General features: G+C 32.1%; 10 non-coding genes across 10 annotated transcripts; all 10 read left to right on the top strand.

The window, feature by feature from the left end:
* Positions 1–23,592: 23,592 nt before the first annotated feature.
* Positions 23,593–23,664, top strand: TRNAQ-UUG (transfer RNA glutamine (anticodon UUG)). The gene has a single exon. It is a non-coding gene; the product is annotated as a tRNA-Gln (tRNA).
* A 2,401-nt stretch (positions 23,665–26,065) lies between these two features.
* Positions 26,066–26,137, top strand: TRNAQ-UUG (transfer RNA glutamine (anticodon UUG)). The gene has a single exon. It is a non-coding gene; the product is annotated as a tRNA-Gln (tRNA).
* Positions 26,138–40,932: 14,795 nt separating this feature from the next.
* Positions 40,933–41,004, top strand: TRNAQ-UUG (transfer RNA glutamine (anticodon UUG)). The gene has a single exon. It is a non-coding gene; the product is annotated as a tRNA-Gln (tRNA).
* A 2,556-nt stretch (positions 41,005–43,560) lies between these two features.
* On the top strand, positions 43,561–43,632 carry TRNAQ-UUG (transfer RNA glutamine (anticodon UUG)). Its single transcript has one exon. It is a non-coding gene; the product is annotated as a tRNA-Gln (tRNA).
* Positions 43,633–46,184: 2,552 nt separating this feature from the next.
* TRNAQ-UUG (transfer RNA glutamine (anticodon UUG)) lies at positions 46,185–46,256 on the top strand. Its single transcript has one exon. It is a non-coding gene; the product is annotated as a tRNA-Gln (tRNA).
* Positions 46,257–48,833: 2,577 nt separating this feature from the next.
* TRNAQ-UUG (transfer RNA glutamine (anticodon UUG)) lies at positions 48,834–48,905 on the top strand. Its single transcript has one exon. It is a non-coding gene; the product is annotated as a tRNA-Gln (tRNA).
* A 2,575-nt stretch (positions 48,906–51,480) lies between these two features.
* On the top strand, positions 51,481–51,552 carry TRNAQ-UUG (transfer RNA glutamine (anticodon UUG)). Its single transcript has one exon. It is a non-coding gene; the product is annotated as a tRNA-Gln (tRNA).
* A 2,575-nt stretch (positions 51,553–54,127) lies between these two features.
* TRNAQ-UUG (transfer RNA glutamine (anticodon UUG)) lies at positions 54,128–54,199 on the top strand. Its single transcript has one exon. It is a non-coding gene; the product is annotated as a tRNA-Gln (tRNA).
* Positions 54,200–56,776: 2,577 nt separating this feature from the next.
* Positions 56,777–56,848, top strand: TRNAQ-UUG (transfer RNA glutamine (anticodon UUG)). Its single transcript has one exon. It is a non-coding gene; the product is annotated as a tRNA-Gln (tRNA).
* A 2,577-nt stretch (positions 56,849–59,425) lies between these two features.
* On the top strand, positions 59,426–59,497 carry TRNAQ-UUG (transfer RNA glutamine (anticodon UUG)). Its single transcript has one exon. It is a non-coding gene; the product is annotated as a tRNA-Gln (tRNA).
* Positions 59,498–72,089: the final 12,592 nt, after the last annotated feature.

Consider the following 72,089-nt stretch of genomic DNA (forward strand, 5'->3'; position numbering starts at 1 on the left):
TTCTGTATATATGTATTAAAAAAAATTGACCAAATTCCCAATAAATCTTGAACAAACATCCACAAATGGTTTTAAAAATAAAATAAAACAATGTATATCTATATTGAATAAAGAAGAATTAGTAATATTGGAAGTAAATCAAATATTTGGATACTGAAAATCACTATGAAAAGGGCTAAGTTTTACATAGAATCTTGTTTTAGATTGATTAAGGTTGGAAATAGTAGGGTGTTTGGAGGGAAATATCTTATCCTAGCAAATCTAACAATCAATTTATTCTCTACAATTAATAAATAAGAATGTATATTGATGTACACTGTACAGGGTTTAAATACAGAACAAGTTTAGACCTCAAAAACTTGGTAACCCTGAAATTTATCTTTATGAATGAGTACTCATCAGATTTATCTGACAAAACTGTATGAAAAATGCAAAATCATTTAGAAATCCACCAAATACGAATCCCGTGCAGCCATTATTGTATTTTTTCGTGCCGTATGTACGCAAACAGGACGCAAAATAACTATAAATAACTATTCTAGAGAGCTTAACTTGATTTTAACAGATCTGGGGGGGTCCTGATATAATTTAAAAATGGGGTGGTTTGTCCGAATAAAGTAATTGGAAGCGGAGTTATTCCAAAAAACTAATCTTTTAAAGACTTTTATATTTTTAACAAGGAAAATGTGGCCTCCTAGCTAACTGGATCTGAAACCCTTGAACTACTAATTGTGGGGTGTGTTGGAGATTGAGTCAAATACACGTGCACATAAGACTGCAGGTTTCCATTCTCGAGGCAGTGTTCAACACGGACAAGGAGTTCCTCATCAAGGTCTGTGCCAGGCTCAGGGCCTGGTTGTAGGCTGTGGTTAAAGCTGGATATGGTTTTGTTGAGTATTTGACTGCACTGTGTACCCCGTCAAGTAAGAGTTAAAAGGTTTGGGAATTACTGAATTAATTTTAGGAAATAAATTGTAAAATACATTATCATTAAATTTTCTGTATTCCAAATCCCTACCCTTAATATACATTTTTTAATCCAATATTAGAGTCTGATATATTCGAATAATAAAGGTAGACGTTAGAGCAGGGATTACCAACAGGCGGTCAACAGTTGTATCTCATACGGCCAACGAAAATGATTGAATTGTATAAATGAAATAAAAATAAATCCGTTTGATGTCGCTATAATTACCCTAAATTATGTTTCGGGAGGGAATGAATCAATTGCCACCAATTGTTTTGACCGGTGCCAGGTATTATTATCATTTTTCCATCACACGCCTTCACACCAATCATAATTACCTCCATGCTAAATTATTAACTAGTAAATTGAATCCAACGACCGGTTTCAGTGTTACCTAGTTTGATCCTATATTTTTATTTAAGGATGTAAGTCTGTTCTCTCTGCAATGAATATGTTGAGAAGTAAATATCGTAGTAAACCCACTAACAAACACTGAGATCAGATAGTGAGGATTGTAACAACCCGTCTCTTTGCAAGTTTGAAACAGATAGCGCAGAATTCACGAGCAAATTACAGTCATTAAAATTAAGGTATGTATAAATAAAAATATTAGAACGTATATGACTTTTATCATGTTTATATCTTATACTGACCAATTAAATTTCAAGCCAATGCTTCATTAATGTGGCCTGTAAGATTATTTCTTCCTCTCATTTTGGCTAACATCTAAAAACTTTTGAGCATTTCTGCGTTAGAGTGTATTATTTTCATTACTCTTAATAAAAGTAATGTTTTATTGTTATAAAGCTTCGTCTCTTAGACCCCAAGTTGTCCGACATCAATAATGCTGACGTCAGAATAACACGCTCTATACATTTATACATAGAATGAACATTATTCATGGATCTAATTGATCTTAATAAAATTAAATACATATATAATAAATTAAACAACAGGGGGGAAATCCATCAATTAGAAATAATACCATTAAAAAAATAATCCAAATTAGAGATATTTTTTTGATGTTATGTCTAGATGGGAGTTATCCCACATCAATTATTTGATTAGTTATTTATAGAGCCTATACAAATGAACGTTCAAGTATTGAGACTTGGTAAAAACACGATTTTTTGTAACGGTTCGGTCTTTAGTGACTTTGCTCGGGCCGCGACCTCAAACCAAAAGTCGAGATTTTATCTCCAGTGCTGAAAAAACTATATTAAATCCCGTCTCCCTACATCATCTTGGATCTGATCAAGGAACTTTACCAAGAGATGGGTAGTCATTAGTAAATAGGGGAAAGGTCTACTAAAAAAAATGGCTACCAGGCTAAGATATACACTGAAAATACATTTTATCTTTTGATTGTTCATTCACAGCCTGTCTTAAAAGAGTCTCAAACTCTTTTTGAAATGTAAATGAGTCGATTATACTTCCTACATATAAAGAAAAACAAATCTGTATTTTGGTGTAGTCAGGGTTGTGGTGGATTCAAATATTTAGGCAGCAGCAGTAAATGTCAGCTATGACAAGGGGTAGAAACATAGATACAGTAATAAGTTGAGAGTCGAGTGGTACGGCATACGCATTTTCATCAAGATACTAGCTGGTTAATAGATGGGAAAAATTGCTTTACCTTAAAACTCTGGTCCAGGAAAGAATGCATTCTATCTCTGGGTATTGTAACCATAGATGAAAATAGTACTTCAATGAAGGAGAGCGTGGCTTTTTGTAGTGGTTACCTTACTAAAGGTTTTTTTATTTTTTAAAGCTGTTCACATGATTATAACTATAAACTAATGGTATTACTCATGAGTGACGTTGGGTGTGACTGAGGAGTTATAAATAAGTATAAGTCATTGTGGAACTCGGAGTAGAACTGAGGATTGACATCGGAGTAATTAGAGCCTAACTCATTGCTAAATACTAAGTGGGATGTTTGTTCATTGTCTTCCTCTCACGACTGCTCACAGCGGATCTACTAAAACTTCATAACAGCTAACTAACAGACAATTTTTGTTTTATTAAATTAAATAGTGTATTAATAGAATACAAGAAATACTCGATATTTTTCACATGGACTTTTTTTTTTTTTTTGATCATCTACTGGCGATTTTTATTTTTATTAGTTGTAGAATAGTTTTGAAATGAACAAAGTTACTCTTGTAAGTCTTCAACTTTTTTCAGTGAGCCTCACTTTTGTAAGTCCTTCCTGAACTAGAATTGAAGACCGACATCCGAGTAATTCTTGATTATATTCTTACTAGATTTTAGATACAGAGTGGAGTTTGTATTTATTCCCTTCGGTGATATTACTCCTGTATATTTTATTGCAAGTCCGGTTTTTTTTTTGGAAATGGTAATCTAAGGAATGAATTTTCTTTTTTCTTAGTAGTTGTCATTATTATTTAATTCCTGAGTAGTAAACATCCTTTCCTAAATCGATTCAATTACTTTAAATCCTGATTGAACATTCGTGTGGATTTGTTGCAGGGGTATAATTGTAAGTCTGTGGTGGACTCAGAGTAGAATTGGGGATGACATTTCAGTAATTCTTGCCAATGCTCTGGTTTATTTCATTTTCCTCCATTGTCACAGTTGATTCTAGCTGATATTCTTTATATTGTTAGGGTTACTAAGTTAATTTTCGTTTTTTTTTAAACACTTCCATGATACCCACGATTTTCATCACTAATTAATTTCCTTTCATAGCTGCTTACAACTAATTTAATAGAAGGTCATGACAGCATAGCAGCTCACCTCCTAAACATTCTTCAAATTGGCAGGGTTACCAGAGAACTTTTTATTTTTTTGTAGAATCCTGGCGGATAGTATAATCACGATTATTATGGCAAGTTCAGCTAAAATATTGAGATTGATTGTGTAACTTTTTATTATACCATAATAGTCAATATGTGTTAAATATTATTTATCTGTTTATAATTGCCAATTATAAATACAAAATAAAAGTGACGTCATATTATATCCTTTTAATCAGTTGATACCTTTGGCTCAATCATTCCTACATCTTTTCCGCTCTTTGTTTAATACTCATATATAAAGGCCAGTGTATCTAAACGTTTGCATGCTGAGAAAAAAAAAGTCAAATGCTGCTTTGACTTTATTTTTTAATTAAAATAAGTATGACAACGTCAATTTGACATTTAATCAATGAAATCAGTGTTAAATCTGAACACAAGTTCACGTCGTCTCTGGATACGTCCTTCTGCCTTTTGGAACGTCCCACAGAGTGTTCTACTTATTTTAGCTTCAGAACAGAAAAAATAGAAGTCTGTGAACTTGGCGGACGTACATAACATTATCAGATCAAAAAATCTAGTGTAATATGCAGGTGTGATAGGGTGCCCTGATCCAAGGTTGGTCTTTCAATATGCTGTAGATCCAGGCAAATAATTTTCGTCGCTGAACAGTAATGTACACCTTGGGGTTAACCTTCAGGCCTTGCTTGAAGATGAATGGACACATAAAATGACCATCACAAGAACCATAAGTTTCTGTAGTTGCATGACCCTCATAATCCTAGGGACGTTATAAGGACTATTTCGCAAGCTTCTATTCTTCTTCAAGTTATGCTTCTGGGTTTTTGACAGAAATTTTTCTCCTCTGAGAAGAAATACACAAGACCTTTCACGGGGGCTTCTGTTTTAGCATGATCAAAGCCTTGGTTTGGGTTACCCCTTTCTCTCTGTTGACGGGATTAGAAGCTGTCCCTGGCGACGTGCATAGTTTTGGTACCCTAAGTCTTCAATAATGACACATTGGACAGTTGAAAGGGGCGCTACGTTGATGCTGTCAGCGGTTGCAGTCATCGATTAGTCTCATTTATCTCCAATTTTTGGTTTATTTTTCCTAACCAAAGCAGACCTTGGGACTATTTGGCCAATTCCGTGTAACAAGTCTTCGGAGAAATCCATGTCTATGAGTCTTCATCATACTGTTCGGCACGTTTTCTGAATTTAGGGATGAATTGAGTAGTCCACCTGACCGCTTTAGCCAAAAAAGAATGGTTTATTTTACCATATAAATTGCACAAAATACACAAAGTAGCAACCATATGTTGTCCTTTAGGTGCATAATGATCAACTGACATGGTATCGTCACATTCGTACTGGACTTACTCTCTATCTGTGTGTGTTTGTATTAAATCCAGCTAGAATGGATGGGATATGGCAGGATAAAGTTTTAAGAACAACCCTTAATGTTCCCATATAAAATTGAATTATGAATAAAAGAAAATATTTATTAATATGAAGTTGGATGAAGTAATAGTCAGCCATTTTATTAAAAAAAATTTGTTTGCATGTAGCTTTTTACTTTTAAAAAGATTACAGCTTACCCTGTATTTGCTGGTGTATACATACATATAAGGAATTTGGAGTAATCGTAGGATGTATAGATTGATTTTTGTTTACAAAACGTGAATAACTTTTTTAATCTAATATTTATAAAAAAAAATGTAATCTTAAATTGAAAAAGTTATTAGAATTTGAAAAATGATGTTAAAGTTTTCATTCATTTTTATTCTCAATATAAATATATATATACATATATCTAACTGCATAGAAACATGTATATTTAATTGTATCAAATACTTGGAGAAAACTTCTACCCATAGAGATAACATATATATAGTGCCTTACACTGAGCCAAAGTAAGGGACATTTTTGAAGTCCAAAGTTATTTAATCATGTATGAACCATCCTGTACTTATTTAAAAGCTGAAGAGTTGCCCATTCAAAATGGCTGATATTGAAAATAGTGATGTCACATTAAAACACTCAATACAAAGTTGGACAAGAAAGCACGGACTGTTAATTAATGTTATTATTAATATGGGAAGGTTTAGTGACTATTTTTTGACATTCTACTTCAGCCTTCCTTTGTGAATAAGCAAACTATTGTAAATTTTTGGTCATTTCCTCATCATGAGTCAGCAAAAAGCCAAAAGGCAGTACATCTCAGATCTCCTGGTTGCTGTAGTTGAGGTGGTAAGGATTATCGACATTGCGAAGTGCTCCAGGAGCCTGGTTTTTAAGGTGGCCAAGATGAATAATCATGGCGAAGAGCGATTTAATAAAGCAGGAAGTGGAAGGAACAATTTAAGAGGGATCTGGAGTTCTTGTCCAGGTTGGAGAAAAAGATACAGGAGGGCCCTACCAAATAAATGAACCACTTAACCAACGACTTCTCTGTGGTTGCTAGGAGAATCAGGAGAGCTGTAAAGGGTGACTTGGGATTTCCCTCGTACTCGAGGAGCCCCCCTTACCTCCTTCTGACAGATGTCGTAAAGGCCAGGAGGCTCAAGAGGCAAAGCAATGCGGCTCCCTTCAAAGCCAGATTTGACCTTATTGGACTTTGCTATTTTGTGCCTTGTAGAGCGAAACCATCAACATTCCGCACTCAAAAATGAACTTACTCAAGGCCCCCAAATCATCCATGTGGCACAACTTGTCTGATGAGTTAGTCATCAATTCCTGGAAGGGGTTCAGGCGATCTGTAAAGGCTGTAATTAATGCAAAAGTTTGCCACATTGAGGGATCTAGTTTGAAAAGTCCTTGTTTACATGTTTTTTTAAAATAATTATCTACACTGTACATAAATAATAGTAAGGATGGAACATCAAAATATTTAGAGCGCCCTCTATGTTGGTAAAATAACTATTTATTTCTAGTAGAATCTGAATCTTTAAGTCAACTTTGACGGTGTTTGCTTTTTTTTCACATCATCTCTCCATGTTTGGAAAAAACGTAATGTTATTTATTGATTTTTTTTTTTTTACTTGGATTTTATGTCACAGTGTAGCCATCTACTGCACATCCCCCCCCCGAACCCTTCACCACTAAACCTTTTGAGATGAGACTAGGTAGTTGTCAAAGTTAAGAGCCTTAGAACCAAAAATGGGTTATGGCTATACCCAAAATATATGACTGCTCCATTTTGGAAGATATTTTTTGGAGCACTATGCCCTTATCCTCTAGAATACATAAAACAGCTATGATCCCCTTAATATCATATATTTCATGTCATTTATTACATAGTACTGACTAGAGATGGGGCCAAGCACATTGGTATATGTAATCAAGTGTCCTTAAGCCCTATAATTTAATACTTATTGTATTATGTATTTATTAAACACTTGGTTTAAAAAGTAGTATTTATGAATAATTAAGTACTTCCAAGTCCTTTCGACAGAAAATGATGTAAAATATTTTACTTATTTCATACAAAATGTTTTAAAAACAATAAATATTTTATTTATTGTAATATATAATTGTCTGTAATAAATCTTGATAAAGGGAGTCTTTGACTCTGAAGGTATTATCTAATTGTGTCGGTTAAGAAATCTACAATTATTACTGATTAGTGTAGAGATAAAAAGCGGCTTCAATGGGACAATATAACAAGTTGAAATTCTCAGCTTAAAATGATTATATATGTCCTCTCCATTTCGAATGATAAATTGTCTTCTTTGCAAGGAATTCCACAGCTAAATTTGATAAATTGACTTCCTATACAAGAATACTAACTCAAAAAATAAGTTGAGACAAAACAATAAGTAAATATTTTCAGTTACTTTAATACCTAAACTAATAAGCCATATACTTGTTCTTAAGATTTTAATAAAGTACTTGTACTTGACTTAATTACTTTGAAATGTGCTGGGCCTCATCCCTGGAACTGACAAATCAGTTATGAGACAAGGCAATTTCTGTCTCAAAAATGATCTTAGTTAAAAGTGTTTTTTTAAATTTGCAAAATATTATATTGTCAATGTTTAGAATATAAGTTTTAATCCACCTAAAAACAAGTCGATCGTCTACCTTGGTTTTTAATTTGGAAAAAAAAGAAGAGATTTAAGGTGGATAGACACATAGCCGCAGGCCCAGTTGTTCATTTGTTTGTTTTTGCGAGTTCCCGCTCCTTTCAGTAATTTTTTAAAAGGCTTCTTTATATTAAATTTGATCCATGAACCTTTAACTCAACCTCAAATTTCAATTTTATGACGTTGTGTCCTCCACTAAAGGTATTGGATATAAAAAAAGTCCTTAAACACATTGTTTCTAATGACGGTTTCCCTCTTTCTTTCAATTCGAGTAAAAAATCCCGCTTATTGACTAAATATATAAAATCTATAAAATTTGTAAATTTATAGCCTCGATACTTCTAAAAATGAAGTTTATACATAACCGATGCGTTTGCCAACCCTCTGTGCAAATAAGCTATTCATCAAATCCATTTGCCAGACTCCCTTTCAGTTGGAAGTGGCAACAAATGGTGCTCATTAAAGAGTAAATAAGTTGGAATTTATGTGTTTGATCACGAATTCTGTTCAAATGAGGGGACGTATGAATGTAAACGTAATCACACTAATATATAAAAAAATCCCTCTCAGTTCCTATTCCTTATGGAACCATTCCAAAAGAAAAGAAATACCATTCACATTTCACCGCAGTTGAATTAAACAACCCCCTCCTGATCAGAGATACTTTATAATGAAATTTGAATTGTCTATCTATAACTACTCAAATATTTATGAATCTCCTCTCTTTGTACGTGATATGATTTCGTTCAATCCATGGGCTTTAAACATATCTATGTGGCAATTCATTCACGGCTTTTGGATCAATTGTGTGTTACTAGAGAGTTTTTACATATGTCCTTAAATATAATATTATTGAAGTAGATGCCTTTAATACTCCATCAAGTGGCTTTAAGAATGAAAATAAACTTGATATTTGCACTGGATACTACTTTATGCTATGATAAGTAGTGATATTTGAATATAATCAAAGTCATATGTTCTACAAATCCCTATGAAATGTCTAAATTTGTCCAATTTGAATTATTTTTTGTTGTTACTTGATTTATTTATATTTTAATGCGAAGGGCAAATGGCTTTTCAGTCGTAAGGCGAATGAATTAAGATGGCCCAAACAAAATAGTTTAGGACATAAGTACCTTGACCTGTGAATGAGATTGCATTACGATGTTATTAAAATATTACAATTCACGATGGGTTCTGATATATAAAAAAACTAGCCAATATTGCAGAGATAGCCAACTGGCGTCTTGGGGCCTCACACGGCCCTCAATCTTACTCAGTGCAGGCCGCACATGAAGTACATAAGATCCAAAGAGACAAACACCAATGATACACTGTTTCATTTGATGGCCATTGGGACCACAAAAATTGACATTGACATGTAATCCATTGTGAGTCAGCAGGCAAAAAAACAGGTTTTTCATTAGGTTTGATTAATGTTGCCATTATTGAATGTGAGCTATTTGGACTAAGGTTTGATTATGAAACTTTTTTATATGAAGGCTTTAAAAATCATTTTTTAAACTTTTTTAAGCAAATTTTTCGTCTTTATTGCTTATTAAGGACATGCAAAAATGCATTTATATAAAGAAAATAGTTGTTCATGGGTACAATAAACGTACAGATATGAATATATATATATTATTGGGAATGATTTGCAGCGTCTGTCATATCAAGTTATTTAAAGTGCGTGCTCAATTGGCCCTCCAATGATAGTGTTAAAAAAATGGCCCTCTTTATCATGGATCTTACCCATTCTGCAATGGAGGAATTAATATATTTTTGATAGAAAATAGACAGAGAGAGGGATGTACAAAGAGACACAAGTAGAAGATAATAGGGAAGACACGGAGGGAAGAGAGTTATATAAAGAGAGAAGGGATATGAGGTTTTATTACGCTCAAAAAAGGAACCCTAATAACCTTGTGTCTAAAAAAATGTCATAGGAACATGTTTCGTTATTTTTGTATCTACTTGCTAAACTCAGAATGGATCTGTTCAAATATTTTTGGATTTCATGTGTGATAACACCAAAAGCAGACTTATAAATATAAATAAGATATGATAGTAATTTAGAGGAGAGAGGGGAGTGACCTTAGAAACTTTTATAAAAAGCGGCCTGCGACGCCACTGGGCAGTAAGTCCTTTTATTCATTGCTACTATTTGATATACAATAACTCATTATTTTCCTCAGTGTGAATAAAAAAGGTGTTTCTACTGTCATAAAATTTGATTTTTTCCAAGAAGACCTACATCAACACTGCTGTCGTCACGTGCATATCTTTTTAACTTGAAAATGGATCAACCAATTGTGACATTTATAACAATGCAACATTATAAATTATACATTTGTTTATTAAGTAGAATATTCGTCAATAACTAACTTATTTTTTGTTTCATTTGCTTTTCAATAAATTTATCCAATAAATAAGAAAAAATAAATAACATAATTATTTGTCAAATGATTGCAAATATTTATAATGAAAATTGGATTTTTTCCCCCATTATATGTAACATATATCTTATGATAGGTATACAGATATTAGTTATATGATTATAGATATATCGATGAAGTAGAAAACCTTTAGGCGTATGAGGGATATACACATATTATTATTACAATTCTATATGGGCATAATAGTTTGTTAAATGTAAGTCTAATACAGTCTTTCTAACAGGTTGTTACTTGTATAGTATCTCCCAACCTTTCCTCAGAAAAAAGGAGAGAAAAATAAATAAAAATGAATTACTATCTGTCAGTTAATTCTTCCGACTATGGAATTATTGGGAACTGTTAATAGGTTACCAAAAAGTAAGTTTAATTCAACCAATCTACGTTCAGAAGACATATTATGCGAGAAACAAGCATTTCGTTACTTTAATTATATCATACAACATTTCCTCTAAAAAAACCCAGGAAAAATGGCCAAATCATGTGGTACTTAGCCGATTCTGGGCGAATTTTCCCAACTACGGAATTATTATTTAGTAATTATTGAAAATTCTTCCCAGCTTCAAAAGATCTAATTATAATTCCACCAATCAACGTTCCAAACACTAATTAGGACAAAAGAAATAGAAACATCGACAGTTGACACAAAAATACTCTTAAATTTTTAATTTAAGAGTATAACGTTACTTCTATTTTATCACACAATCTGTCCTCTGAGTTTGTATTTAACCAGTTATAGGACAATTCCTAAACTATGAAATCCAGTAACAACTCATTTATATTCAACCAATCAATCTTCAAATTAAATTTGACAAATTCTCTCCACAGTGTTGATGAATATAGCCATAAAAGTTTAATGATTTTTACATTGATTAAATAAGTAAAGTATTTATAATCATGAGTTAATTAATATAATTAACTTGATTAATTTTTATTAAAACTACAAAAAAAAAAAAAAATTTAATGAAGAAATACTAAAACTATGGTTAATTTTAAAAGTATACGCTTATATATTTTTGATTAATAGCTCACCTAAACACTCTTATTAATAAACAGCTCATTCAAATGGCATATTTTACTCTCTTAGAACAATCTCGTAACTAAAATAACATGTCAAATGGTGACTGACTGTGTGTTTATTAATTACATCTTCATAATTAAACAAAATTTAACAAAAAACATCTCAAAAGGTGTAACCAGAATTTAAATTTGATAGTTGAAAACAATTTTATTGCATTTTATGTTAGTTCATATTTCATTCCATTTGTTTTGTGCACATTGTCTTCCCGTAATTAATAAGCAAATAACAGAAAGAGTTTCATGCAATCTAATATCCTATTTTATTTGTAGTAATCCTTGAGGTCGCATGCTGATACGGTCTCATAGACCGTATCAGCTGACAATTATTCTCCGTGCTGGAACTATAAGTAAATATCCATCAACACAAAAGGGAAGTCAAATTATTTATCTTATAATTGACTGTGTATTAGATTTGTATACTTTGACAAATATTACTCAATTTCTATCAATCAATAATTTCTTTTAACCTTTTGGATGTACCAAAAATCGCACCCTTAAAGTAGCTAAAAGTGATCGTTATAACAAAGGAAAGATAAATCAATATATTTTATTCAAAAGACCATATTAGGACCAATATAAGTGTCTAAAATGAATCAAAGGTTTGAAACTCTATTAATAACAAAAATGTATCTTAAATCGCCCTACAAATTTGAATAAATACCCTATAATTAACTCAAATGAAATATTTGGCGTGCCCAGCTTTCCTCATTGAGTGGGAAACAACAATATTATTGGTTATATAAATAAATTTAATCTATATATGTATATGTTGTGAACCAATTGTGTTTTTCTACAAGTTGTAACTTGTAAAATCACCAATTGTACAAGTTGGAGCCAAAAAATGAGAATGATGCAATAGTTGAATATTTCAAATGCCCACAGTGTATAAACACATCATAACCATTTAATTTTAATGGATCATTTTGAAATGAGTAGTGTATCAAAATTAATAGTTGGTAAATAGAATGACAAATTCTCTAATTAAATAAGGCATTTGAAGTCGAACACATAGCAAATTTTAGAGTGTGTTTATACAAGTTTCAACCCGTATAAAGATTGTAATTTGCAGACAACATATATATATTTGTAAGCTTAGATCCCCAAAAAAGGGGCTAGTGACGCCACTGGCAGTGTGTATACCATATTGTAAGTAAATAAATAAATTACGAGTTTTTCTTTTTCTTGATTTTTATTTTAGATTATTTTATGTTGACGTATCACATATCTATATCAAATTAAAAAATCAGTACATATATTTTACGATAAATTGGTTATGGTATAATACAAAAATAAAGATAGGAATACCTTTCTATGACTAAGAGCAGAGTGAATATAAAGAATTTCAAATAAACAAAGCTGATTATATGTGTCACTCTACCTCCTCCTGATAATGAATAACTTCATAGTTTGCCTACGATGATCTTACACAACCTCTCACAAATATATATATTTACAGGGTGTCCACAATAAATTGGAACTACTTTAAAATTCATCCAGATCCATAATGTGGATATTCGGGTTAAATCATACTAATATAAAAGGTTGCGTGAACAATACACTATAACTTCCACCACAATTGTTTTGACAACAAACAATAGTCATCATGGAACAAGCAAGGAGAGACGCCATCCTAGAATTGGATCGCGCGGGACACAGGCCCTCTGCGGTTTACAAGCTTCTTAACTACCACAAGACCACGGTGTACCGGGTTTTCAATTCCTGAGAGGTTGAGGGGAAGATCTGCCGCAAGCCCATACATGAGAAGTGACCGAATCCGCACTCCCGCTTCCTTGAAGGCCTCTGAAAGTCCATCAAGGCTTCGCCGGGGACTTCCTTGTCCAGGTTGGCCAAGAACCGTGGAGTGAGCAAGCAGCTGGTCTCCAAGGCTGTGAATGAGGACTTGTGGTCCTTAATTTGCTCCTCATCTAATAAAACGTCATGACAGATAATCTGCTTTTCTCTAAAAGATTCTTCAAGTTATCAGGGATACCCCGTTCAATTTTGGATTGTATAATTTATACATGCCCAAAATGCTGTCAATTTACTATCCCGTCCATCCATATAATATTTCTTTGTCTTCATACGTAACGAAAAAGCTGTAGATTGACAACCTTTATTATGAACTTAACAAGTACAATTATGTTTGTCACTCAACCTCTTCTTTTATTTCGTTAAAAATTAATTAACAAATCCATAGTGTATATTCGACACGCAACCTCTTATTTTTCTACCAAATATGGTATTTCTACATATTACCTGATACTCTTTGATTGCATAAGAGATGTACATAGATGTATCTATCCATATATGTGTGTACAACTACAAATCAGCTGAATTTCCATTTCCTTTGTCTTTCATGCCTCATAAATTTGATATTAACTAAGGATATACATACATATATATATAGTTAAATGTATATAAAGTCGATCCATACTAATAACCATGCTCCTCCTATGATAATTGCTAAAAAGATATATATGTAGAAAGTTATATCTAGTGGAGGGGAAAGAAAAGAAAGAAAATCAAAGAGTGGGTTTCCTTGTAACTAGAACCATAAAAAAGAAAAGGAAACTTTAGTGACTAATACCCATTAACTCTTATGGGTATAAAAGGAAGAATATACGATGGGGGTCTCATCCCATTCCATACTTTTGTGTTGTTAGAGGGAGAAGGGGGTACAAAGAGTACAACTGCAATATACAGATGGATTAAATTTCAAAAAAAAAAAAAAAAAAAAAAAAAAAAAAAAATGGAAATATTGTCTTTGAATAATCAGAATCCATCCATGACGAATGCCTCTTTTTTCATCCCCCTCCACCCCTTTACATACAATATTTAGGTTTTTTGTATTATTAATAATAATACAAAAGTATAGGGAACGAGACAAGGTGGTTCTACGGCTCAAAAACTATGGAGGAAGGATTTTCGATTACTCTTAAAAACTATTTCTCCATAGCAATTGCCTCTGGAATTATTTGTAAGGAAAAGTACAATTATAACCGGGGATCGAGGGTGGTTAAAATTAGACTCTAGCCGATAGGCTAGTCAAACTTTTGTTTACAGAATAGGTAAGTTTTTGGAATACAAAAACAAAAGTAATTTATTTTTTGTCAAATACACTTAACAAGAAAGTACAATTAAAAATTAATCTTGTAATATAACCACCGTTATTAATGTTCAATAGAAAAATAGGGCTGTGAAGTATGTACATAAAATGTCGACTTTGACTCTCTAATTTGATAATGATATATGCTATAGCCTATATACGACTATTGAGTCATTTGAGCGTAGATACTATAAGAATAGATTTAATTAACAGCTATTGGTAGTTATTAGTTAATCGAAGTAAATAATGTGGGCAGATATACTGAAAAAACAAATGAAATGGATCAAAAATTATATGACAAATATCTATTGATAATTTATTTATAAATTTCTGAAATTTATGAATGAAATCTTAACCAAGGATCAACAATACACACAACCTCTCCCTCTTAACATGAGATGTTCAGGAAGTGTGATTGTATCAACCATATAGAACGCATGGACCACATTTGAAATTTGACGGAATCAAAGCTTATATTTCTTTTACTTTTTTAAGTATGATTTTAAGGGCTGATAAGACAAAGACAGACTCTTTTAAGACCTGGAAGCACAGGAAGGGGGGGGGGCTGAGTGGGCATTTTTGAAGACTCTTATCGAATATGTAAGTTTCTAGTACTCTTCCTTTTTACTTAAACATATGAAATTGAGTAGTTCAATAATTCTGAATTATGGGCAGAGGCTCATCATTGGATAGTGAATGTAAGCAAAAAGGCATTTGAAAATAATAGATTCTTCTCTCTTGTGTTGCGAAAGCCGCAGTATAGTTTCCCACTAATAAGTCTTTATAATAGCAATACCACTGGAAGTTATTTTCATGTAAGATAGCTGAATAACTGTAGTAATTGGCTAATATGATTTTTGCTGTCCTATGAAAGAGAGTTGTGCCCCTTTTGAGGGGGGATGTGCTCAGATAATTAGGTCTCTTCTGATATTTATATAGTCTTTCTTATGTCTATTTCTCTCTTATATGTACACAGTATACGACAGAAAAACGCGACCTAATAGCGTAGAATATGAAAAATCTATTTTATCCAGAACAACATGTGGCCCAAGGACATGGCCACTCACTATATCTCGACATGAGTGTCAAAGCTAAGACACTGTGCTGTGTTGCCCTGGCCTTTTACACCGCTGTGGAGTCCTTCCGGAACATATAGTTTCCCTCTGGGTATTTGGACTTCACTCAGGACAGGACCACTTCTTTTGACATCCTGATACTCCTTAGCTCCTATTTTTAGGCTTTTAGGAAACAAAGACAGGGACATTGTGTACCTTGTCCGATGCTAAGAGTCCCAGAATAATCGCCGAGACTGGGAACTTAGTCTAGTTTAGGGTAGCAGTCATTCCTTGATTTTATCGACTAGTACAGAGTCCAGTTTTTCTTGTCTTGTTGCTGTGCTGGGAGCAAATCAAATCGGCTATACCTTTCCTTCTGGCCTCCATATCGACAATGAATGAACTGATTTTAGTAAGTTGTAGCTCATTTGAACGTTAATATTCACCGGATTATTGTGGTGAAACCTAGTTCTCAAATGAGGCCTTCCTGACACTATCAAAGTGGAAGTCGCGATTTGCTGTCGTAGAGAGTATAAAGAGTGGACTACCTTATAATTGTAACTGGAACGACAAAATAGCAGAGTGCTTACAAGCATGGAGATAATTCCAGGGCTCTTTTAGACCATCTTTAAAAGATCATGTATAAAATCATGGATATGAATAACATACACCTACAAATGTCATTCAAAATAAGCAATAAAATTATAAACATGATATTTTAGTTTCGAAATAGGGAATAAAGCTTTTGAAATGATATTTATTAAAAATAAAAAAAAGTTATTAGTCCCTGGTGTATTTTTCTTGTTGTTGACAGATACGTAAAATTATATATACCGATATTATAATCCCTCTAATAATCAAATCAAAAAACTTATATATATATAAGCAAAACCAAATTCAAATCATTATAATTTATACGATAATTCGATCACAGAGAGTCATTTGGAGTAAAGGACAACAGTTCCCCCATGATATTATTAATATACTATTTTTTAACAAAAAAAGAAGGATATCTAAGTTATGCATAAAATTTTTGGTATTGCTATTTCATTCTATAAAGTTTTAGATTTTCTGACTCGATCAGATTTATAACTTAGCTTAACGATTGGCATGAAATTAATTCTTTCCATCAAAAAACTTGTATGACCCTTACAATAAATTTGGTGATGGAGTTGATTATAATACAACAAGTTTGGAGGAGAGAGTCAATAATATGGAATCAGCCCCGATAACTTAGTCTTTTTGGGTAATTTTTGAGCATAAATGACCAAAAAAGAGCACCCAAAATATTAAAAATGATTTATGATTTAAAGTAATTAAATTTAGTAGTTATAAATATATTAAAAGACCATTCAACTTCCACAAAAAACTCTTGGCAAGAACTCATCTACTGCCAGATTCGGAAGGATTATTTAGCCGTCTATTTTGCGCACCATTACCCCTTTCCCTCATTGACTATTGTCAGAATCTGGTTCCCTCACATATCCAATCATGTAGGTAATTATAAGCCTGAGTGCATCATATAGATAGTTTTACCTCCAAAAAGAAGGATTTAAAAAAAAAAAACCAAATGAAAGAGGGTTTTTGCAAGTGGCTTTCACCTCCAAAAATATAATTAAAGCGGTTGTTTAATCTAACCAAAATTCAATGTTTCTTTTTTTATTCCATACAAGTCGAGAAATACAAGATATTTTCACACAAAAAAGGTTAAAATGAGCAAGTTCCCACGAAAAGGTCACAATGAACAATTTTTTGAGTAATTGAGCGATCGTTCATATCAATAGTAATTAGTTGGCTTAGTGCCTTGACATTGGTTTACTACCGTATGACGTAACAAGAGGTAAATTTAGAAAGGGTAGTAAGTCCAGCAGTCATATATTTTGAAATGACCGTATTTTCCTCACTTGCACACCAAAGTTCAACTTAGCTAGCAAAATCAGTAAGAAACAGGCTCCCATCTCATTGCAAAGAAACAAGCTCCGGGCTCCCATTGATTTAGCTTTAAGGACGGTTTTTGATAATAATTTAATCATAGCGATATATTGTTGGAGCAATTTGCTAATAAAGTGATTATTACCTAATTTTATAAAAGTATTGTAAGTTCCATATGAGTGCAGAGTGGATTCACGTTTATGATTTCATACAAACACCAACCCACTCCTCGCCTACCCCAGTCAGCAGGTAAATTATCAAGTGTTGACGGGTCTGCAGTTAGAAAAAGGTTAGGGAAGACTGCTTCAAAGAGTACTTACTTGCAGTGAACAAAGTAAAAGGAATTTCTAGTCCAAGTTGATTTGCAAGTCTCGAGTTCAAGTCCCCAAACCTCTGTAATCTGATTATATCCACAAAAACTCAAATGGTATCTTTTTACTAATATGGGATTTAAAGTGCATCATTTTTACTTTTATAAATGTCTAGACGACGTCCAAAGGAATGAGTCAAGGAGTCTATTCCATTCCTCTACATTCATTGGATTATCTAAATATATCCATGTTTATATTAGTATACCGTAACAGATTATAACTGCAGGATCAGAGTCATAGAGTACAAAAAAAAAAAAAAAAAAAAAAAAGTCAACATAATAAAAAAAAATATGATAGTTTCTAGAGTCTCCAATATGTATGTAACAAAAATGATCTTCCTCAAATTAGTTGTGGATCATATACCACTGACGGGAAGGATCTTCTTCTAAGCAGATGAATTATAGATCCTTTGCTACATAGAAATATAAATTTCCTTTATTCGTCATGGTCTATAAAAATAGACATGTTCTTACTGGGGTTCAACTATTAAATATCCTAATTTTTGATCAAATAGATATATGTAATTACAAATAACGAAAGAACAAGACAATTACAGAACATATTGTTTAGAAATATGATATCATTTATGAAGAATGTGATGATCAACGTTGTTTGACATCAAATATAGGTATTAATTATTAATCGTTATTTATGACTGAAAATATTTAGCATATAAAATGTGTCATTGCTAGGGTTGTAAATTGTAACCTTTTTTTGATTGTGTACGATAAGGAAACGAAAATCCAAACTGTAACCCTCACAATTTTAAAGAATATTAAGAAAATTTAAAAAATCTAGTTGTCGGAAAAAATTTCAAATATTAAAGTTTTTCAGCCAGACCTTAGACTTATAAATCCTGAGGTTGGTTACTCTCCGTCATTCATAAGTACAGATACTCTTGATACCATATTATACTTAGAGGTTCATAATTTTTTTATGGAAGGGGGGGGGTATGTTTTTGGAATTTTTTGCAAAAAAATTCCAAAAATTCAATTTTTGGAAAAAATTTCAAATATTAAAGTTTTCAAAAAACAAGAAGCTCTTTCTAAAAATTTCAAAATTTTTAATTCAAATATTTTTTTTTTTAATTCAACCAATTAAATTTAAATAATTGATTTGTTTCGGGAAAAATTGATTTGTTTAGAAAAAAAAGTAGAAAATTAAATTAAATTTTTTGAAAAAAAAATCAAACATTAAATTTTTTAGTAAGAAAGAAAAATTTCTTATTTTTTGGGCGGGCTACAGCCCCTGTAGACCGCCCCCTGTGGACTCACCTGAACTTGAATTTAGAAAATTAAAAAATACGTTGTTGTGGTTGCCAACACCGCTACAAAATACACCAGATTTACAACCTTAACCTTACAACCTTTTTCCTTTATTTTAAGTTGCTGTAGTTGATACCACTTTTGTGCTTTGAACTCTACAAAACCAGAATTAAGTATGTGGTATGGAAAAAAAAAAAAAAAAGAAAATCAATATGGTAACCCTGACACTTGGAGGAATATTTAAGGGAAAGAGCGGCTTAGATGTCATGACGTTTCATTATATTAGCTATGGGATGAAGGAAACATGCACAAAGTCCAATCCGTATCTAGCAAACATATTGTCATAGTCGATCCTCAATTTCACACCGATTAAAACAAGGAGTTAGGCCTATAATTCCTAAGTATTACTCTTTTTCATACACTCGTGCTTGCAATTTATTCTTTTACGCTCTCTTCATGATTGAAGGAATAGCCGGAACAGCTTTAATAGTGATGAAAATGAGTGAAAACTGTTTAAACCTTCTTGAGTGTAAATTAAATGAAAAGAATATCAAAATAAATTCGATATATTAGTAAAATTAGAGATGTGAATATTGGCTAAACTTAGGTAAGCTTAAAAATTACGCCTAACAGAATGTCATACATAGTTTGGTAACTTTTAAAACGACATAATGTGACAAAGAATCACTATTGCTGAAAATCGTGTTTATTTGGGCATGTTTAAAAAACAAACAAAAAATCAACCTTGTAACTCTGATAATTTGAAGAATGTTTTGGAGGAGAGCAGCTTAGATGTCATGACACTCCGATATTCCCAAAGAATCTCATTATTACTTTTAAATTGAATTGCATAATACTATTGAATTCAATAGGTATCTGAAAGAAAATTCGAAAACTATCCCTCAAATATCAATACGCTATCTTGTCTCCAATAGCATGTCAAATATTACTCGGGGAACCATTGAAGAGCTACCTGCCTTATAAAATATGTCCAGATGTGTTAGAAGCTTGAAACACGAGACTTACAATTTACCATCTACTCCTCTCTCTCGGACAGGATATTCCATTCCACGCCAGTTTGTAGCATTGGAAGAGAAGGAAGAAAATGTTCTACTATACGATTCTGGGGAAAATGACCAAATGATATACTTGGTGAAATCTAGGAATGGAAGACTTTGCAAAGGATAAAAAATGAGTAAAGATATGATTTTTAACTTAAGACATTGAATTGGTATGTGCAAAAGTCTTGATCGCATTTTTAAGAAGTTAAGTGAGTTTATTTTATATTATACATTACTGAAAAGTTATAGTCTCACCTTTCATTTGACATATAGATTATAAACAAAAAAAGCAAAATTAGTATGATGTTCGAAAAAAAGATCATTCTAGTCCCCGCCAGTCACAATCTGTAACTTTACCACACAGACCGGTTGCTTTGTTTTGGTGACTGTTATTATGCTGTAGCTAGTATTACAGTACAAACTCAATTTATTATGCTTGTTATAGTTAGAGTCCAATTTGATTTATTTTTTTCACATGCAAAAGAAAACTTATCCAATATTCATTGTGTTTTAATTTATTCAGAGTTCATTAACAACGCTCTTGGTGTATTTTTTTTTTGCTGCTGTAGTGAAAGGAAGGTCCTCTCAATTACCATAAGTTACTTTTTGCTAGTTTTATTTACGTCTTTGCTAACTGTCCATCTCCCTATTATAATAGTATTTGACGTGTTTCACAGCCAGGTTCGTACCAAAGTCCTTTCTTACCTATTCGCAGTATAACTTAGTTGCTTTATCACTCCTTGGCTTGTCTTTAAGGTTCTCCTCAATTGTCGACATAGTTCCCAATCGACACACATTGGCCTAACGGACCTTTATGGTGTCCAGTAAGTCGGACAATGTCTTGCTGCTGGGGAATAAAAGCCAAAGTAAGCTCTTTTTCTTCAATCGTGATTATCTTCCTTGGTTTTTTTTTTCTAAATAAAACAAAGCTTGCAGTTAATTTACTAAAAAAATTTAACTTAACTCACTGTGCTCATTCAAAAATGAGATGACAAATGGTTTAAAAACTTCTTGCCGTTCCGGTATCTGAAATTATATGTCCTGCTATAATAATTTAATAGTAGATAAAAACTTGAAACCTTTGGAAACGAATTTAATTGGGAGACTTACCGATTTCTTATTTAATTTCATATTATGGGGCAAAAAGATTTATTTCTATTATTTTTGTTTTTGCATGTATTGCTGAAAGTTCTTTGTCTCTTTGGAATAATAGAAAAATGAAAAGATATCGTTCAATGGATACCCACAGATAAATAAAAATCCATTGTTTTAATAGAAAAAAAGGTTCTATAAGATACAAGATAAAAATAATTTGATCAAATATATATTTAAACAAATGTAAGATAGTTAAATTATGTGAAATTAGAGTTTCTTTTTAAAAATGTATGTAATATGAATAAGATTTTATTAAGGTGAATGAGTGCGCTCGAATGTCTGATTTGACCTTCTAGAAAGTAAATATCAAAAAAGTATATAATTTAACATCGATTTTGAGTAAGAGTAACAGGCCCCATGGTGTAATGGTTAGCACTCAGGACTTTGAATCCTGCGATCCGAGTTCAAATCTCGGTGGGACCTTAATATTTCTTTTATTTAAAGAAAGGGCTTTTCAATTCATTACAATATACTCATAAAAAAGAAGAAAAGAGTCATCAATAATAAATCTGTTTGTTGTACATTTCAGACTTTGATTAATATGTAAAACTTTAGGTGAGAATGTTTTGCTTATTTTTAAAAAACTTTTTAATTCCAGGAAATGAAGAGTCCCACCATTGATCCTAAAAATAATTGACTGATTATTGAGGGTTATTTAAAGGGATGGTCTCTTTTGCAATAGACTTTTGAATTGTTTCTAGTTATTGAGAATGACTTTCTCTTTATTTTAAAAAATGAAAAAAGAAACTTATAAAGCAAATAGAAATACATACTAATTTAAACAAATTAAGTCTGGCAAATCAGAGTTTCATTTTTACAAATTTATGTCATATGCATAAGATATTATTTAGGTCAATATGTGGGCTCGAATTCTTATTTGACCTTTTTGAAAGTAAATATTGAACAAAGAAAATAAATCTATATTGAATTTCTTGGTAAAGGGACAGGTTCCATGGTCTAATGGTTAACACTGAAGACTTTGAATCCTGCAAATTGAGTTCAAATCTAGGCGGGATCTTAAGTAATACTCGTTAATAAACGGAATTTGTTTTTCACTATTTATTTTGTCCAATAGATTGTGAGGGAAGGCATCACTACTAATTCATCAAATATTATATTTTAAATTATCATTATAAGACATAACTTTTCTATTTGGCATAATGTTCTTTTATCGATCGCAACATTTTGGTACATTTAAGAGATTCCTGTTTATCTTTTGCTTCAAATTGTAAGCTCCCATATTTTCTATTCGTAAGTTTTTATATCTTCTACATTTCTCCATTGACAACAACAAACAAAAAAAATAGCATTTTGACAATTAATATTATTCCCAGAGTTTTTAAGCATAAATGAACATACAATTTTTTTTTGATGTAATAATAAAACGCCAACTCCCAAACACATCCTGGTTATTAATCACGTGTAGCTACTCACTTAATACTTAAAAATAAATAAATAGTAATAACAGATGAGTCGGGAATACTTTAGCTCAGCTCATTGCTAAACCTCATATTCATTTTCATAAATTTAATATAATGTACTTTCCACTTTTTTTAAAATTTAATATGTCTTAAACTAAAAACCTGCCAGATATAAAAATAACTAAATGAAGTACCCCGGTGACATATTTTATACATGCATAAATATTTTTTTACATGCTAGATGGCTCACAAGTTAATTCAATGTTAATTTTACAAATACGTATTTGATACATAATTTTCTTAATGGGAAATTCTTTTAGATTGAAGGAAGATAGTGTTGATGTTAGAATAAATAAAGGGATTTTGTACAAATTAAGTCAACCAAAAAAAAAAAAAAAAAAAAAGAACTATTCTTCTAGTACAAAATTCAAGACGGATTTCAGTCATCTGGATTCTGAAATATCTGGAATTATAGTAATTCGAAACTATTACTGTTAGGAACAAAATACAAAATCCATAAAACCACTTCATATTCATATAAAACACATTCACATCAGTTTTTATTGTTCGTACTTTTGATTTGGTGATTCTTTATAAGGGTTAAAAAAGATAATAGTATTTTGAAGTATTTTTAGTTCTTGAGAAATACTTTCTCATTATTTATGGAAATGAGAAAGAAATTTAAAAATTAAATAGAACTTCAAACATATGTACAAGAGTGAAATTAAGTAAAATCAGAGTTTCATTCTCGAAATGTATTTATTAAGTATAAGATTCTATTATGATGAATGAGTGCGCTCGAATGTCTAATTTGACCTTCTAGGAAGTAAATATCAAAAAAATATATATTTTTTCTAACATTGATTTAGTTCACAAGCAAGCGGCCCCATGGTGTAATGGTTAGCACTCAGGACTTTGAATCCTGCGATCCGAGTTCAAATCTCGGTGGGACCTGACTAACTTTTGGTTAAAAAAGTGTTTTCAATTCATAAAATTATACAAATAAAAAGAGACAAAGACAGAACTCATTTACTTTTTAGTTTATTTTTTTGACCATTTCAGACTCTTTTCTTAGTTAAAAATAAATAAAAGATATTTCTTCAAGTAAGCCAACATTCTGATTACCTTTTGTAAATGAATTACGTGCATTATTCTTCTTAACAACATACAGTACGTAAATATTTAAAGTAATTATGTAATTATGATAAATGAAATTCTATTTAGGTCAATGAGTGCCTTGAATATCTGATTTGACCTTCTAAAAGGTAAATATTGCAGATAAGATATTTTTTAATATTGATATGTGAATTAAAACTCAGGCTCCATGGTGTAATTATTAGATTCAGAACTTTGAATTCTGCGATCCGAATTCAAATCTCAGTGAAACCTTATTTATATTTTTGGTAAAGAAAAAGCATCATCATTAATTTTGCTGGGATACCAATTAGATATAAAATAAATATTGTATAAAAAAATATCACAGTGGAATGAGTTTCCTTCAACTGTTAATGTCATTTTTGATTAACAATCGAGCACTATCATTCACCTACAAATTATCTTACGTATTTATATCACATCTTTTCAAAGAAAATGACACTCTGATATTCCCAAAGAGTCTCATTATTACTTTTAAATTGAATTGCATAATACTATTGAATTCAATAGGTATCTGAAAGAAAATTCGAAAACTATCCCTCAAATATCAATACGCTATCTTGTCTCCAATAGCATGTCAAATATTACTCGGGGAACCATTGAAGAGCTACCTGCCTTATAAAATATGTCCAGATGTGTTAGAAGCTTGAAACACGAGACTTACAATTTACCATCTACTCCTCTCTCTCGGACAGGATATTCCATTCCACGCCAGTTTGTAGCATTGGAAGAGAAGGAAGAAAATGTTCTACTATACGATTCTGGGGAAAATGACCAAATGATATACTTGGTCAAATCTAGGAATGGAAGACTTTGCAAAGGATAAAAAATGAGTAAAGATATGATTTTTAACTTAAGACATTGAATTGGTATGTGCAAAAGTCTTGATCGCATTTTTAAGAAGTTAAGTGAGTTTATTTTATATTATACATTACTGAAAAGTTATAGTCTCACCTTTCATTTGACATATAGATTATAAACAAAAAAGCAAAATTAGTATGATGTTCGAAAAAAAGATCATTCTAGTCCCTGCCAGTCACAATCTGTAACTTTACCACACAGACCGGTTGCTTTGTTTTGGTGACAGTTATTATGCTGTAGCTAGTATTACAGTACAAACTCAATTTATTATGCTTGTTATAGTTAGAGTCCAATTTGATTTATTTTTTCACATGCAAAAGAAAACTTATCCGATATTCATTGTGTTTTAATTTATTCAGAGTTCATTAACAACGCTCTTGGTGTATTTTTTTTGCTGCTGTAGTGAAAGGAAGGTCCTCTCAATTACCATAAGTTACTTTTTGCTAGTTTTATTTACGTCTTTGCTAACTGTCCATCTCCCTATTATAATAGTATTTGACGTGTTTCACAGCCAGGTTCGTACCAAAGTCCTTTCTTACCTATTCGCAGTATAACTTAGTTGCTTTATCACTCCTTGGCTTGTCTTTAAGGTTCTCCTCAATTGTCGACATAGTTCCCAATCGACACACATTGGCCTAACGGACCTTTATGGTGTCCAGTAAGTCGGACAATGTCTTGCTGCTGGGGAATAAAAGCCAAAGTAAGCTCTTTTTCTTCAATCGTGATTATCTTCCTTGGTTTTTTTTTTCTAAATAAAACAAAGCTTGCAGTTAATTTACTAAAAAAATTTAACTTAACTCACTGTGCTCATTCAAAAATGAGATGACAAATGGTTTAAAAACTTCTTGCCGTTCCGGTATCTGAAATTATATGTCCTGCTATAATAATTTAATAGTAGATAAAAACTTGAAACCTTTGGAAACGAATTTAATTGGGAGACTTACCGATTTCTTATTTAATTTCATATTATGGGGCAAAAAGATTTATTTCTATTTTTTTGTTTTTTGCATGTTGCTGAAAGTTCTTTGTCTCTTTGGAATAATAGAAAAATGAAAAGATATCGTTCAATGGATACCCACAGATAAATAAAAATCCATTGTTTTAATAGAAAAAAAAGGTTCTATAAGATACAAGATAAAAATAATTTGATCAAATATATATTTAAACAAATGTAAGATAGTTAAATTATGTGAAATTAGAGTTTCTTTTTAAAAATGTATGTAATATGAATAAGATTTTATTAAGGTGAATGAGTGCGCTCGAATGTCTGATTTGACCTTCTAGAAAGTAAATATCAAAAAAGTATATAATTTAACATCGATTTTGAGTAAGAGTAACAGGCCCCATGGTGTAATGGTTAGCACTCAGGACTTTGAATCCTGCGATCCGAGTTCAAATCTCGGTGGGACCTTAATATTTCTTTTATTTAAAGAAAGGGCTTTTCAATTCATTACAATATACTCATAAAAAAGAAGAAAAGAGTCATCAATAATAAATCTGTTTGTTGTACATTTCAGACTTTGATTAATATGTAAAACTTTAGGTGAGAATGTTTTGCTTATTTTTAAAAAACTTTTTAATTCCAGGAAATGAAGAGTCCCACCATTGATCCTAAAAATAATTGACTGATTATTGAGGGTTATTTAAAGGGATGGTCTCTTTTGCAATAGACTTTTGAATTGTTTCTAGTTATTGAGAATGACTTTCTCTTTATTTTAAAAAATGAAAAAAGAAACTTATAAAGCAAATAGAAATACATACTAATTTAAACAAATTAAGTCTGGCAAATCAGAGTTTCATTTTTACAAATTTATGTCATATGCATAAGATATTATTTAGGTCAATATGTGGGCTCGAATTCTTATTTGACCTTTTCGAAAGTAAATATTGAACAAAGAAAATAAATCTATATTGAATTTCTTGGTAAAGGGACAGGTTCCATGGTCTAATGGTTAACACTGAAGACTTTGAATCCTGCAAATTGAGTTCAAATCTAGGCGGGATCTTAATACTCGTTAATAAACGGAATTTGTTTTTCACTATTTATTTTGTCCAATAGATTGTGAGGGAAGGCATCACTACTAATTCATCAATAATTATATATTAAATTATCATTATAAGACATAACTTTTCTATTTGGCATATGGTTCTTTTATCGATCGCAACATTTTGGTACATTTAAGAGATTCCTGTTTATCTTTTGCTTCAAATTGTAAGCTCCCATATTTTCTATTCGTAAGTTTTTATATCTTCTACATTTCTCCATTGACAACAACAAACAAAAAAAATAGCATTTTGACAATTAATATTATTCCCAGAGTTTTTAAGCATAAATGAACATACAATTTTTTTTTGATGTAATAATAAAACGCCAACTCCCAAACACATCCTGGTTATTAATCACGTGTAGCTACTCACTTAATACTTAAAAATAAATAAATAGTAATAACAGATGACTCCAATAGCATGTCAAATATTACTCGGGGAACCATTGAAGAGCTACCTGCCTTATAAAATATGTCCAGATGTGTTAGAAGCTTGAAACACGAAACTTACAATTTACCATCTACTCCTCTGGACAGGATATTCCATTCCATGCCAGTTTGTAGCATTGGAAGAGAAGGAAGAAAATGTTCTACTATACGATTCTGGGGAAAATGACCAACTTTAGATTTTTATACTTGGTACAAATCTAGGATTGGAAGACTTTGCAATGCGTAAAAAATTGTTAATGATATTACTTTTAAAAATGCACCAGAGATATACTATTAAGTCGTTACAATTCATGCAATCGTTCAAAACACTTTTATCCCAAGAATATTTGCACTCCCACCAATTGAAACGGAAGTGATATACTCTAAATTTGATCAAAAATTAAAGGAAATGATTTCAGGATCTCCTTACTCTGTTTTAGCTGATTTTGAAATGTAGTTCATGCTATGTTCACTAATTATAAACTGAATGGTTTTTTTTTTCATTTTTCTCATAATTTATACATAAAAAATGGTCGATCTGGGCTATAAACAGAGTTATGGAAGAGAAAAGGATTTAAGTTTAAAATTTTCATTGCTTGCATTTTTACCAACAAACAATGTGATCCATATGTTTGAAGAACTAACTGGAGGTGAAACAGTGCCCATTGAATTTATTGCATATTTTGAATTAACAACCATTGGAAAATAAAGATGAAGAAGAAACAAAACGTGAAGAGATGCATCAAGATACCCCCTCCAATTATGGAATGTGTTTGATCGACATAGAATGGTGAGCCCAGGACGAGTAATGGGGTGGAATGACTCCATAATGCAATTAATAAGTGCGTTACATCTTTGCATCCTATTCCTTGCCCTATAATTAAAGCATCTAAAAAAGATGAATTTATGCTCAGATCAAAGCTTATTCAACACGATAAAGCTGATATTTTTTCAACAAAATAAAAAATTTAAAGAAATTTATAACATATTCTCAATATTGTTAGAAAATATGCCGAATATCATGATTAAATTTCATACTTAAAATATTTATTATATAATTTGATTTATTTTAGGTTTTTGAAAATTATTGTAAGAAATTTATTGTATAATTTTTTTGTAGGAATTAATAAAATATAATTATTTGTATAAGTAAAATCATAATTGTAAAAATTTTATTTCATTTACGATTTATTCACAGAATTAGATAAATTATTTCCAACAAAAATTAGTTGAATACTCTAACCTTTTTAAAAAGAAAAACAAAAAAGTAATTTACAATTAAACTATTTTTTTGGTATTAGAGGGATTCTTTGGAATGTATGTGATGCTTTGGCGGTGGTTTTTAAGAATCAAGGGATACCTTCAAGTACCCCACGCAACCCCGAGGGTTTGGAACTAATTTTTGATACTAGAGGGGTTCCTTGGATGTATATGGAAGTGGTTTTTAACTATCCCACACTTCCCCTGGGATGCCGGCCAACCCAAGGGCTTTGAACTAGTTTGTTGGGTTAGAGGTGTTCCTTGGATGTATATGATGCTTCAGAGTTTTTTTTTAGCTATCCCACGCTACCCCTGGGACATTGGCCAATTGAAGGGTGGAGAGTATTCAACCATATTTTAAGAAACCCTAAGCTATTTATCCCCCCCCCCTCCTCCTTACCTATCCTCTCGATGCATTTATTCGAAGATTGGATTCAATTTCAAAAAATGCAATGAAATTGTACTGTAATAATATTACTCACACTTGTAGGTACAAGTATCTAATAAAAATATCAAAACAAATATGTTTAGATATTTGCATAAATATTAATAAGCGAATTTATAATGTGTTATTATTCATCATGAGGTATATGACAATTTTCCTACATGGCAATCTTCCACTGGTAACTTTCGAATGAAAATTTTCCCTAGGGCAGTTTTCTTAGTATCCTAGTTCATTATTGGTCACATCAGATCATGGAACATGTCCTTGGAAATATGTGTGTGCTTACTACAAACACATTTCATACGTTATTGGCTGGTTCAGTTGTTAATTATCGTGTGTTGAGTATGGATATCTCAAAGGAAGAAATTGGCCATATTTTACATTTTCATTATCTAACAGGGATCAAGGTGTCGATGCGAAAATGTGCAATATACAAGGGGCCATACTTTTTCAGTTTGTTTTGCGCAACAGTGGTTTGAGCAATTATCCTTCCACTCAATTTTACCCTCTATTGTGAACAACTCGACGGCTTGAGGCTGGTGAATGAACAAAAGAGGCCAGCATTGGTGAATAAGAGGCATCATCAAAACATCACATATCTTTGATGACGCACTTGAAGATCTGAGAGCTCGGAATCTAGGTTTTAATGCGTCTAAGCTATAGTACAGACCTGATATCAAGTGACGGCTACTTGTTCCTGTACATGACCAATGTGGTTGGGGTTAAAAATTGGCCTAAATAGGGGCCTGTGAATTTTTTTCATCCGATTTTTTCGCCTATAAGGACAATGACTTCTACAAGAAGGCCATTATAAAGTTGGATTCTCATTGGCAACAAGTTATCAAACAGAATAGAGCATAGTTGGCTTAAATCAGATCATTGTAACACAAATAAAGTGAAAAATACGAAATTACTTTTTTCGCCAACATGATATCGTATTTCACAATTTTTATACTACATAAGTTACTGATATTAGAAGACAAACTCTCTTCATAATCAATATTAGTTTTGTAGGTATACCTATAAACATATGCTGTAAATGAAGTGAATGATTCGATTTATATTTTTCTTAGTATGAATAAGTAAATATAAATCTTGATATTTACTTAGACTCAATGTTATTTTTTTATTCTTTTGCTCTGTTGATTTTGATTTAATTATCTTTAATTTGAACAGTCGTAAAGATATTACATTAGTCTATATCTATAAATATATCTAGATATGTTTATTCCACAATGAAATTATGATTACCGCAGTGTATAATCAGATATTTTTGTACGGATATGATTTTGAGCTTTATTACGGAGACTGTATGCTTTTTTTCCTCGAAATAAGATTAGTTAACTTATGAGTGTGAATTAAATAACTTGAAATTCGTACTTACCGATACTTAGACTGTATAATTTATTAATTGAAATTTAAAGGTGGGTTATCATATATATCAGGTGTGTAGATGCCTTTTATATCTGAGACTAAATAATGAAAAATCTGAATTTGATATAATCAAGCAATACAACTCAAACCCAATATATACGCTTTATTAAATAACTTCGGTCCTGCCTCCATGTTGCCCTCCTTTAGGCCTGACCTCAAACCCGTGACTATGTAGTTTGGGTTGCATACGGGGAAAATGTCTTGTCATCCAAATTATTTGCCATTGAAACATAAAAGGCAAATTGACTCCAAAAACAGCTTCGACGCCCTAGCAGACATGCAGATTTGGACGCTAAAGGTCACGTCAATGGTATAGCACGCTTTCATGATGACAGCTTAGAGAGAATCCAAATTTGCAGGATTATTAAGCTTGATGCAGTCCTGTACTCTTTCTATTTCCCTTGCAGCCTCCATTATTTTATCTGTTTGGTCTTGTCAAGAGATAATGCCCCTGATAGTCGATGTGGCAACTTCGTTTTGATTATTCTATACTATGATCTTCACCTTGATATATTTAAAATTCAAAAACTATTTATTTTTTTTGACAAACATTTATTCTTTCAGTGATAGTTTTTTATAGATTTCATGAATGAATAAGTAATTTGTACAACAGGGTCCTCGCCCCCACTGGGGGTTATAAAGGACATAACTGCTCACTACAATTTGTTTAGAAATAGCGTTAATTCTATTGGCTCAGTAATAGGCTTAAACAAATATTAATAATAATTTTTTTAACGACTACCGCGAGCATTACAAAACATTTAAACTAATTCATCATCAATTTTTTCGTCCTCAGATTGGAATACATATTTATAACTTTGAACAGAATTTTATGTCGGAGTTTACAGTTATGCCGTAATTGTTCGCTTTAATCTTAATATCTCATCATTTTACTCAAAATATGGGCCTGTGACAAAGAGTCTTGGTTGCATTTTCATTTGAGGAATTCAATTTTTTCAAAAGTTATTTATTGGTGACATACATTGTAAGAAGTCACTTTACGATTAGATACATCTACAAATAATGAGGTCCCTTAAGCCTGACAATGCTTACAATGCCATTTGGCCGAATGTATCAATATGAATAATTGAATGTCATCATCAAATGTAACATTCAATTAATAAAAAAAGTATAGATCGAGCGCATCTAGTTCGTTTGTTATTAGCCTATAAAATGTTTCCGAATTTATCTGGCCCACCCTGCATATACGAGCATACTGACAGCCAGGTGCAGGAAATTGAAATGAATCAAATCTATTTTCATAATTATGTTGACAATTTTTTAATAGTATTGTTAAATGAGATCTTATTTATCTTGGAAATCAATCATTCTCTACCCTATGCTCACTCCTATCCCCGTTATAGTGAACTCATCCTTATCTCGTAGTTTGTTGACGAGATCATGTTGAACAGACGGACACATTGCATGTGGGGTCTGAATCTGATAAGATACAAAGTAAAAGCTAATATCATTTTCTCTTATTAAATTAACAAGATTAATATAATAGTACAGGGTGCGGGAGTTTAGCTTCATTTTTATAATGAGTACAATCTGGCTGTGGAAATAGAAGCAGGATGGGGGGGGGGGGTTCATTTCAGAGGAGATGTTTTAAAATTTTCTTGGAAATAAAGTCAGTCGTTATAATGTGTTGCATTTGTAAGGAACGTAAAATATATTTGACCTGTATAGATATTTTTATTTCAGGTTTTCTTCTCAAGAATATTCAAACCTATTTGAAATTTTGGGCTTCGAATTTTACTCAAAATAGGTACCCTCAGTGGCGAGGACCTTCTGTAGCCTGTACCGGAGCCTGTTGCAGGTGCACTCAACCTAGTCTCTTGGCAACTTGTTGAAAATCCCGATGATGCGAAGCTTTAACTCGGTGACCCTGTTGCACGAGGTTCAGTTGGTGTCCCGTTCAACTGTGCCCCAAATATAAAACTCATACTCTGGGATGTAGGGATGCCAGATGTTGAGGCTAGTGTAGTCTTCGAAGTTCTTGGACGGCCGCATATGATACTTGTGGGCTGAAGAAACAAGTTGGAAAACCAGCAATTTTAAGACCTGTGTGAATGACCAATAACTAACTATGTTATTAACTAATATTACATAATGTTAATATAAGAAATGTTCGTTATGGAATTTTGCATCTTTTTGTATAAGGTAACTATTTCTCTAAAACGGGAAATGTTATTTAAAGAGAAACAAAAAAAAATTGCTAGGTGTTTAAATACAAAAGTTTAGTTTATTCAGTGTTGTATGAACAAAAGGAACGTCATCTTTTTTATAAAATTTCCAAAACTTTAACATCCAATGTGTTACTAAATCAGAATAACCCTGTGTGTATCAATATAATTTTTTTAAAGCATTCACATAGCCACTAACGACTTGTCCACATAAAAAAAGAATTTGAAGATCAAAGATTGTCTTTTTATTATTAGGTATAGTTTATTGTAAAAAAAAAAAAAAGGTATATATAAATTATGAAGATAAGAAATATATTCATATATTTATACATTCTACATTTTTTTTCGTCAAAAAAGACGTTGAATAAATGTGTTCATTAAAATATATATGAATATATTTCCTATAGGTACTAGTAATAGATAATATATTTATGTACATATATTGAAAACTCTTTTATCAATCGTGATCAAAAAAGAGGATCCTTTTATTTTGCTAAATGGTTCCATATATAAAGAGAGATAAGATAGGTGCTTTAAAAATGATAGCAATCAGAAATAGTGCTGTGCCAGTCCTTATTTAGGACTGAAGACCATTTCAGTCTCGGTCTGGTCCAGTACGGCTCTTCATATAAGTTCAAAAAGACATAAAGTTCGGTACTTGATGACATTGATCAAATTTCTTTGTTATTTCTTTAATTAGATCCTTTGGATGTGCAAAATAAATCACTCAAACACTTTTTTCGAAAAATTTTAATGAAATATGTATTAAAATATAAAACTTATTTTGCAACAAATGTAGCTAAAGTTAGGATATTTCCAAATGCCTCCATTGGCAGCAATGCCCCTGGTTAGACAGGTCATGAAGCTGCAGAACGTAGTAACGAGGGGCCTGCATGGTGTTCATCCATCAATAGACGGACCCCTTGAGGGCGGTGGTATTTGTGTGATTGGACGCACAGATCACCTTCTCCACACGCTCCCTCACATGTTAGTCCAAGTGGTTCAGGATCAGTGACATGGGAGCCAAATCATCCTGGACCATAACCTCCTGGACCACAGAATAGGCGATAACAATGCTTAGGTGGCTTTCAAAATGTGGAAAGGGACCCAATCATGCATAAAAAACATTCTGTCCAATCCGGCAGTGTTGGTCCAAAACCGCTAACAGGATGTTCTCAAGCAATTTGATGTATCTCTCATTGTTAAGAGAGCCACTATCAATCCAAACCAGATTGAAAAAAAACCATCGAAACCAATACTCATGGGTTTGCCTGTAACTTCCTTTAAGTCATAAAGCGTACCAAGGGGTTGATATTTTTCCTTATTGATGTCTAGATAACGTTTTTGTGATGGTTAATATGGGTGTCGACACTCCAATTTTTTCATCCGTAAAGACAGTGGTGATCCCCAGACTTTTTTTAAGTACACATCTCCTTGCACCAGTTCAACGTCTTTTCTTTGTCGGGGGCTGTAATTATCGCTGACCTTTGACAAAAAGCAAAGGTCAACGATAATTACTTTTATCGTGATGGTTGGCAATATTCTTTCCTATATTACAAGAGTGACTCTGTCAGGTTCATCACCACCTTGGCTTCAGCTTTGCAATCCCTTCCGGTGCCCTTGTGTTTAGAGGGCGGCCTCCACGTTACCGTTGACTTTAGCAATCATTCTCTTCAATCAAATTATTGACATTGTATATAGCCGACGTTAAACTGCCTAGCCACGGCCGTTAACGTCTCATCTCGATTTATCCCTTTGATTATATTTTCTTTAACTTTCTCCATATCAATGCTCCTCTCAAACTCAACTGAATAGTTTGTTTATATGTTTTAAAGTTAGAAGGCAATCCGAACTGGATGTTTGAGTTGCCCTTCAACTCTCATTTTGCAGGGAATATGGAAAAATAAATATAATAAGAGCGATTTCTACGCAACCAGTAGTACAAAGTATCAGTCCTAAGACTTGACTGGCCGAAAAAATAAGGACTGACATAACCCTAATAATAAAAATCCACCTATTATTTAAGTATATACATGAAGAGCCCTCCTTTCTTTTGAAACATGCATAATTGTCTTCATTTCCCTAGAAAAAGAAATATATTTTATTTCCCGTCTATAAGAACCCCTTCTTTAGCAAATATGAGTATTTTTTATATCAAATCTAATGTATATATACAATAGTGTTGAGACTTGGTCCGAGATTGGTTTTGATTATCGTTTCGGTTTCTAGTTTTTTTTTTTTTAGACAGATTTGGACCCATATTTTGGTCCAGGTTGCAATTTGAGAGCGTAGACAGAAGTTTAATCGTTTTCAAATTGTGGATAAATTAAAAAAAAAAGTTATCTCAAGATTACAGTCACTGATTTTTGGAAAAAAAATGCTCAAACCAACTGTAGAAAAAGTGTTAACAATATGCCAGAAATATGTTCCCGAAAACAAATGATTGGTATATCTAGAGTGTATTGAAAAGTTTTGGAATATTATAAAAATTAAAATTTAAGAGGTTGTGTCGGTATTTTTTGTGAACATCCAGCTCCAAACTTTTGGAACAATAGTTTTAGATGTGAGTTCAGTTGTTCAGGTAAGATAAAATACACTTAAATTGAAAATGGAAGACAAAGAAAGGAAATTGCCGTTCTAATCCGTCACACCAACATAATGAAAATGCTCTCAGTCACCAACCAGGTAGTCCTGGGGAAAAACTACTCGAGCTTGGATATAACATTGAAGATAAACCTCGAAGTGGTTGGCAAACCAAACTAAGTTCAGTGCACTTGAAGTGCTTTGTGCAATCCACAGGCAGCGTCTGGTCGCATAAAAATCTTAGTGGTTGACTTCACAATCAATTAATACTATTATCACAGCAGTAAATAACATCAACACATATTACCTCCATTCTGGACTGTTTCGACAGCGAGGTATTGATAATGATAAAAAGTTGTAACGTTTATTGATACAAACAAAAGGGGCATGGCTATCAAAGGGAAACTTCATGAACCTTTTATTCTTTGTTGGACTTTAAACCTGACTAATTTAAAACATATGTTATTTCAAATTGAATCATGTATCAAACTAAACAATTCATATGAATAATACTATTTCTAAATTCATCTCTGGTTAGAAACAAAAAGAACTTTGGATCCTATCAACACTCAAGCCCATTCATAAATATACCATATATTTCGTACATTTTTCGGGGTACCTCCCAGCAGGAAGGGGGGGGGAGGGGTCAGGATGAGAAACAAAAATCAATGTTTTAAGTGACATACTAAGTAATTTCTGTACGCTATGGGGTTAAATCTTCTGGAACAGCTACCTTACTATTAGAATTAACAGCGGAAAGAATGACAACTATACTCATTTAAGGATATCTGAATTCCATTGGTATTTTATTACAAGGGTAAAATGTTCAAAATTATTCATACCCCTTACATTATCGCTACAAAAATGTTATAAATCTTTGTCCTAAAATTATATGACAACCTCACGACGAAATAAATATCTTTTTGTTGATGTTAAACAATGTATAATTAAAGGAAAATTCTTCAGGTCATACTCAATTTCTAGTCATCATGCCCAAAAAGAAGGAGCTCAGCAAGTACATGCGTCAGCGTCTCACAGTGACAAATTTGTTTTATTTAAATGCAGTTTGATGTCCCTGTGGCAACGTATAGAGCACAATCAATATACACATGAGATTCAACACTGCGAAAAACCACAGTGGGGGCGCTACGCAGAGTAAGGTGTACCCCAAAGCACACATGGAAACTATGTCGAGAACAACAGCTCCTGGACCAAAACTAATTCCCTACTGGAAATACCTTACCATGCAAGGACAAATGTGTCACGGTAGACCATCGAAAGTGTCTTACACAGAGGAAGTCTTTATTGACACATTCGCTTTGCCTTTGCTCAAGTTTTCTGTAGCAAACGCAAAGCTTTTGATCAATCCTTCTGTGTAACATTAGTTCCATCACAAAAATCATAAAAACCAAAAAATGAAATATAATTTTTGAGTTGAAATAATAAAAAGTCTTCAAAGTGGGCGAGGAAAAAAATTAAAAGTACTTTAGGCTTCATTGAATATTTATTGAAAATTTCCTGGAAAATAATCAAAACCCAGAACTTATTTGAAGGGCATTAATATAGAAGCTGCCTGGGATACAATGGAAGCCAATCCAAGAATGAAAATGACTGACCTGGCCAAGAGAAAATTCATTGCCAAATCCAGGGTATCAAGAACCATAAATAATGCTGGTGGCAAGTCTCTAAGGCTATAGATACGAACTTGACTTGGTGCGGTCCAAATGCATGTAAACGCATTCTGAATGATCTTAAACATCATGGAAACAATTTCATTTCCTCAGTGCTGAAGAAACCTGATGCTTGACCAGTTAACTTCATTGTATGTTAGTAAATATTAGTTAATTTTTTAGCAAAAGATTCATTATTATTTTCATACATCAATCAAAAAAATATTTTTATTCCAGAAAACATTCATTGCTGGTTTGTTTTCATTCAATTCATTATGTCGTTTTCAAACCATGTTCAACAAATATAAAAATAGCCCTTAGTTGATAAAAAAAAAGAATCTGGGTTCTATGTACTCCATCATTCAATTTAAATAATGCTTTCCGTTTTCCTGCTACGTTGTCACCCTGGAACTGGCTAATACTGGTACTTTTTCCAATCATATGTTTATTAATCATTTGTTGGCGTCAAAGAAGGAATTTAATACTTATTTTTTATTATGAGTTTTTCCATAGTGAGGCCTATTAGGAGAATAATTTTCCTACCCAAATTTACATGCCTTACCATCAATCTACTTAAGTGAGAGCCTATGGTCCAAAACTGAATTATCAGAGCCCTGTAGTTGGACATAAACCTAGAATATATAATTAAATAGCATAAAGACCCTAGTGATAGATTTATAGACCTATGAATACATATAATTTTCAACAAACTTGTTCAACTAAATCTTTGCTCTTAATAGTTGAGTTCATAATATAAATCATTTAGGAAGGATTCCCTGTAATTTTTCAATATTTATAGAAGTATTAACGATGTGTCCCATCTACAGACGGCTCTGACACATCTAAGGATCTGTTGATATTTTTTATTATCTATCTGCAGTTAGTGTATGTTGGGATATTAAAGGGTGGCCCATCTAGCGATTGCATTTTGAACTACCACTTTTTTTACGTCTGGCAGCTCTAGTAACATTCTCATTTTGTAAAAGGGTTCCGGTTTACGAAATGGTTAAGTTTACGCTCGAAGAAAATTGGGAAATACTGAAGACTTGCTTCCAAAATGGAGAGTCTTTAAACGAAACTGCAAGAAAATTACGTCGGTCGAAATAGAGCGCCTTCCAGGCTGTTTGTGGATAAATTTGTGAAGCGCGTGCGCGAAACTGCTTCGTTAATGGATAAAAAAACGCGTTCCCGTGATCGTCCAGTCCGCTCAATCGAAAACATTGCTGCTTTTGCCGAAAGTGAAAAAACGAGAATATGAGTACGGAGCTGCCGTTACGGTCAATGGTGAGCTCTATCGGGGCATGGCAGAAGATTTTTTTTTCCCAAACGGAAAAGGAAGACATCAACGACATTTGGTTCCAACAAGGTGGCGCTACATGCCACACAGCCAACGTTATAGTGGATCTTTTGCGTACTATCTTCGACAATTGCATCATAAGCCGAAAGGGCAACGTCAACTGGCCTTCTCATAGCTGCGATTTCACTCCGTTGGAATATTTTTTGTGGGGAACCGTCGAAGATAAATGTTACGCCAACCATCCAGAGACGATTGACGATTTGAAACACGAAATTGGAATCACCATTGCAGCTATTGAAGCTCACACAATCGAAAATGTATTGAAAAATTGGGTGGACAGTATGGGCCACTGTAAGGCCAGCCACGACGGCCATATGAATGAAGTGGTATTTGATGATTAACCGTAATGTTGAGGCTTTCAAATAAAAAAAATTATGGAAAAATATATATCCGTCTTTTTTTATAGCAGTATCAAAAACGAAAATGTTTCGTGGGCCACTCTTTAAAAGGGGTTCTTGATGATCTGGGCAGTAAATGGGCAGTTTTATAGTGACATTGAGCCTTGCGTAGTAGGGTGTGTTTCCTTATTTATTCGATCCGGCCTAATTTAATCTTAGGACCTACTACGTACTAGAATTGATTACAAAAATAAGAAATAAAGTAAATTTACGTAATCTAAGACCGTACTTTATAAATTTATAGGTCTGATATCGAGGACTACAACTGGACCTAAATATGGACAGTCTCAAACCCTTGCTGTTTAAAAGTTCTTCAAAGACTACAATTTTTCTTAGAAGCCCGGATATTAAATATAATGGTTTGAATCAGAAAGTCCCTTCTTAAATAAAAAATAACTGAGGTTCTACCGATATTTAAACTCAAATCGTGGATTTAATTCTTCTAAACCCTTAAAACATGTCTTTCAATTTGAAATTAAAAAAAATCCTTTGTTCAATATTTAATTTCCAGAAGGTCAAATAAGAGATTCAAGCGCTCTCATTAATCTAAATAAAATCGTAATAATATTATATACAATTTAAAAAATAAAAACTTGATTTTCCAGAATTTCCTTACCTTCAATTTCTAAGTATACATATCTATTTGCTTTATATGTATATTTTTTCAATTCTACAAACTTTATTCAGTATTAACATAATCTCATCTTCTATATTTACTTTCTAAATGGTCATTCTCCTAAAAAGAATTGTATTTATATTATACTGGAATCCGCTCCTATTTTATAGATTGACTTACGAAGTTAGTTCTCCTTCCTTTAAAAACTTGTTCCGACTTCTCAACCTTGAATTAAAGTTAAGAGTTTTGTTAGAGCTCATGGTATGTGGAATGTCATTCACAATGCATTAAACCAATTGGTCTTAAAATAGATGATTACTCTTCTCCTGTTCTCTTTCTTTAACCCAAAAAAAATAAGGTCCCACCAAAATATAAAGTCAGATTGCAGGATTCAACGTCCGGAATACTAACCATTAGACCATGGGGCCTATGGTTTCATTTATAAAAAAAAATATTTATCTTTTTTTCAATATTTACTCTCTCAAAGGTCAAATCAGAGATTCAAGCGCTCTCATGGAATCTTCAAAATATTAAATACTATAAAAATTGAAACTCTGATATGCCAAGTTTATTTAGTTTATATTTTTATTTAATGTATGTTCTTTTGAAAAAAAATGCACATAATTAACGAAAAGTAATAAAAATGCTTCCTTGAAGCATGAATGAATGAACCCTTAATTTATTTTTTACAAAAGTTTTACATCCTCATCAGAATCTGAAATTTTATGAAAAACCTAAAACTAAATTAATTCTGTCGTTGTCTTTACTTACATATGTTTGAATATCTATTTAAATTATAAAACTTTTTCCTCAGTTTTCCAAATGGAAATGAAATTGTTTTAAAAAAATAGAAATTCTTCAAAATGCTGTTGCAAATAAAATAGGGAAAGAAAAATCTTTATTACTGAACGGAGTATGAAAGGATTTTATTGACGGATATTTATCAAAATGCTAGCTTCTTGAAGAAATAACCTTTATTTTTTTCATTTTAACATTTAACATTTTTAACATTTACCGTTGTAGCGCATATACCCCATTGTGTGGTCGCCCTCTATATCTTCTGCATTTATTGTACAATTCTATTATATTGATATAATATTATATGTTATACGGTATACAGTAATACACTCTTAACTAACTAACTAAGACTCCTGTTAAGTTGTAAAACTTAGTTTAAATATGTTTTTCTTATTTAAAAAAATAATAAAAATAAAGGGTATTTCTTCAAGGAAATTGGCATTTTGATTACTATCCGTAAATACAATCTCTTACTACTTGGTGAAGAAATATTGATTTTTCTATTTCCTATTTTATTTGCAGCAGCATTTTGAAATATTTCTATTTATTGAAAACAATTTTATTATAATTTGTAGAACTCATGAAAAAGTTTTTTAATTTAAACACATATCCAGACATATGTAAAGTTATTAAATTCTGTACAACTGGAGTTTAATTTTTTACAGTAAGTAATATTTTGTAGATTCTATTAAGGTAAATGCTTGAGCTTGAATGTCTGATTTGACCTTTCTGAATGTTTATACTGTGTAATGAATATATTATTATATAGAAGTGAAACAATGACAAATGAGCTAATAGATACACATACAAATTTAAACTATTGAAATGGTGAAAATCAGCTATTCATCTTTGTTTGTGAACGTATGTAATAAGAATAATATTTTATATCGGTGAATGAGTGCGCTCGAATATATGATTTGACCTTCTAGAACGAAAATACTGACTAAAATATAAAAATTAACATTGCTTTTCATTGCAGGACACTGGCCCCATGGTGTAATGGTTAGCACTCAGGACTTTGAATCCTGCGATCCGAGTTCAAATCTCGGTGGGACCTTACATTTTTTGGTGAAAGAAATTGTTTTTCAATTCATAACATTATACTCATAAAAAGAGAGAAAGACTGGATTCATTTATTTTCAGTTTTATTTTTGAACAATTAAGACTCATGTTGGTTGAAGGAGAGGAAGAAAAAAAGATAGACGTGTGACTAAGTGCTCTGTGTTTAAAATTTTTTAATTAGAGTGTTTATAAGTTAACTTGAGACAAAAGTGTCCTTAGAAACCGAAAGACTTGCTTCCTAAGGGAATGTCATCCCAAAATTGCCCGGAAGGCCACTCGGAGGCCACTAATCACGGAGATTTTAAAGTAATAAATGAGTATATGAAAAATGCTGTGTCATCTGAGGTGGGAAAAGAAAAAGACGAAACTGGCAGTATTCATTAGAGAGCAAAAATACCGTGCAATGTACAAGATATCGATATGTCATACTCTGACATTACTAGAAGTAATAAAGAACAATTCAAAACAATGAAATAAGGAAGAGAATCTAAAACATACAAAAAGATTAATGACAACCCTTTCTGGGAAATATTTTGATTTGGATTGGAGGGATAGTAAAGGAAATACAGTTAGAGGATTTATTCCCAGCACTAAAGATTATAAAAGATGAAGTTGGTTTTACAATTAGAGTCTTAAAGGGATTAAGAGAAATTCAAACCCCCCTAGGAGTTAATGTAAATAATGGCTCAGAAACGAATGTTGGGAGTCTTAAAGAGATTCTGAGCAGATTTGGAGATTTGATTGGAGAAATAGAAAGTATCAACCATAGAAGAGTGTCTGAGGATGAAGAAGAAAAGGAGATTCTTGAAAATTTTAACAAATTGTTGTCTGGAAAATTGAGAATAAAAAGTAAGTTGAATAAAAACTCCCTGCAATAATTCCCATGAATGGTAGAAAAACTGAGTTATCTTCAAAAATGCAAGAAGTACAGTGCTTCAAATGTTGAAAATATGGACACATTAAAGCTTTGTGCACGGCCATAAAGAACACTCCATATTGGGAGTTTGAAAGACATTTCAAAATAGAATTAGGACTTCCTATTAGAATAATAGGTATCGCTGAAATGAAGGATACCAACAAAACTGTAAGGAGGGAAGAAGAAAGTGAATTGAACAGAGAAGAAAAAGAAAGAACTATAAGAGCCAGTAGTCATAATCTCGACGTAGACTCTACGAAAGAAGAAGTAACAGTTGTCAAACATGTACAAGCTGATGAATCTACAACTAAGCTCAATAAGATTGATCAATGTCGTATAGAGGAAAGAAACGGAGAATACGCCATCATTGTGGAGACAAGTGAAGAACAATCAGAGGCAATCCTTGACATAAATAATTATAGTGCTGAAGGACGACCCCTCAGAGAAGATGGGAAGATGGTATTGAGAAAGAGATCGGATCTTCCGAGGAAAACGTGTCCCAATATAAAGTCTGGAAAGAATCCTAAAAGAGGATTTGAGAGTTCCAAAGACGAACAAAAGAAAAGAAACAGGGCACTCAGTTCTTCAGAACCGTGATGGAACCTCCAGCCGATTATTAGATGAGCTGTTTATACATCACTCAAAAGCAGCAAATGCTGAAGTCAAACTGAGAACATCTCAGATACCCATGATATGGAAGAACTACAGACTGCAGATCACCTTATCAATAGATGCCCATAACTATCGTACGAAAGATATGAAGTCTCTCAAGAAAAGGATGAAGTACATTCGTTTTTTTAAAAGATTAATGAAATGTAAAAAAATGAAATCAATTTTTGAAGAAAATGATAATTTAAAATAATTATGTATATAGGAACTAACATTTACTGTTGTAGCGCATATACCCCATTGTGTGGTCGTCCTCTATATCTTCTGCATTTATTGTACAATTCTATTATATTGATATAATATTATATGTTATACGGTATACAGTAATACACTCTTAACTAACTAACTAAGACTCCTGTTTAGTTGTTTTTCTTATTTAAAAAAATAATAAAAATAAAGGGTATTTCTTCAAGGAAATTGGCATTTGGATTACTATCCGTAAATACAATCTCTTACTACTTGGTGAAGAAATATTGATTTTTCTATTTCCTATTTTATTTGCAGCAGCATTTTGAAATATTTCTATTTATTGAAAACAATTTTATTATAATTTGTAGAACTCATGAAAAAGTTTTTAATTTCAACACATATCCAGACATATGTAAAGTTATTAAATTCTGTACAACTGGAGTTTAATTTTTTACAGTAAGTAATATTTTGTAGATTCTATTAAGGTAAATGCTTGAGCTTGAATGTCTGATTTGACCTTTCTGAATGTTAATACTGTGTAATGAATATATTATTATATAGAAGTGAAACAATGACAAATGAGCTAATAGATACACATACAAATTTAAACTATTGAAATGGTGAAAATCAGCTATTCATCTTTGTTTGTGAACGTATGTAATAAGAATAATATTTTATATCGGTGAATGAGTGCGCTCGAATATATGATTTGACCTTCTAGAACGAAAATACTGACTAAAATATAAAAATTAACATTGCTTTTCATTGCAGGACACTGGCCCCATGGTGTAATGGTTAGCACTCAGGACTTTGAATCCTGCGATCCGAGTTCAAATCTCGGTGGGACCTTACATTTTTTGGTGAAAGAAATTGTTTTTCAATTCATAACATTATACTCATAAAAAGAGAGAAAGACTGGATTCATTTATTTTCAGTTTTATTTTTGAACAATTAAGACTCATGTTGGTTGAAGGAGAGGAAGAAAAAAGATAACGTGTGACTAAGTGCTCTGTGTTTAAAATTTTTAATTAGAGTGTTTATAAGTTAACTTGAGACAAAAGTGTCCTTAGAAACCGAAAGACTTGCTTCCTAAGGGAATGTCATCCCAAAATTGCCCGGAAGGCCACTCGGAGGCCACTAATCACGGAGATTTTAAAGTAATAAATGAGTATATGAAAAATGCTGTGTCATCTGAGGTGGGAAAAGAAAAAGACGAAACTGGCAGTATTCATTAGAGAGCAAAAATACCGTGCAATGTACAAGATATCGATATGTCATACTCTGACATTACTAGAAGTAATACAGAACAATTCAAAACAATGAAATAAGGAAGAAAATCTAAAACATACAAAAAGATTAAAGACAACCCTTTCTGGGAAATTTTTTGCTTGGATTGGAGGGATAGTAAAGGAAATACAGTTAGAGGATTTATTCCCAGCACTAAAGATTATAAAAGATGAAGTTGGTTTTACAATTAGAGTCTTAAAGGGATTAAGAGAAATTCAAACCCCCCTAGGAGTTAATGTAAATAATGGCTCAGAAACGAATGTTGGGAGTCTTAAAGAGATTCTGAGCAGATTTGGAGATTTGATTGGAGAAATAGAAAGTATCAACCATAGAAGAGTGTCTGAGGATGAAGAAGAAAAGGAGATTCTTGAAAATTTTAACAAATTGTTGTCTGGAAAATGGAGAATAAAAAGTAAGTTGAATAAAAACTCCCTGCAATAATTCCCATGAATGGTAGAAAAACTGAGTTATCTTCAAAAATGCAAGAAGTACAGTGCTTCAAATGTTGAAAATATGGACACATTAAAGCTTTGTGCACGGCCATAAAGAACACTCCATATTGGGAGTTTGAAAGACATTTCAAAATAGAATTAGGACTTCCTATTAGAATAATAGGTATCGCTGAAATGAAGGATACCAACAAAACTGTAAGGAGGGAAGAAGAAAGTGAATTGAACAGAGAAGAAAAAGAAAGAACTATAAGAGCCAGTAGTCATAATCTCGACGTAGACTCTACGAAAGAAGAAGTAACAGTTGTCAAACATGTACAAGCTGATGAATCTACAACTAAGCTCAATAAGATTGATCAATGTCGTATAGAGGAAAGAAACGGAGAATACGCCATCATTGTGGAGACAAGTGAAGAACAATCAGAGGCAATCCTTGACATAAATAATTATAGTGCTGAAGGACGACCCTCAGAGAAGATGGGAAGATGGTATTGAGAAAGAGATCGGATCTTCCGAGGAAAACGTGTCCCAATATAAAGTCTGGAAAGAATCCTAAAAGAGGATTTGAGAGTTCCAAAGACGAACAAAAGAAAAGAAACAGGGCACTCAGTTCTTCAGAACCGTGATGGAACCTCCAGCCGATTATTAGATGAGCTGTTTATACATCACTCAAAAGCAGCAAATGCTGAAGTCAAACTGAGAACATCTCAGATACCCATGATATGGAAGAACTACAGACTGCAGATCACCTTATCAATAGATGCCCATAACTATCGTACGAAAGATATGAAGTCTCTCAAGAAAAGGATGAAGTACATTCGTTTTTTTAAAAGATTAATGAAATGTAAAAAAATGAAATCAATTTTTGAAGAAAATGATAATTTAAAATAATTATGTATATAGGAACTAACATTTACTGTTGTAGCGCATATACCCCATTGTGTGGTCGTCCTCTATATCTTCTGCATTTATTGTACAATTCTATTATATTGATATAATATTATATGTTATACGGTATACAGTAATACACTCTTAACTAACTAACTAAGACTCCTGTTTAGTTGTTTTTCTTATTTAAAAAAATAATAAAAATAAAGGGTATTTCTTCAAGGAAATTGGCATTTGGATTACTATCCGTAAATACAATCTCTTACTACTTGGTGAAGAAATATTGATTTTTCTATTTCCTATTTTATTTGCAGCAGCATTTTGAAATATTTCTATTTATTGAAAACAATTTTATTATAATTTGTAGAACTCATGAAAAAGTTTTTTAATTTCAACACATATCCAGACATATGTAAAGTTATTAAATTCTGTACAACTGGAGTTTAATTTTTTACAGTAAGTAATATTTTGTAGATTCTATTAAGGTAAATGCTTGAGCTTGAATGTCTGATTTGACCTTTCTGAATGTTAATACTGTGTAATGAATATATTATTATATAGAAGTGAAACAATGACAAATGAGCTAATAGATACACATACAAATTTAAACTATTGAAATGGTGAAAATCAGCTATTCATCTTTGTTTGTAAACGTATGTAATAAGAATAATATTTTATATCGGTGAATGAGTGCGCTCGAATATATGATTTGACCTTCTAGAACGAAAATACTGACTAAAATATAAAATTTAACATTGCTTTTCATTGCAGGACACTGGCCCCATGGTGTAATGGTTAGCACTCAGGACTTTGAATCCTGCGATCCGAGTTCAAATCTCGGTGGGACCTTACATTTTTTGGTGAAAGAAATTGTTTTTCAATTCATAACATTATACTCATAAAAAGAGAGAAAGACTGGATTCATTTATTTTCAGTTTTATTTTTGAACAATTAAGACTCATGTTGGTTGAAGGAGAGGAAGAAAAAAAGATAGACGTGTGACTAAGTGCTCTGTGTTTAAAATTTTTTAATTAGAGTGTTTATAAGTTAACTTGAGACAAAAGTGTCCTTAGAAACCGAAAGACTTGCTTCCTAAGGGAATGTCATCCCAAAATTGCCCGGAAGGCCACTCGGAGGCCACTAATCACGGAGATTTTAAAGTAATAAATGAGTATATGAAAAATGCTGTGTCATCTGAGGTGGGAAAAGAAAAAGACGAAACTGGCAGTATTCATTAGAGAGCAAAAATACCGTGCAATGTACAAGATATCGATATGTCATACTCTGACATTACTAGAAGTAATAAAGAACAATTCAAAACAATGAAATAAGGAAGAGAATCTAAAACATACAAAAAGATTAAAGACAACCCTTTCTGGGAAATATTTTGCTTGGATTGGAGGGATAGTAAAGGAAATACAGTTAGAGGATTTATTCCCAGCACTAAGGATTATAAAAGATGAAGTTGGTTTTACAATTAGAGTCTTAAAGGGATTAAGAGAAATTCAAACCCCCCTAGGAGTTAATGTAAATAATGGCTCAGAAACGAATGTTGGGAGTCTTAAAGAGATTCTGAGCAGATTTGGAGATTTGATTGGAGAAATAGAAAGTATCAACCATAGAAGAGTGTCTGAGGATGAAGAAGAAAAGGAGATTCTTGAAAATTTTAACAAATTGTTGTCTGGAAAATGGAGAATAAAAATTAAGTTGAATAAAAAACTCCCTGCAATAATTCCCATGAATGGTAGAAAAACTGAGTTATCTTCAAAAATGCAAGAAGTACAGTGCTTCAAATGTTGAAAATATGGACACATTAAAGCTTTGTGCACGGCCATAAAGAACACTCCATATTGGGAGTTTGAAAGACATTTCAAAATAGAATTAGGACTTCCTATTAGAATAATAGGTATCGCTGAAATGAAGGATACCAACAAAACTGTAAGGAGGGAAGAAGAAAGTGAATTGAACAGAGAAGAAAAAGAAAGAACTATAAGAGCCAGTAGTCATAATCTCGACGTAGACTCTACGAAAGAAGAAGTAACAGTTGTCAAACATGTACAAGCTGATGAATCTACAACTAAGCTCAATAAGATTGATCAATGTCGTATAGAGGAAAGAAACGGAGAATACGCCATCATTGTGGAGACAAGTGAAGAACAATCAGAGGCAATCCTTGACATAAATAATTATAGTGCTGAAGGACGACCCCTCAGAGAAGATGGGAAGATGGTATTGAGAAAGAGATCGGATCTTCCGAGGAAAACGTGTCCCAATATAAAGTCTGGAAAGAATCCTAAAAGAGGATTTGAGAGTTCCAAAGACGAACAAAAGAAAAGAAACAGGGCACTCAGTTCTTCAGAACCGTGATGGAACCTCCAGCCGATTATTAGATGAGCTGTTTATACATCACTCAAAAGCAGCAAATGCTGAAGTCAAACTGAGAACATCTCAGATACCCATGATATGGAAGAACTACAGACTGCAGATCACCTTATCAATAGATGCCCATAACTATCGTACGAAAGATATGAAGTCTCTCAAGAAAAGGATGAAGTACATTCGTTTTTTTAAAAGATTAATGAAATGTAAAAAAATGAAATCAATTTTTGAAGAAAATGATAATTTAAAATAATTATGTATATAGGAACTAACATTTACTGTTGTAGCGCATATACCCCATTGTGTGGTCGTCCTCTATATCTTCTGCATTTATTGTACAATTCTATTATATTGATATAATATTATATGTTATACGGTATACAGTAATACACTCTTAACTAACTAACTAAGACTCCTGTTTAGTTGTAAAACTTAGTTTAAATATGTTTTTCTTATTTAAAAAAATAATAAAAATAAAGGGTATTTCTTCAAGGAAATTGGCATTTGGATTACTATCCGTAAATACAATCTCTTACTACTTGGTGAAGAAATATTGATTTTTCTATTTCCTATTTTATTTGCAGCAGCATTTTGAAATATTTCTATTTATTGAAAACAATTTTATTATAATTTGTAGAACTCATGAAAAAGTTTTTTAATTTCAACACATATCCAGACATATGTAAAGTTATTAAATTCTGTACAACTGGAGTTTAATTTTTTACAGTAAGTAATATTTTGTAGATTCTATTAAGGTAAATGCTTGAGCTTGAATGTCTGATTTGACCTTTCTGAATGTTAATACTGTGTAATGAATATATTATTATATAGAAGTGAAACAATGACAAATGAGCTAATAGATACACATACAAATTTAAACTATTGAAATGGTGAAAATCAGCTATTCATCTTTGTTTGTAAACGTATGTAATAAGAATAATATTTTATATCGGTGAATGAGTGCGCTCGAATATATGATTTGACCTTCTAGAACGAAAATACTGACTAAAATATAAAATTTAACATTGCTTTTCATTGCAGGACACTGGCCCCATGGTGTAATGGTTAGCACTCAGGACTTTGAATCCTGCGATCCGAGTTCAAATCTCGGTGGGACCTTACATTTTTTGGTGAAAGAAATTGTTTTTCAATTCATAACATTATACTCATAAAAAGAGAGAAAGACTGGATTCATTTATTTTCAGTTTTATTTTTGAACAATTAAGACTCATGTTGGTTGAAGGAGAGGAAGAAAAAAAGATAGACGTGTGACTAAGTGCTCTGTGTTTAAAATTTTTTAATTAGAGTGTTTATAAGTTAACTTGAGACAAAAGTGTCCTTAGAAACCGAAAGACTTGCTTCCTAAGGGAATGTCATCCCAAAATTGCCCGGAAGGCCACTCGGAGGCCACTAATCACGGAGATTTTAAAGTAATAAATGAGTATATGAAAAATGCTGTGTCATCTGAGGTGGGAAAAGAAAAAGACGAAACTGGCAGTATTCATTAGAGAGCAAAAATACCGTGCAATGTACAAGATATCGATATGTCATACTCTGACATTACTAGAAGTAATAAAGAACAATTCAAAACAATGAAATAAGGAAGAGAATCTAAAACATACAAAAAGATTAATGACAACCCTTTCTGGGAAATTTTTTGCTTGGATTGGAGGGATAGTAAAGGAAATACAGTTAGAGGATTTATTCCCAGCACTAAGGATTATAAAAGATGAAGTTGGTTTTACAATTAGAGTCTTAAAGGGATTAAGAGAAATTCAAACCCCCCTAGGAGTTAATGTAAATAATGGCTCAGAAACGAATGTTGGGAGTCTTAAAGAGATTCTGAGCAGATTTGGAGATTTGATTGGAGAAATAGAAAGTATCAACCATAGAAGAGTGTCTGAGGATGAAGAAGAAAAGGAGATTCTTGAAAATTTTAACAAATTGTTGTCTGGAAAATTGAGAATAAAAATTAAGTTGAATAAAAAACTCCTTAGCAATAATTCCCATGAATGGTAGAAAAACTGAGTTATCTTCAAAAATGCAAGAAGTACAGTGCTTCAAATGTTGAAAATATGGACACATTAAAGCTTTGTGCACAGCCATAAAGAACATTCCATATTGGGAGTTTGAAAGACATTTCAAAATAGAATTAGGACTTCCTATTAGAATAATAGGTATCGCTGAAATGAAGGATACCAACAAAACTGTAAGGAGGGAAGAAGAAAGTGAATTGAACAGAGAAGAAAAAGAAAGAACTATAAGAGCCAGTAGTCATAATCTCGACGTAGACTCTACGAAAGAAGAAGTAACAGTTGTCGAACATGTACAAGCTGATGAATCTACAACTAAGCTCAATAAGATTGATCAATGTCGTATAGAGGAAAGAAACGGAGAATACGCCATCATTGTGGAGACAAGTGAAGAACAATCAGAGGCAATCCTTGACATAAATAATTATAGTGCTGAAGGACGACCCCTCAGAGAAGATGGGAAGATGGTATTGAGAAAGAGATCGGATCTTCCGAGGAAAACGTGTCCCAATATAAAGTCTGGAAAGAATCCTAAAAGAGGATTTGAGAGTTCCAAAGACGAACAAAAGAAAAGAAACAGGGCACTCAGTTCTTCAGAACCGTGATGGAACCTCCAGCCGATTATTAGATGAGCTGTTTATACATCACTCAAAAGCAGCAAATGCTGAAGTCAAACTGAGAACATCTCAGATACCCATGATATGGAAGAACTACAGACTGCAGATCACCTTATCAATAGATGCCCATAACTATCGTACGAAAGATATGAAGTCTCTCAAGAAAAGGATGAAGTACATTCGTTTTTTAAAAGATTAATGAAATGTAAAAAAATGAAATCAATTTTTGAAGAAAATGATAATTTAAAATAATTATGTATATAGGAACTAACATTTACTGTTGTAGCGCATATACCCCATTGTTGGTCGCCCTCTATATCTTCTGCATTTATTGTACAATTCTATTATATTGATATAATATTATATGTTATACGGTATACAGTAATACACTCTTAACTAACTAACTAAGACTCCTGTTAAGTTGTAAAACTTAGTTTAAATATGTTTTTCTTATTTAAAAAAATAATAAAAATAAAGGGTATTTCTTCAAGGAAATTGGCATTTTGATTACTATCCGTAAATACAATCTCTTACTACTTGGTGAAGAAATATTGATTTTTCTATTTCCTATTTTATTTGCAGCAGCATTTTGAAATATTTCTATTTATTGAAAACAATTTTATTATAATTTGTAGAACTCATGAAAAAGTTTTTTAATTTCAACACATATCCAGACATATGTAAAGTTATTAAATTCTGTACAACTGGAGTTTAATTTTTACAGTAAGTAATATTTTGTAGATTCTATTAAGGTAAATGCTTGAGCTTGAATGTCTGATTTGACCTTTCTGAATGTTAATACTGTGTAATGAATATATTATTATATAGAAGTGAAACAATGACAAATGAGCTAATAGATACACATACAAATTTAAACTATTGAAATGGTGAAAATCAGCTATTCATCTTTGTTTGTGAACGTATGTAATAAGAATAATATTTTATATCGGTGAATGAGTGCGCTCGAATATATGATTTGACCTTCTAGAACGAAAATACTGACTAAAATATAAAATTTAACATTGCTTTTCATTGCAGGACACTGGCCCCATGGTGTAATGGTTAGCACTCAGGACTTTGAATCCTGCGATCCGAGTTCAAATCTCGGTGGGACCTTACATTTTTTGGTGAAAGAAATTGTTTTTCAATTCATAACATTATACTCATAAAAAGAGAGAAAGACTGGATTCATTTATTTTCAGTTTTATTTTTGAACAATTAAGACTCATGTTGGTTGAAGGAGAGGAAGAAAAAAAGATAGACGTGTGACTAAGTGCTCTGTGTTTAAAATTTTTTAATTAGAGTGTTTATAAGTTAACTTGAGACAAAAGTGTCCTTAGAAACCGAAAGACTTGCTTCCTAAGGGAATGTCATCCCAAAATTGCCCGGAAGGCCACTCGGAGGCCACTAATCACGGAGATTTTAAAGTAATAAATGAGTATATGAAAAATGCTGTGTCATCTGAGGTGGGAAAAGAAAAAGACGAAACTGGCAGTATTCATTAGAGAGCAAAAATACCGTGCAATGTACAAGATATCGATATGTCATACTCTGACATTACTAGAAGTAATAAAGAACAATTCAAAACAATGAAATAAGGAAGAAAATCTAAAACATACAAAAAGATTAAAGACAACCCTTTCTGGGAAATATTTTGCTTGGATTGGAGGGATAGTAAAGGAAATACAGTTAGAGGATTTATTCCCAGCACTAAGGATTATAAAAGATGAAATGGATTTTTACAATTAGAGTCTTAAAGGGATTAAGAGAAATTCAATCCCCCTAGGAGTTAATGTAAATAATGGCTCAGAAACGAATGTTGGGAGTCTTAAAGAGATTCTGAGCAGATTTGGAGATTTGATTGGAGAAATAGAAAGTATCAACCATAGAAGAGTGTCTGAGGATGAAGAAGAAAAGGAGATTCTTGAAAATTTTAACAAATTGTTGTCTGGAAAATTGAGAATAAAAATTAAGTTGAATAAAAAACTCCTTAGCAATAATTCCCATGAATGGTAGAAAAACTGAGTTATCTTCAAAAATGCAAGAAGTACAGTGCTTCAAATGTTGAAAATATGGACACATTAAAGCTTTGTGCACGGCCATAAAGAACACTCCATATTGGGAGTTTGAAAGACATTTCAAAATAGAATTAGGACTTCCTATTAGAATAATAGGTATCGCTGAAATGAAGGATACCAACAAAACTGTAAGGAGGGAAGAAGAAAGTGAATTGAACAGAGAAGAAAAAGAAAGAACTATAAGAGCCAGTAGTCATAATCTCGACGTAGACTCTACGAAAGAAGAAGTAACAGTTGTCGAACATGTACAAGCTGATGAATCTACAACTAAGCTCAATAAGATTGATCAATGTCGTATAGAGGAAAGAAACGGAGAATACGCCATCATTGTGGAGACAAGTGAAGAACAATCAGAGGCAATCCTTGACATAAATAATTATAGTGCTGAAGGACGACCCCTCAGAGAAGATGGGAAGATGGTATTGAGAAAGAGATCGGATCTTCCGAGGAAAACGTGTCCCAATATAAAGTCTGGAAAGAATCCTAAAAGAGGATTTGAGAGTTCCAAAGACGAACAAAAGAAAAGAAACAGGGCACTCAGTTCTTCAGAACCGTGATGGAACCTCCAGCCGATTATTAGATGAGCTGTTTATACATCACTCAAAAGCAGCAAATGCTGAAGTCAAACTGAGAACATCTCAGATACCCATGATATGGAAGAACTACAGACTGCAGATCACCTTATCAATAGATGCCCATAACTATCGTACGAAAGATATGAAGTCTCTCAAGAAAAGGATGAAGTACATTCGTTTTTTAAAAGATTAATGAAATGTAAAAAATGAAATCAATTTTTGAAGAAAATGATAATTTAAAATAATTATGTATATAGGAACTAACATTTACTGTTGTAGCGCATATACCCCATTGTGTGGTCGTCCTCTATATCTTCTGCATTTATTGTACAATTCTATTATATTGATATAATATTATATGTTATACGGTATACAGTAATACACTCTTAACTAACTAACTAAGACTCCTGTTTAGTTGTAAAACTTAGTTTAAATATGTTTTTCTTATTTAAAAAAATAATAAAAATAAAGGGTATTTCTTCAAGGAAATTGGCATTTTGATTACTATCCGTAAATACAATCTCTTACTACTTGGTGAAGAAATATTGATTTTTCTATTTCCTATTTTATTTGCAGCAGCATTTTGAAATATTTCTATTTATTGAAAACAATTTTATTATAATTTGTAGAACTCATGAAAAAGTTTTTAATTTCAACACATATCCAGACATATGTAAAGTTATTAAATTCTGTACAACTGGAGTTTAATTTTTTACAGTAAGTAATATTTTGTAGATTCTATTAAGGTAAATGCTTGAGCTTGAATGTCTGATTTGACCTTTCTGAATGTTAATACTGTGTAATGAATATATTATTATATAGAAGTGAAACAATGACAAATGAGCTAATAGATACACATACAAATTTAAACTATTGAAATGGTGAAAATCAGCTATTCATCTTTGTTTGTAAACGTATGTAATAAGAATAATATTTTATATCGGTGAATGAGTGCGCTCGAATATATGATTTGACCTTCTAGAACGAAAATACTGACTAAAATATAAAAATTAACATTGCTTTTCATTGCAGGACACTGGCCCCATGGTGTAATGGTTAGCACTCAGGACTTTGAATCCTGCGATCCGAGTTCAAATCTCGGTGGGACCTTACATTTTTTGGTGAAAGAAATTGTTTTTCAATTCATAACATTATACTCATAAAAAGAGAGAAAGACTGGATTCATTTATTTTCAGTTTTATTTTTGAACAATTAAGACTCATGTTGGTTGAAGGAGAGGAAGAAAAAAAGATAGACGTGTGACTAAGTGCTCTGTGTTTAAAATTTTTTAATTAGAGTGTTTATAAGTTAACTTGAGACAAAAGTGTCCTTAGAAACCGAAAGACTTGCTTCCTAAGGGAATGTCATCCCAAAATTGCCCGGAAGGCCACTCGGAGGCCACTAATCACGGAGATTTTAAAGTAATAAATGAGTATATGAAAAATGCTGTGTCATCTGAGGTGGGAAAAGAAAAAGACGAAACTGGCAGTATTCATTAGAGAGCAAAAATACCGTGCAATGTACAAGATATCGATATGTCATACTCTGACATTACTAGAAGTAATAAAGAACAATTCAAAACAATGAAATAAGGAAGAGAATCTAAAACATACAAAAAGATTAAAGACAACCCTTTCTGGGAAATATTTTGCTTGGATTGGAGGGATAGTAAAGGAAATACAGTTAGAGGATTTATTCCCAGCACTAAAGATTATAAAAGATGAAGTTGGTTTTACAATTAGAGTCTTAAAGGGATTAAGAGAAATTCAAACCCCCCTAGGAGTTAATGTAAATAATGGCTCAGAAACGAATGTTGGGAGTCTTAAAGAGATTCTGAGCAGATTTGGAGATTTGATTGGAGAAATAGAAAGTATCAACCATAGAAGAGTGTCTGAGGATGAAGAAGAAAAGGAGATTCTTGAAAATTTTAACAAATTGTTGTCTGGAAAATGAGAATAAAAAGTAAGTTGAATAAGAAACTCCCTGCAATAATTCCCATGAATGGTAGAAAAACTGAGTTATCTTCAAAAATGCAAGAAGTACAGTGCTTCAAATGTTGAAAATATGGACACATTAAAGCTTTGTGCACAGCCATAAAGAACATTCCATATTGGGAGTTTGAAAGACATTTCAAAATAGAATTAGGACTTCCTATTAGAATAATAGGTATCGCTGAAATGAAGGATACCAACAAAACTGTAAGGAGGGAAGAAGAAAGTGAATTGAACAGAGAAGAAAAAGAAAGAACTATAAGAGCCAGTAGTCATAATCTCGACGTAGACTCTACGAAAGAAGAAGTAACAGTTGTCAAACATGTACAAGCTGATGAATCTACAACTAAGCTCAATAAGATTGATCAATGTCGTATAGAGGAAAGAAACGGAGAATACGCCATCATTGTGGAGACAAGTGAAGAACAATCAGAGGCAATCCTTGACATAAATAATTATAGTGCTGAAGGACGACCCCTCAGAGAAGATGGGAAGATGGTATTGAGAAAGAGATCGGATCTTCCGAGGAAAACGTGTCCCAATATAAAGTCTGGAAAGAATCCTAAAAGAGGATTTGAGAGTTCCAAAGACGAACAAAAGAAAAGAAACAGGGCACTCAGTTCTTCAGAACCGTGATGGAACCTCCAGCCGATTATTAGATGAGCTGTTTATACATCACTCAAAAGCAGCAAATGCTGAAGTCAAACTGAGAACATCTCAGATACCCATGATATGGAAGAACTACAGACTGCAGATCACCTTATCAATAGATGCCCATAACTATCGTACGAAAGATATGAAGTCTCTCAAGAAAAGGATGAAGTACATTCGTTTTTTTAAAAGATTAATGAAATGTAAAAAAATGAAATCAATTTTTGAAGAAAATGATAATTTAAAATAATTATGTATATAGGAACTAACATTTACTGTTGTAGCGCATATACCCCATTGTGTGGTCGTCCTCTATATCTTCTGCATTTATTGTACAATTCTATTATATTGATATAATATTATATGTTATACGGTATACAGTAATACACTCTTAACTAACTAACTAAGACTCCTGTTAAGTTGTAAAACTTAGTTTAAATATGTTTTTCTTATTTAAAAAAATAATAAAAATAAAGGGTATTTCTTCAAGGAAATTGGCATTTTGATTACTATCCGTAAATACAATCTCTTACTACTTGGTGAAGAAATATTGATTTTTCTATTTCCTATTTTATTTGCAGCAGCATTTTGAAATATTTCTATTTATTGAAAACAATTTTATTATAATTTGTAGAACTCATGAAAAAGTTTTTTTAATTTAAACACATATCCAGACATATGTAAAGTTATTAAATTCTGTACAACTGGAGTTTAATTTTTTACAGTAAGTAATATTTTGTAGATTCTATTAAGGTAAATGCTTGAGCTTGAATGTCTGATTTGACCTTTCTGAATGTTAATACTGTGTAATGAATATATTATTATATAGAAGTGAAACAATGACAAATGAGCTAATAGATACACATACAAATTTAAACTATTGAAATGGTGAAAATCAGCTATTCATCTTTGTTTGTGAACGTATGTAATAAGAATAATATTTTATATCGGTGAATGAGTGCGCTCGAATATATGATTTGACCTTCTAGAACGAAAATACTGACTAAAATATAAAATTTAACATTGCTTTTCATTGCAGGACACTGGCCCCATGGTGTAATGGTTAGCACTCAGGACTTTGAATCCTGCGATCCGAGTTCAAATCTCGGTGGGACCTTACATTTTTTGGTGAAAGAAATTGTTTTTCAATTCATAACATTATACTCATAAAAAGAGAGAAAGACTGGATTCATTTATTTTCAGTTTTATTTTTGAACAATTAAGACTCATGTTGGTTGAAGGAGAGGAAGAAAAAAAGATAGACGTGTGACTAAGTGCTCTGTGTTTAAAATTTTTTAATTAGAGTGTTTATAAGTTAACTTGAGACAAAAGTGTCCTTAGAAACCGAAAGACTTGCTTCCTAAGGGAATGTCATCCCAAAATTGCCCGGAAGGCCACTCGGAGGCCACTAATCACGGAGATTTTAAAGTAATAAATGAGTATATGAAAAATGCTGTGTCATCTGAGGTGGGAAAAGAAAAAGACGAAACTGGCAGTATTCATTAGAGAGCAAAAATACCGTGCAATGTACAAGATATCGATATGTCATACTCTGACATTACTAGAAGTAATAAAGAACAATTCAAAACAATGAAATAAGGAAGAGAATCTAAAACATACAAAAAGATTAAAGACAACCCTTTCTGGGAAATATTTTGCTTGGATTGGAGGGATAGTAAAGGAAATAGAGTTAGAGGATTTATTCCCAGCACTAAAGATTATAAAAAGATGAAGATGGTTTTACAATTAGAGTCTTAAAGGGATTAAGAGAAATTCAAACCCCCCTAGGAGTTAATGTAAATAATGGCTCAGAAACGAATGTTGGGAGTCTTAAAGAGATTCTGAGCAGATTTGGAGATTTGATTGGAGAAATAGAAAGTATCAACCATAGAAGAGTGTCTGAGGATGAAGAAGAAAAGGAGATTCTTGAAAATTTTAACAAATTGTTGTCTGGAAAATGGAGAATAAAAAGTAAGTTGAATAAAAACTCCCTGCAATAATTCCCATGAATGGTAGAAAAACTGAGTTATCTTCAAAAATGCAAGAAGTACAGTGCTTCAAATGTTGAAAATATGGACACATTAAAGCTTTGTGCACGGCCATAAAGAACACTCCATATTGGGAGTTTGAAAGACATTTCAAAATAGAATTAGGACTTCCTATTAGAATAATAGGTATCGCTGAAATGAAGGATACCAACAAAACTGTAAGGAGGGAAGAAGAAAGTGAATTGAACAGAGAAGAAAAAGAAAGAACTATAAGAGCCAGTAGTCATAATCTCGACGTAGACTCTACGAAAGAAGAAGTAACAGTTGTCGAACATGTACAAGCTGATGAATCTACAACTAAGCTCAATAAGATTGATCAATGTCGTATAGAGGAAAGAAACGGAGAATACGCCATCATTGTGGAGACAAGTGAAGAACAATCAGAGGCAATCCTTGACATAAATAATTATAGTGCTGAAGGACGACCCCTCAGAGAAGATGGGAAGATGGTATTGAGAAAGAGATCGGATCTTCCGAGGAAAACGTGTCCCAATATAAAGTCTGGAAAGAATCCTAAAAGAGGATTTGAGAGTTCCAAAGACGAACAAAAGAAAAGAAACAGGGCACTCAGTTCTTCAGAACCGTGATGGAACCTCCAGCCGATTATTAGATGAGCTGTTTATACATCACTCAAAAGCAGCAAATGCTGAAGTCAAACTGAGAACATCTCAGATACCCATGATATGGAAGAACTACAGACTGCAGATCACCTTATCAATAGATGCCCATAACTATCGTACGAAAGATATGAAGTCTCTCAAGAAAAGGATGAAGTACATTCGTTTTTTTAAAAGATTAATGAAATGTAAAAAAATGAAATCAATTTTTGAAGAAAATGATAATTTAAAATAATTATGTATATAGGAACTAACATTTACTGTTGTAGCGCATATACCCCATTGTGTGGTCGTCCTCTATATCTTCTGCATTTATTGTACAATTCTATTATATTGATATAATATTATATGTTATACGGTATACAGTAATACACTCTTAACTAACTAACTAAGACTCCTGTTAAGTTGTAAAACTTAGTTTAAATATGTTTTTCTTATTTAAAAAAATAATAAAAATAAAGGGTATTTCTTCAAGGAAATTGGCATTTGGATTACTATCCGTAAATACAATCTCTTACTACTTGGTGAAGAAATATTGATTTTTCTATTTCCTATTTTATTTGCAGCAGCATTTTGAAATATTTCTATTTATTGAAAACAATTTTATTATAATTTGTAGAACTCATGAAAAAGTTTTTTAATTTAAACACATATCCAGACATATGTAAAGTTATTAAATTCTGTACAACTGGAGTTTAATTTTTTACAGTAAGTAATATTTTGTAGATTCTATTAAGGTAAATGCTTGAGCTTGAATGTCTGATTTGACCTTTCTGAATGTTAATACTGTGTAATGAATATATTATTATATAGAAGTGAAACAATGACAAATGAGCTAATAGATACACATACAAATTTAAACTATTGAAATGGTGAAAATCAGCTATTCATCTTTGTTTGTGAACGTATGTAATAAGAATAATATTTTATATCGGTGAATGAGTGCGCTCGAATATATGATTTGACCTTCTAGAACGAAAATACTGACTAAAATATAAAATTTAACATTGCTTTTCATTGCAGGACACTGGCCCCATGGTGTAATGGTTAGCACTCAGGACTTTGAATCCTGCGATCCGAGTTCAAATCTCGGTGGGACCTTACATTTTTTGGTGAAAGAAATTGTTTTTCAATTCATAACATTATACTCATAAAAAGAGAGAAAGACTGGATTCATTTATTTTCAGTTTTATTTTTGAACAATTAAGACTCATGTTGGTTGAAGGAGAGGAAGAAAAAAAGATAGACGTGTGACTAAGTGCTCTGTGTTTAAAATTTTTTAATTAGAGTGTTTATAAGTTAACTTGAGACAAAAGTGTCCTTAGAAACCGAAAGACTTGCTTCCTAAGGGAATGTCATCCCAAAATTGCCCGGAAGGCCACTCGGAGGCCACTAATCACGGAGATTTTAAAGTAATAAATGAGTATATGAAAAATGCTGTGTCATCTGAGGTGGGAAAAGAAAAAGACGAAACTGGCAGTATTCATTAGAGAGCAAAAATACCGTGCAATGTACAAGATATCGATATGTCATACTCTGACATTACTAGAAGTAATAAAGAACAATTCAAAACAATGAAATAAGGAAGAAAATCTAAAACATACAAAAAGATTAAAGACAACCCTTTCTGGGAAATTTTTTGCTTGGATTGGAGGGATAGTAAAGGAAATACAGTTAGAGGATTTATTCCCAGCACTAAAGATTATAAAAGATGAAGATGGTTTTACAATTAGAGTCTTAAAGGGATTAAGAGAAATTCAAACCCCCCTAGGAGTTAATGTAAATAATGGCTCAGAAACGAATGTTGGGAGTCTTAAAGAGATTCTGAGCAGATTTGGAGATTTGATTGGAGAAATAGAAAGTATCAACCATAGAAGAGTGTCTGAGGATGAAGAAGAAAAGGAGATTCTTGAAAATTTTAACAAATTGTTGTCTGGAAAATGGAGAATAAAAAGTAAGTTGAATAAAAACTCCCTGCAATAATTCCCATGAATGGTAGAAAAACTGAGTTATCTTCAAAAATGCAAGAAGTACAGTGCTTCAAATGTTGAAAATATGGACACATTAAAGCTTTGTGCACGGCCATAAAGAACACTCCATATTGGGAGTTTGAAAGACATTTCAAAATAGAATTAGGACTTCCTATTAGAATAATAGGTATCGCTGAAATGAAGGATACCAACAAAACTGTAAGGAGGGAAGAAGAAAGTGAATTGAACAGAGAAGAAAAAGAAAGAACTATAAGAGCCAGTAGTCATAATCTCGACGTAGACTCTACGAAAGAAGAAGTAACAGTTGTCAAACATGTACAAGCTGATGAATCTACAACTAAGCTCAATAAGATTGATCAATGTCGTATAGAGGAAAGAAACGGAGAATACGCCATCATTGTGGAGACAAGTGAAGAATAATCAGGGGCAATCCTTGACATAAATAATTATAGTGCTGAAGGACGACCCCTCAGAGAAGATGGGAAGATGGTATTGAGAAAGAGATCGGATCTTCCGAGGAAAACGTGTCCCAATATAAAGTCTGGAAAGAATCCTAAAAGAGGATTTGAGAGTCCCAAAGACGAACAAAAGAATAGAAACAGGGCACTCAGTTCTTCAGAACCGTGATGGAACCTCCAGACGATTATTAGATGAGCTGTTTATACATCACTCAAAAGCAGCAAATGCTGAAGTCAAACTGAGAACATCTCAGATACCCATGATATGGAAGAACTACAGACTGCAGATCACCTTATCAATAGATGCCCATAACTATCGTACGAAAGATATGAAGTCTCTCAAGAAAAGGATGAAGTACATTCGTTTTTTTAAAAGATTAATGAAATGTCAAAAAAATGAAATCAGATTTTTGAAGAAAATGATAATTTAAAATAATTATGTATATAGGAACTAACATTTACTGTTGTAGCGCATATACCCCATTTTGGTCGCCCTCTATATCTTCTGCATTTATTGTACAATTCTATTATATTGATATAATATTATATGTTATACGGTATACAGTAATACACTCTTAACTAATGTAACTTTAAGACTCCTGTTTTTCCTTGTAAAACTTTTTAAATATGTTTTTCTTATTTAAAAAATAATAAAAATAAAGTATTTCTTCAAGGAACTGGCATTTTGATTACTATCCGTAAATACAATCTCTTACTACTTGGTGAAGAAATATTGATATTTTTTCTATTTTTGTTTTTATTTGCAGCAGCATTTTGAAATATTTTATTTATTGAAAACAATTTTATTATAACCAGAACTCAAAAAAATTTTTAATTTAAACACATTCCAGACATATGTAAAGTTATTAAATTCTGTACAACTGGAGTTTAATTTTTACAGTAAGTAATATTTTGTAGATTCTATTAAGGTAAATGCTTGAGCTTGAATGTCTGATTTGACCTTTCTGAATGTTAATACTGTGTAATGAATATATTATTATATAGAAGTGAAACAATGACAAATGAGCTAATAGATACACATACAAATTTAAACTATTGAAATGGTGAAAATCAGCTATTCATCTTTGTTTGTGAACGTATGTAATAAGAATAATATTTTATATCGGTGAAAGTAAAAACAATATATGATTTGACCTTCTAGAACGAAAATACTGACTAAAATATAAAAATTAACATTGCTTTTCATTAAGAGGCAAAACTGGCCCCATGGTGTAATATAGCACTCAATACTTTGAATCCTGCGATCCGAGTTCAAATCTCGGTGGACCTTACATATTTTGGTGAAAGAAATTGTTTTTCAATTCATAACATTATACTCATAAAAAGAGAGAAAGACTGGATTCATTTATTTTCAGTTTTATTTTTGAACAATTAAGACTCATGTTGGTTGAAGGAGAGGAAGAAAAAAAGATAGACGTGTGACTAAGTGCTCTGTGTTTAAAATTTTTTAATTAGAGTGTTTATAAGTTTTGAGACAAAACTGTCCTTAGAAACCGAAAGACTTGGTTCCAAAGGGAATGTCATCCCAAAATTGCCCGGAAGGCCACTTGGAGGCCACTAATCACGGAGATTTTAAAGTAATAAATGAGTATATGAAAAATGCTGTGTCATCTGAGGTGGGAAAATAAAAGACGAAACTGGCAGTATTCATAAGAGAGCAAAAATAGTGCAATGTACAAGATATCGATTATGTCATACTCTGACATTACTAGAAGTAATAAAGAACAATTCAAAACAATGAAATAAGGAAGAGAATCTAAAACATACAAAAAGATTAATGACAACCCTTTCTGGGAAATATTTTGCTTCCAAAATTAAAGGGATAGTAAAGGAAATACAGTTAGAGGATTTATTCCCAGCACTAAAGATTATAAAAGATGAAGTTGGTTTCAAATCCACAGTCTTAAAGGGATTAAGAGAAATTCAAACCCCCTAGGAGTTAATTTAAATAAAAAACGAATGTTGGGAGTCTTAAAAGAGATTCTGAGCAGATTTGGAGATTTGATTGGAGAAATAGAAAGTATCAACCATAGAAGAGTGTCTGAGGATGAAGAAGAAATTTATTTCTTGAAAATTTTAACAAATTGTTGTCTGGAAAATGGAGAATAAAAATCAGTTGAATAAGCAAACTCCCTGCAATTGTTCCCAGTTTTGAATGGTAGATTGAAAACTGAGTTATCTTCAAAAATGCAAGAAGTACAGTGCTTCAAATGTTGAAAATATGTCCATATCGTTCATCTCACAGATGCTTTTATTGAAACGTCATGACAATTCTCCTCTTGGACATTCTTCTAATTGTCTGGATTTCCGTTTTTTTTTTTTTTACATACACAAAAAGCTTATGATAAATGTCCTATCTATACAGGTCTAAGCATACCATTGTATACCGTAATTATATTTATACCTGCGATAAAAATTTACAAGATGTTAAGTCCATTTCTTTCTTTTCTTTTTTTTTTTGCACCAAAAAAATGCTTACAATTTAAAACCCTATCTATATTTCTTTGTAATGGATTTTTTTTTTTTTTTTTTTTCGTATTTAGTTACAAATACATAAATTACAATTTGATTATTGCAAAAAAAAAAAAAACTTTTTAAGACTTGGCTAAAATCTTGAACAAAAATCAAGATAAGAAATGTTTGATATATTTTAAAACCATAAATGTGTGCAATATGGGCCTTCTATTCAAATTTCTGGTATGATGTACCATACCCAAAAATGTTTACTATAGTTTACAACATATATATTTGATTTAAGACACTTTTTATTGGGCTTGATAGGGTTTAAAATTATTTCGTTTTGACCATTGATTTTTTTTACTTTATGTAGAATTTGCGACAACACTCAAAGATTTATCAAAAATAATTTGCTGATGGAAAATGACATAAATGCGTGGAAAAATACAAATGTAATCCAGAATCAATTTTAAGAAAAACGATTAGAGTTTACATTTATGTCGACGGATCACACATTTAAAAAATCATTAAATATATTCTTATATCAATGGTTGAACAAAAAGTAACCGTCCAAGGCCGAGTGAATCAATTTGTAATGCTCTAAATATAACAAGATAAATGATCTCCATCCTCCCTTATTAAAAAGTATTAATATATAATCATCAAAAAACCATTTTCCTTGAAGGTGTGAACATGTCGCCTATTCAATTAAGAATAAGACTCCGTGTCGACATCACAAATGGATATTTTGACCCGTATATATTTTCTTTTTTTGATATTCTATAGCAAAGTAGGTTAAATATAAAAAGGGGAGTCTTTTTTTAAACATATGCTTGGTATACATATATATATATATATATTTAGAGTGATTAATGAATTCAAACTTTTTTCATATATACAACTATGATTGTCTAGTGATGAAAATCGTGTGTATTTTGGGCAAAAAAAAAGGAAAGAAGCCGATGTTATCCGTGACAATTTGAAGAACTTTGCCACGACACGACATTCCATTAGATCTGCATCAATCAGCTTTAAAAAGAGAGGAGAAGGAAATAAACAAGAACATTGGCAAGGTTTACTTCGCTATCAATCCTCAAACTCTATTTGTTGTCCAACAAGGATATACAATTATAAGTCTGGGACAAATCCACACGGTTCCTTTCCATCTCTTATGAGCACACAGGAATGTTCAATCAGATTTTGAATAGTAGTCGAATGGAGTCGAACCGGAAGTTGACAACTTTAGATGAATAATAAAAAACCGGGCAAAGTAAAAAAATACACTTCATATTCATCGCTATGTAGGTCCCATAACCGGAATATTTAACATTTGATGTATTTGTTCATTTTCAGCTAGTGCCATCAGAGCAGTAATGCATAAAATATGTCATGCCTGCATGTAAAAATTAAAGAAATCGAACATAAACGTGTTCATCATAAAAATGTATTGGAGTAAAGCAGCTTAGCCTGATGACATTTTAGTAGATCAGCTCCAAGTAGCCTTCAAAGAAACAAATCTAACTTTGTACATAGCAAGGAAATAAGGCAGGAAATACTCTAAAAACGATACACAATTCTACTCTGATTCCAACAAGGTATTCCACTAATACCTCCAAGCAAACCTTCATTATTAATTTTCTTCTTTCATGAGTAAGGAAAAATATCCTTACGTTTTCATCAACGCCATATTTGAACGAACCCCCTCGAATTAGTCTTTTTTGTAGGCTACAAATAGTAATTTTAAAAGTACCTCATATCAATAAGAAAAATGATTAAAATAAGGTATTATCTATAAATCATGACACGGGATTATATCGGTTGGATTTTGTAACTTGTCCAGTTTATTTTGGAACTGTCAAACTTAAGAGTAAAATTTCTTTTCCTGAACTGTTATCATTAATATTTAATTCCTGAAGAGTGAACAGCCTTTTCTACAGCGTACAACATATAATTTATATATACGAACACCAAATTTAGCATTTGCGTCTACACATAAAAGACAGCCTAAGGATTTGTTAAAGAGTTATAATAATGATATGTCCTTGTTGAACTCAAAGTGGATTTGAGGATTGACATTGGAGTTGTCGTAGGAGAATCAAAAATATATATGTATACAGATGAACTAGCTATAATCACAGGATACACATACAAGGGATGGAGTTTGGAAAAGCAAAAATAGAAAAAATAAATTAGTCTTTTTAACAAATATACATCCGCCTACTAAATAACTAATGGATTTTTTCTGGAAATTTGATATTTGGAACACTTCTTAAGAATTGTGATAAATAATCAGGTCAATAATGATCTTTAACAGATATAAATTACTAAAAAAACTGGGGAAACACAAGTAAATTAAGATATATTATGTAATAATATTAGAGTTATCTTTAATATACTAAAAAAGTAGTTATTATGTACCATTCAATTTTAAAAGTACCAATTTTGATATGTTTCTTTGATTAGTTTGACAATCTGTATGGAAAAAGTTTAAAGTTTTTTCCACTTATGACGCTGCCAAACCTTCTTTTTCGCAGCAAAATGTATAATAAAGAGAAAAAACATTTTCCAAGCAATTATGTATGCTTTGTTATAGCAACTATGATCAAATTTCCATACTTCTTTGATATCATATTAATTGTTAATTTTTGCACAGTATTAATTTTTCGGACGTAATAGTTTTTTACCAAATTTCCTCATATAAATTGTTTACAACTATTAATACTGTATTATAACATTTTTGATGATGCAGATAGATCAAACACGTATATTATATATTGCTTTAACAATTCAGCATTATATCTTTTTTTGGTTTTTGAAGGATATGTCTGATCGGCCCTATCTTTTTATGCCATTTATCCATGTCTCTCTCTTTGAAATTAATTGAGAACTTAAGTAAACACAATCTGTGGATAAATAATATAGATTGAGTGAGTGTATTTTATTGATGCCCGCAACGTTTGACCGAGGAGGTTGCACTTTTGCATGGGTGCATCCTTTGAACCTGGTTAGACGATAATAGGGTGCAACTTTGAGGGAAAGGGGAGGGGGGTAATATAAGGGAGCTTTTGATATACCCAAAACACAAAAATAGTTTTTTGAGTTCTAGGAGACTAGATAATAGGTTGAGTTAAAAATTAAAAAAAAAAGTAAAGTTGGCGTCTAAAAAAACAACTATACGAATGGAAACTTTTTTTTAATTTATACAAAATCAAAACAGTTATACCCAAATAAGAAATTGGTGTAAAGTGCACTTTCTTTTCTTTTCAAGTGCAAAAAAAAAAAATGGATTTCCATTGAAATATTGGATTTGTAAAAAAAACAAAGTTTGTGGAAATATAGTTAGAGATTCAGTCGCATATACATTTGATAAATAAAAAATGATTTTTAACTATAATATAAGTAATTTTTGAATAATTTGTATTATTTGTCTTCTTTTTTTTTTCATTAAAACTCAATTTTCAATTTTTCAGAAGAAATGCTACAAAAATTAGATTTTGGACTTAAAAACTATTAATCTCTTAATTACAAAAATACTGTATTTTAAAGGATTATTCTCTTAAACTTTCTTGATTTTACATGTACGAAAACAATTTTAGTAGATTTGTATTCTTCATTACAATTGCAATAAATCCTATTAAAAACTTTTTTGCAAAATTTGTGTGACAAACAGTTTTTTGCAATTTTTTGAGAAAATAAGAGATGGCTTCCTAATTTAAACAATTTTTTAATAAATATATGTTAGTATACTATTTGAAGTTTATAAAACAGTTCTATTTTTTTTATAAGTTTATAATAATACGTTGCAAATTATATACAAATGCGATATTATAATGCCTCTCAAAATATCTTTAGACTCGCCCAAGGAACGCCATGTAATCCTTTGCTAGTTTCTACATATAAATATAGCATCCAGGGTCTATACTTTCATCGATAAGGCATTCCCACAAAAATTCAAGTTCAATAATTTTAAAAAGGTGAAACAGATCTTAAAAATAATATAATATCAAAATGTTCATTTATAATATATATTGAAGGAAGTAAGTATATTAAAGTATACAAAAGGAGGAAGGGAATTTTATGACAACTAATGCATGGCACCGTAAAAAATATTTTCTCTTGTCTAATCATCTGCTGTAATATTAGAAAATTGAGCATTAACAGGCTAACAAAACTTCAAAATTACAGTATAATATAATGTTAATTGAGTTATAAGAAATAAGGTATGAACACACATTTAATATCTGCAATAAGTCACAGAGATCCTGGGTCTAGTAAACAAACAACCTAGTAATCATTACTCATACTTTATTGGTCCCAGCTTAATGATAATAATTTAAATGCAACGAATCAACGTTCTGAATATTAATAAATTCCGAAATCAATTTTCATATTAATAGAGGGATAAGACCAAAGTAAAAAAACAATTTAAATCTATCAAGGAAAGTTCTGATTGACTGTTTGTCTGTGGAGGACTCATATTTGAATATCTTAGAACTGCATGACTAATGAATCAAATTAATCATAATGTTGTGTGTAGCTAGATCTACACACAGCATTTTGAATGAATGATACTTAGGGATGGACAAAACGTTGATAAATATACCAGTTATGAAATCATAAAAATGAAACATAGTTGGTGATATATTTTATTTTTAATAGATCGTCATGGTGTTAACATATGGGTGTAGATGATGAATTACTGTGTAAAAATGAATCATAAAAGATGATTTAAACTTGACCACAAAATTATTCATACCAATTAATTTAGTGATTTGGTATTTTTGTGTTAAAAATAATGTAAACAAATAATTGGTTATGTCCAAATTATGTAAAATAGATTTATTTGCATATTTGGTGTTTATTTCATTTTTTTAAAATCTTTATTTGCATTTTTAGGCAGACAATGTGTATTAGTGCAGTAATCATTCCATTGCAACAGCCTGGATAACACACTCTCTAAGTTTTTACCTCCAAAAAAAGAGAACTCCCGTTTATCCTATCCATCTAACCTCAGAGCTATTGTGGTTTTTCCTCTATTAATATGAAGTGCATCCTTTTTTCTTTTCATTGCCGATATATAACTCTACTGGAAAACACATCCCTTTTATTGACTTTTATTTGCATGCTTAGCTCCATTTTTATAAATGAATTATATGTCCCTACTAATCAGACCACAGGATGACTGACGAGAACTGGGATCTTGTTTTTAGCAATGGGCAAACGAGCGTATACATCCCCCTCCCCCCCAAGAATCGGCGTCTTCCAGGACACATTTCCATGAATAGCTCCTTTGTGGAAGATTCTGTTTGGTCGAAAGTGACAGATATTCGTCCCTTCCTGGTCAAGAGTTTTTGTTATGACATTAGTTCTTTGTTGATGAACACTTTGCATAATTTTTCTTACAAGTTTGGAGGATATATTACTTAGGTATGTACATAACACTATATATTTCGAACAGGATAATTTGCCTACACTCACAGCAAAAAGTTATCCTCCAAGTCATTGACATAGTCGGATCTCGTAAGTCTGTAATCGACTTGGAACTACACCAGAGGGGCTGCCTCGACGGCAGAGGCCCCAAAATGCAAAGACATGACGTAGGGATGGTGCTTTGTGTTACTAAGTGACCTCAATGATTCATCAATGTCTTCAAGGCTTTATCATCTTTCATTCTGCAGAGTCGAGGGTTTCAGTGCTGATGACGAAGGTGGTCTCTTCGCCCTTCCACTGCTCTTTCCGCTCCTATTTTGTATAGCTTTCTGGACAGTCTGGTGTTAAATCCTCATATATCTTGCATTGGCGTTCATGGACTGGAGGGGATTCGCCTGGGCTGTCCCTAACTCCTACAGGTCCAGTATGGCCTTTTTGAAAGAGCCTTCTTCCTTTCCAACGTTTTGGATTTGCTGACGTGCGGCCCAACTGCTTGGAAACTTCTGTCAGGGTTTTCCCAGCGTCAAGGAGTCCACGAGTCGAAATTCCTCAGTAACGTTCAAGTGCCATTTTCTCAACTAGTACGTAAGCTAGAGAGCTCAAGTTTAGTTTGTTATGTAACTAATTGTGTATGCTTTAATATACCGAAGTATGCATTAATTTCAATCAGTTAAGTTTTATTAATGATAGACTGAGTACGTGTTCAGATTTGAATGAACCACCATCAAGTTGCACTTCTACCTTCTCCTTCATCTCTACAATATGTTCATCTCTATCTATTTTATTATTAAACAAAGTTTGTTTCTCTGTTTGACTGCTCATCGATACGTAATAAATCTGAGAAATTTCTAGTAAAATATTCTACAACATCTTATTACAATCATTCAAAGAATTGTTAAATTAATTATCCATGTGGACATATCTCCCAAAGCTCAAATGAGTATAATTACAAAAAGTATTATAACTTCTCTCATTACCAATAATGAATGTGCTTCAAACTAATTAGGTACATACCTCTCAGGCATATGTGTTTCAAAGGGTGTATAGTTGACATTTCATTTTTTTGCCTTTTGCAGGGACTTTAATACTACAGAAATATGTTTTGTTTCCTTACAAATACACAAAAAACAACCATAAAATAACACAAAGAATACATATTTGATACACATGTCACAGGTAAAATATATCTTTGGAAAAAAAAACAACCAAATAAATTGATTGGGGGAACTTTTCTTATACATGGATGTGTGTATATGTAGTTTTGTAGCAGATTGCTTGAGGAAAGGATGATCTTTTGAAGGTCTTTTTTATATATTTTATGAACATTGAATGACAAAATAACATATAAAATTGATTTAAAGGGTGCTCTTTTCTGGAATAGGAGTAGTAATGAAATAAATGAATATCAATTCCTTCTCAAGGAGCAATTTTAAGAGTCTATATAAAACATTGTGATTTAAAGTATGGATGTGGTGAGTAAACACAAAAACAGTCTTGATCAGAAATTAAGTCTACATCGTACTTGATTCATTCATCTATTAAGCAAAGTTTACTGTTTTATCTATCTGACTATATGAAAACAAGTCACAGAGTAGAGCACTCAATAGTAGAGTGTGGGTTTTGAAACTAACTTTAACAAAACCAAAATTTGAGCTGATCACGACATGATTTTTTTTTTTATTCAACCAAAATTTTAGGCCTCAATCCAGCAGGGCTGCCGGCCAGTAATAAAACTCCTTCAAAAATTATCAAAGTCTGATGAAAAAAAACAACTTTTATTATAAAAAAAAATTCGATACATTGGTTAAAAACATTTTAGAAAAAAAAATTAGTTCATTCACTTATGGAGTCCATGTATCGAAGCAAATGTAGTCATTCAATTTGCGTACCGTGCAAATTCTTATTTTTGACAATAAGAAAAAGAAAAGGAGTGGAAACGCTTGGATTTTTATTGTACAAAATACATAGCAAAGATTGCAAGGCAGTATGAACAAAAAATGCATTTTCTATTTAGGATAATTTATCTAAATATTCATTTTAATCCCTGCGTATCACGCTATATGCTGATCCCCACCAGATTCTATACTCAAAATCACGTTTAACTATAACATTACTTACTTAATCCGTAATTAAAAATATGCACCTTGTTTGATGATCCTTGTACACCATTGAGTCCACATTAGTTACTGTTATAATGGCTTTAGGAACAAGGACTATACGTGTAAGCACTGGAAGGCCATTTTATTGTTAGTTAATATATTAAATCTTTTTTAAAGTTTAAGGTTAAAAGTGTTTAGATTTTAATGTACTTCTCAGTTTTGTGTTAAGTGTGACGCAACTTTTGTCATTTCGAAAACAAGGGATAAAAACAATTATTGGTTTTAATTTGAGACTGATTCTTGATGAAAAAAATGACCTTCAAGCTAATGAATGGCTTGAAATGAGTTATGGGTACTCCTCTACATAAAATAGATAAATAAAACAAAAAATTATGTTTTTTGTAAAGCCAATTTTAAACAAAGAGCAATCAGTTTTCTTTGTTATGATCGGGACTTTTCGTTCCATAGGTTTAGTAAGTTGAAGGTTTTTTGTTTTATTCACAAATTTAAGTTTTACCTAGGTATATAAAACTTAATTTAGGTCAAATATGTTAAATTTTATATAAAGAGTGACCCACAAAACTTTTTTTTTGATATCGCTATCAAAAAAAGACTGATGGATATTTTTCAATAACTTTTTTTTTGAAAGCCTCAACATTCAGGTAATAATGGAACACCACTTTATGTATATGGCCGCCATTGCTGGCCTTACAGTAGCCCATTCTGTCGACCCAATTTTTCAATACACTTTCGATTGTGTGAAGTTCAATAGCTGCAATGGCGACTCCAATTTCGTGTTTCAAATCGTCAATCGTCTCTGGATGGTTGGCGTAACATTTATCATTGACGGTTCTCTATAAAAAATTGTCCAACGGAGTCAAATCGCAGCTACGAGGTGGCCAGTGACGTTGCCGTTTTGGCTTATGATGCGATTGTCAAAGACAGTGCGCAACAGATCCACTTTAACGTTGGCTGTGTGGCACGTAGTCCCATCCTGTTGGAACCAAATGTCGTCGATGTCTTCCTTATGCATTTGGGGAAACAAAAAATCTTCCAACATGCCCCGATAGCGCTCACCATTGACCGTAACGGCAGCTCCTTGCTCGTTTTTTCGTTTTCGGCAACAGCAGCAATGTTTTCGATTGAGCGCACTGGACAAACAGGGGAGCGCGTTTTTTTATCCATTAACGAACCAGTTTCGCGCACACGCTTCACAAATTTATCCGCAAACTGCCTG

This window comes from Lepeophtheirus salmonis, chromosome 11, assembly GCF_016086655.4.
Source record: "Lepeophtheirus salmonis chromosome 11, UVic_Lsal_1.4, whole genome shotgun sequence".
Taxonomy (NCBI): Eukaryota; Metazoa; Arthropoda; class Copepoda; order Siphonostomatoida; family Caligidae; genus Lepeophtheirus; species Lepeophtheirus salmonis.